The sequence below is a fragment of the Haemaphysalis longicornis genome, unplaced genomic scaffold (assembly GCF_048455015.1).
Source record: "Haemaphysalis longicornis isolate Haplotype H1 unplaced genomic scaffold, Haemaphysalis longicornis Haplotype H1 scaffold_1, whole genome shotgun sequence".
Taxonomy (NCBI): Eukaryota; Metazoa; Arthropoda; class Arachnida; order Ixodida; family Ixodidae; genus Haemaphysalis; species Haemaphysalis longicornis.
Window position 1 is genome coordinate 273,104,653 of NW_027526203.1, and position 71,131 is coordinate 273,175,783.

The 71,131-nt window shown below is 50.0% G+C and overlaps 3 protein-coding genes and 1 pseudogene across 8 annotated transcripts in view; 2 read left to right on the plus strand and 2 right to left on the minus strand.

Annotated features, from left to right (window-relative positions):
* Positions 1-13,082, plus strand: part of LOC144145926 (uncharacterized) — a 53,071-nt gene extending 39,989 nt beyond the window's left edge. For 5 of the 6 annotated variants that reach the window (XM_077677809.1, XM_077677825.1, XM_077677791.1 and 2 more), the window contains 3 exons: positions 5,186-5,401; positions 12,625-12,716; positions 12,808-13,082. In XM_077677809.1, coding sequence (XP_077533935.1) covers positions 5,186-5,401; positions 12,625-12,716; positions 12,808-12,841 — 342 coding nt within the window. In that variant the 3' untranslated portion in view covers positions 12,842-13,082. The remainder of the gene's footprint in view (positions 1-5,185; positions 5,402-12,624; positions 12,717-12,807) is intronic. The other variant, XM_077677817.1, reaches the window with a different exon arrangement.
* Positions 13,083-33,136: 20,054 nt separating this feature from the next.
* LOC144145965 (putative exonuclease GOR) lies at positions 33,137-35,417 on the minus strand. The gene has a single exon (XM_077677849.1). It carries the CDS (start codon positions 34,748-34,750, stop codon positions 33,644-33,646), a length of 1,107 nt encoding a protein of 368 aa, XP_077533975.1. The 5' UTR covers positions 34,751-35,417; the 3' UTR covers positions 33,137-33,643.
* A 2,991-nt stretch (positions 35,418-38,408) lies between these two features.
* On the plus strand, positions 38,409-49,121 carry LOC144145958 (uncharacterized). The gene is made up of 3 exons (XM_077677837.1): positions 38,409-39,995; positions 41,381-41,583; positions 48,554-49,121. Exons 1-3 carry the CDS (start codon positions 39,083-39,085, stop codon positions 48,638-48,640), a joined length of 1,203 nt encoding a protein of 400 aa, XP_077533963.1. The 5' UTR covers positions 38,409-39,082; the 3' UTR covers positions 48,641-49,121.
* Positions 49,122-63,554: 14,433 nt separating this feature from the next.
* Positions 63,555-64,360, minus strand: LOC144169677 (homocysteine S-methyltransferase YbgG-like; annotated as a pseudogene).
* Positions 64,361-71,131: the final 6,771 nt, after the last annotated feature.

The window sequence follows — 71,131 nt, forward strand, 5'->3', positions numbered from 1 at the left end:
TGCGACGTACAGCCGGTAAAAGGCTTGTCTATAACACAGCTTTCGTACTCTCAGCCCTCTCCAGCCCCGCCAGAGCGGGGTTTGAATAAAACTACTGCGGAATTCTGAAGTCTTAGACCTTCGCTTTTGCCTCCGACATGTTTGGAACGCGTATTTTTCGGCAGTTTTCGGATGTAGCTGGTTGAAGTTGAAGTCGCTGTTATAGACAAGCGTTTTACCGACTGTACACCGGCGTACGTAGCTTGAAGAGAAATGAGCAAAATGACTACTTTTTCCCAATGAGTACAGTGTTTAGCCTTAACTTTGCGGAGCCTAATGACATGGCTTGCAACGTCATAATCATCGCATACGTCGGGCTGATGGTACTGGTTGACGACGTTAGAGCTAAAATCGTGACGTTGGGTCTAAAGTAGGGCTGTTTGCATACCCTTGTAGCCCCCTCAATCCGCTGCTCATTTATCTTTGCGCAGGCCAGTTGTAAACTTTAAAATACCGGAGGTTTCACGGAACGAGCTTCACGAATTTCCCGCGAAATTTGAAGATGTAGGTTGGTAGTACTTTCGGACAAAAATGCAATGTATCTACTCTATTTGCTACGCGACATGGCGAGCTGCCATCTTACTGCCGCTCGCCTAGTCGTCTTCCTCTTCTTCAAGTGTGTACGCTCCCGCTGGGCTGCATGCGCTTCATTGTCGTTGTCGGCGCTTCGACTTCCAACAGTAGCGCTTAGCGGATTTTGTTAATCATTTAATCGGCATTGCGAAATAACGTACCTAAAAGCTAAAATCATCAGCGAGATTTTGATGTCTTAACAGCGACCAACTGCGGGCGTGCCTCATTTGAACGACGTCGCGGTGGATCGGTGGTGCTGACCGTGAGGACGCGGGCTCAATCCCTGCCGCGGCTACCGTCTTTTCCTTAGAAGCGAAGACGAGAGAGAAAGCTCTTTATTAAAGAAGAAAGCCGATTGGATTGGATTGATTAAACTTTATTTAGGCAGGTTTGCCAGAATCTCTACACTGACATGCTACTCGGCGGGGGAACCGTCTTTTCGATAGAAGCGAAACACACCAGCGTGTCTAGATTTTGCCCCGCATTAAATGTCCCCATGTGGTTTGAATTATTCCGAAGCCGTCCTGTACGGCGTGCCTCATTCCAGGTGTAGCTTTGGCGCGCGTGAAACGCCAAAAATGGGAGCATTTAAAAAAATTAGTGCCCTTCCACTCTTTGAAGGAGGATGACCTGCGAAGTTGGAAGCAGTACTCGAAATGCACGAAACAAAACACGTTTGTTTGTAATTTGCGATCGAGCAATAAACACTTAGTCCAATGAAACTTCGAAGGACTCAATATTTATTCTAGTGGACAAACATGGAGCTGTCTCCATGTTTCCCTCCCGCGTCGTAGGCATCTTGCTGTCTGCGTAACGCACCAGCCCAATCCTCTCGACCACTGACGGAACCGGAAAGTTCGCATTGGGACGGTGGACGTACAAGTTTAAACCTCCTGTCAGCACAACGGACATGTCATAAGTGAGGGCATGAAACTTATATCTGTGCGTGCACGATCCTCCCCCTTCCCTCCACTCCCAACTTCGGCGGGCTGGTAGCCAGATCCGTTCTGACGGAGGTACGCTGGCTATCGCCAAGCGTAAGTTACATTAAGTTACATTGAATACAAAAAAAGAAAGCCAGCAGTCCAGTCCATAGAACGCTAAGAAAAGCATAGAATAAATATTTTTGCATGCTTCCCGATCACTATTTGCGTTCCCATATTGCAATTTTCAGCTGTGTATGGTCATCATCATCCCCGGTCCTCTCTGGCAAACGCATGACGTTCGAAGATGACGAAAGAATCATGCCACCACGGTGCTTATTTTTATTTTGACAAAACGCCTACCAAGTTCGCAACCTGTTAGGTTCCACAACTATCTATTAACAATAGTTCTGCTTTCTGCTTCTATTTCGATATGCCTTCATCCGTGCATCAGAACGACAGTTTTGTGTAAAGTTGCATCGTGTTTCGCGAATCGGAACTTCGCTAGCACATCTCGTGGTTGCGAAAATACCAGACCGGTGCACACTTCCGAACTTGTCTGAACGACCCCGGCACAATATTATACTCTCCAGATAATTTCATAAGTCTCGACGAATAAAATAAAACTGCAGTAATCGTACGGTTGCCCATAGGGCAAGGCAAACTATATAATGCGTCGAACCTTAATGAGATGCGACATTTAAACGAAAACAATACATCTCCTAAACCAAAGAATAGAAGTTTGTGTATAACTAATAAACACTTAAGGAGGGGCGGTCAGTTTTAAGAACGTAAAAGCAGACGTTAGAACTTCAGGTACCGTAAAAACCCGCGTATAATACGAGGTTTTTTTTTTTTCTCCAAATTTTGCTATGTAAAATTTGTGCCTCGTATTATATGTGAATCCCAAAGTTTTCAGCCGAAAATTTGCACTTTCGGTTTCGGTTTCAGCGGAGGGTGGGCTATCTTGCGGTGGCGTTAGCTGGCTGCTGCTTCTCTCAGCCGGCGCCAATTTGATTGTTTTGACCACGCGAAGGATCGGCACGTTCACCGCAAGTCTATCACGATGTCGGGTGCACGAAGGCAGTATTCATCTGCAATTAAAATAAGTTATTTTATGTGCCGAGACCATCGGGAATTGCGCCGCAGGACGGCAGTTCGGCGTCACCGAAGGCAGCATTCGCGGGTGGAGAAAGCAACTGGTGCTTGACTGGATAAAGTCTGTGTGGTTTCGGCGGCCTGGAGCCCTGTTGGGGGTTCCCGTCAGTGCTCGTGTTGGACGCCTTTCGCTGCCACCTGGCCGATTCCGTGAAGAAGTTGTTGCGCGAACCCGCATAGAACTCATTGTCATTCCAGGAGGAATGACATCCTAGCTGCAACCGCTAGACGTTTGCATCAACAAGCCTTTCAAAGACTACATCAGGTCCTGCTACCAAGAGTGGATGAGGTCAAGACACCCGTAAGTGGCAGCTACCGGATGGCTGACGCGGGCTACTCCAGCGGTGCTTTTTGGCTGGATCGCGGATGCGTGGGCCAGCATCCCACAGGATGCTCGTCAGTCGCTCTTTTAAGAAATGCGGCATCTCGAACGCCCTTGATGGCACTGAGGACCAGTTTCTGTGGGAAGACATTTCCAACAAGGCGACTTCAGGAGACAGCGGCAGCGAACCCGACGATGACTGAACGGACGTTGGGAGACAGTGCCAGTGGAAACTGACAATGACTGAAGGGTAACTGCAGTGCAATAAATGTTTTCTGTGCTCTTTACCTCGTATTATATGCGGATGAAAACTTTTTTTCTGATTTTTCTGTCCCCGAATTACGCCTCGTATTATACGCGGGTTTTTACGGTATGTGTCACGGTTTTGTCAGTAATGTTTTTTAAGCGAAGCTTTCAGCCTTTCACTAATGCGTGTAGCCCACCCAAAGCACATCGCAGCAAAGCCATCTTTCTCTGACGACAATGATGATCGTGGGTGAAGTTAAATTAAAAATTAAAAACCCTTTCCGTGGTCGTAATCGAACCTGGGTCCCTCGCGTTGTGTAGCCGACGTCTATCCGATCGCGCCACTCCGGCACGGTCGAGTAGTTTGTATTTGGAGAGGGATGCACGTGTGTACGTGCAAAATTAGACAGAAAATGCACCCTACACCTAACGATGACGATGGCTGAACGCTAGGGCAAGCCATGGAATGCCTGTATCAGTAAATCACTAGAGATCACCATCGCAGTGCAGTAAACCGTCCCGATAAGAAACAGGTGCTCGCTTCTGGGTAGATTCGTTTGGTGTTGGACGACGTTGAAAGCTTCGCATTTCCCCATCGTCGTCGTTTCGACAGAGGGGTAATCGATTTTTTTTCCTGGACTACGGCTACCTTTACAATTCAAAAAGGCCCACGTGCGTAATGTGAGGTGCACGTTAAATAACACCATGTGGCTGCAATTAATCGGTAGCACTTTATATTACCGCAGGTCAGTGTGATTTTAAGGGCCTTGCAACTTCTGTCTCTGAGGGGACACGCCGACACTTCGTGTCACCGTAACCCGTCGCGGTGGCTGAGTGGTTATAAGGCGCTGGGCTGCTGAGCCCGAGGGTGCAGGTTCGAGCCCGTCCGCAAAACCGTTTTTCTGCTAAAGACAAGAACCCAAGAATGCTCGTGTCTCAGGTTTCAGCGCGCACATTAAATGGACCCTGCAACACTTTTGATAAACGCTTTCACTCTTTCCTTCGCGTCCGGAAGCACTGCGAAAGCATCAGTTATCGCCAGCGCGGAGCGGCACTGCGTGTTTTGTTCGTCGCACCAGATACGCAATCCGTTTCTGCTTTGTTTTGTGGCTTTAGTTTTAAAGTTGCTATCGAAAAGAGTTCCTTGCTGCAACTGGAGGAAAACCGGCCAATAGCCGCTACATGGCCTCAGTGGCGTAATTCGGGCCGTCGAACAACGTCAAGGCCGGGAAAGAGTAAAAATTTTTTTGAGCGAGTTTAGAAGTTATCTGATGGGCATAGAGCAATAATTTTTGGCTGAGATACCTTGCGACCCCCTAATCTAAGCACTGGATGTGTGGGTGACTACGTTCTGCAAGCATTTAAGATTTCAAAAAAAGTTGAAGAAACAGTTGCAGGATCCTTTTAAAGATCCCCGAGTGGTTAAGTCTAAATTTGTCCGTACCCATTGATTTCAGCACGCCTTGTAGCCGAGACGTAGCTCCCCCCCCCCCCCCCCCCTTTATTTCTTTCGCTTCACTTTTTCAAAATGCAGCCTTGTGATGAATACACATTGGCGACCAACCAGAGCAATGCGCCCGATCTGGTCGGTTGGGCCACTGCATTAAACTGCTGCCACAGGCACCGTAATGTAGACAGCGCAAATAAGCCCTCATTCTAAATTAACGTCCCCTCTTGCGCTATCGGTTTACGTAATGCGGTGACGGATGTAATGTGCAGCTTCCCAAAGACTCGTTTGGGAGGAATAAACTCTCAATCGAGCTGACGATGGGGAATAAGAATTTTAAGTAGCCTCGTATACCCGTCATTCAGAGTGCGATTGGTGCATCTGAAGTCGTTGCCGTGTGGTGTGAGCGGTCGAGAGAGCGCTTTCCGCGTACTACGGACTTGGCTTAGACGCGGTTTGTCGCCGCCGGAGGAGTAGCTAGGCATGCTGGCCGAGCGTGCTCTTCCGTCTGCGCAGATCGAGTGCGTGTCCGTGAAGCTGCACCGAGGGTGGCACACCAAGCTGGGTTTCAGCCTCCGCAACTGCGAGCCAGGCGCACGGGACACGCCCAACGCCCCGGTCGTCAAGGCCGTCTACCCGGGGAGTCTGGCCTCCCGCGACGGCCGCATTCGCACCGGCGACTTCCTTGTTCAGGTACGCCACGCGCCCAGGCGCTGATCGCCAGATGATAAGCCAAGTCGTAATCCTGTAAACGGCTTAAGATTTCGACATGATAGGCGTCAGAACAAAGCAACAGAAAGCAGCGGGCGGTGAAATGGCGCGTAGTATGCAGTGCAACGCGGTTGCTGTGAAACGTGTTGGTGCAATAGTATCGCTTGTGCGCGTGGATGTTAAGCACTTTAAACCCTCATTATAGCGAAATAACTTTATCAGAAAATTCTGGTAATTCGAAGTGTTCTATGGTACAATAAAGAACGCATCGTACCCTCTTTTAACAGGGTATCGTCACTTTCCTGTCGCGAAGACTTCATTAAACCAGATTTTGTCGTAGACATCGGGTCGTCGCATGTGACGAACGATGGCGCTGGCACTCGTTGAAACTAACAAAAAAAGTCGACATGTACGCGTGCTTTCGATATTACTACGAATAGGTCGTATGGCGCACAGCGTCAACGTAACCTTATGCCTGCATAAACCGATTCACCGTTACTTTTTTCTACAACGTAGAAATGAAGCCTCGGAATATTGGAATCGAAGCCGATAAAAAAAAACATTTGTTTTCTAGATGTCGTGCTTGCAAACCGTTTTTGCTAGCGACTTTTTGCCGCTAGCATGAAGGATTTGTCGTTACTGGAAATGGGTGTTAAATGTGCAGCGTTGGAAGCAAAGTACTGGCGAAACCGGCTCGTAATACTGCTTCACATGCAAAACCTCTCACTTTCACTGTACGGGTGCGTGCAGCGTGAAAAGATGTCACTTTAAGTTCCGTGAAAAAGTTCCCTTTGTCCTAGGCAGTCCATCCTATACCCGAAGGACGCCGTTTTATAGAGCTTATTAGAATAAGTTTTTTGTTTTGGAGTTTGGAGTGAACGGAGTGCTTGCTTACCTGGCAACTCTACAAAATCGTCCGCAAATTGAAAGCTTTCATGCAAACTGGGATTTCGTCACACGACTGTCTCGTTTAGCGTGTAACCTTGACTAAAACAGGTATATGATTGGCGAGGAAACACGGAAGCTAGGTTCGCGAGAAAAGTGTTCTCTGTTCACTGCTTATGGTTTCGCGAGAAAAGTGTTCTCGCGAAACCATAAGCAGTGATACTGGCTGCCTGTCGAGGGCGTCGAAAAAAACGCAGTAAAACTTGTTTCGAGGGCTTTTGTGCCGACAAATTCCTGAAGCAAGCAATGTCAGTAATGTCGAAATTACGTCAAGTAACGCTACACTTTTGTGTTGTTTTGCAATCACAAATTACTGTGCACTGGCCACACGTTTTACGTGTACACATTCCTCACCATCTCACATTTAAGAGTATAGAGTATCTCTCTCTCTGTGTGTCCCTCTCTCTGTCTCTCTCTCTGTACGCATTCGAAATGGTTGGAATAACTTTTGTGAAAAGCATCGACCAGATAAAGGTTGAGTTTGAGACAAAAAAAAACTTTTTTTTTTCTTTCTTTGCATTGGTTATCAAAACAGTTTTACAAAGTTAGGAGCCTGTGTGCATGGCATGCTCACCTATGCCATGATAAAGAAATCAGAATAGGAATTAATCGGAATTTGGTAAGCACTCTCGAGCAACAAACACGAGGCTATCTCTGCCACTAAAAAGGATTGAATACCACGAATGCGTACTTCCGGTAATGACAATTCGTGGACTTGCCCGCATTATCCTTTAGTTTCTGGTGTATTTGTGTACATAAGCACATTCTGTGTTCGGTGTTGGTAGTTATTTCCACACAGAAAACAAACAACATCCCTTTGTTTTTCGTGGATTTCTTGTCTGCTGGATTTTTTTTTTTACATTGGGCGATAAGACTAGATTGGTATATGTTCTGGAAACGACACACGAACGCACATTCAAAACTGACCTCAACATGTTGAAATAAAACTTGTTAGTCGAATAGGCCACGGAAGGAAAGATGATAGGAGTAACGCCTAAAAAAAGGGAACGAACGTTTTAGATTAGAGAACAAACTATAACGGAAGACACCCAGGACCGGATTAACAGTGCTGAGGACCCGGTTAAAAAGACCAAAAGGGGCCCGCCCCCTCTCCTCCTTGCCCTTTCGTCATTCTTGTGACTTGACGCTTTTTAGACTTCGTTACAAAGAACACATGCTGTATTTACTCGAAAAATATTCGGAGAGTTTATGAACATCGCCTAAGCGTCTACTTTCTCGCAGAGCACGTAGAGAAATTGACATCGGAGTTGAACGATACCAGGAGACGAAGAGGCATATACAGCGTTAAGATTTGTCGGGCTGGTTGCTTCACTGAAAGAAGGGTAAACTTCGCGAGGAAGGAAGAAATACGTATGACCCTTAGAAGTTCGTTGTAAGTGTCGCGTGTGTTTCTTCCATTGTCTTAACCTTTACCGCAGTTTACCCTTGTTTTAATAGATAACACCTTCCCTCAAAAATCAGGAAGCGCATTCGTGAAATATAGTTTCCTCTATCTGTTTCAAATTCGGCAGCGCACGTACGCTTCGGTTGCCTGCGAGTGAACACTGCCGAAGTAGACAGGTGGGCCTTTTTCAGAAAATGTTCGCACATCCCTACGGTAAATACGTTACCAATCGTCTGGCTATTTTGTGATTTTATCTATCAACAAAAATTTAAGCTCTCCTAAGGCAGCGTTTCCATACAAACAGTGATATTACGTATGTTGTACATGCCGACTGAGCACAACAAATAATTTAAATGGCTTATTATTCAAATACTTTCTTCATGCGGGGAGCTAAATCTTCGAGAAAAGGTGGCGCCTAATAGAAAGCGAGATCGATTCCGAACTTTCACAAACGTGCTTTCAATAACAGTCTTGAATAAACAATCATAGATATTTTTTTAAACAGGTAATACATTTACATTTTTCCAGGAAATATCGACTTTTATTAGAGCAGAAAACTCATTCATTTTGGACGCACCTTTTCAACAATTTTATTTCGGAATAAATTAACCTTTTAACAAAAATTTTATACTTCAACACAGTTGTAGAAAACAGGTTATCCATTTCGCATAAATCCAACCTTGAAATGGGGCGTATGTGCGTATTATGATGTTTTTCTTTGTATTCATCTTTTAAGAAAAGAAAGAAATGTCTGTCCGTTTCTACAAGCGTTTTCCTGCCTCTTGCTGGGACAGTTTGTTGAGGAGGTCCTAAACACTGACCCTTCAAAACATCCCAGTCCGGCTGCTCTCTGTGTCCGTCAGCTGGGTAGCTCCGTTGCTCTACGCGATGCATGGTTTTGGGCGAGTGGAACGTTTTTACCTCAGACTGAAGAACTCTGGGCTTACTTCAGCATTATGCACAATATGCAACCAATTGCCTTTTCGTAGCATTCATTTTTTAAATGGATGATCTCTGGTTCAGTCAGGGAAATCGGAAGGAGGCTTACATCTTTTTCGAACCAAACGGCGAAGTCTGCCATTTTTTTCCAGTCTCCCGGGGGCCCCCTAAGCCCGGGGGGGGGGGGGGGGGGGCGGTTAGTTTGAACCATTTGAACCATGGCTAATCCGCCCCGAACAATCCGCCCCAACCAGCACGAGACACATTCAAGTATAAAATCAAGTTGGATTATATTCGCAGGTTACAGTGTCGTGAATACAGATGTACCTCTCGCAGCAGTAGCAGCAGTTATTAACACAGAAAATGCCAAAAGAGTGAGAGCGGGTGTCCTGGCCACATATTCTTTTGTGTACTACGATAGATGTATCTGGTATCTTTTGTTTAGCGCATGTTTTTAAAAGGGACATAAGCGTTAGCTAGCAGACGTTAAAAATGCAGGAAACTCACACTAACGCGTAAGACTTAAAGGTAGCGAAGCTGTACGCAATCTTCACGAGCATCACAACGGTTTAGTCCACGATTGCAGCCGATTTGCTTCTTCTTCGCTGCCGCGATGGCCTTTACTCCATATTTGTTGCTATAACGGCGAATAAGAAGCAAATCGGCTGCAATCGTGGACGACGCGAGGAGGGGGTCTTCTTTCACGAACGAAGAAACGGAACGCGCACACTTAAACTAGGCGCCGCAGGTGTAACGTGTACGATATCACGCGTTCTGGCTCGAGAGGTGGCGTGATTCCTCTCCCCACAGTCGCGGCCGAGTGAGTACGCTGTTTGACTCTCCGGTATTAACTCACGGTCGTGACCGAGTAGTTAAGACGACTGACTCCGCTAAACCGATTCTGACGTTCTGGCCGTTGGTGGAGCTTGGCTCTGCGCCGTCTTGGCCTTTGAAGTTTCAGTCGTTTTCACGTCGGTTTACGGACAGCTTCGCTGCAACTCCAGGTCCCACGCCTGCATGGTGTGAAGTTTCTTTACTTTTTTTTTTGGCCAATGGGGGCCCAATATCCTAAGTGGGTATGCCTATAGCTTGACGAACGTGAGCTCTAGGCACGCGTGCACGAGCACTCGGCATTTTCCTAGTATTTTTAACTGTGGACACCATACACAAATGATTTGCTGAACAGCTTCGTTGTTAAAAAAAAATTCGAGCAACTTTCACTAGTGGCGCAAGGCTGTAGAAACAGCGGAGCTGGGGGTCAACCAGCTTCTTCCGGTTTTGCGAAGTTTGGCCAGGTTTTACTAGGCTTTGCTAACTTTTGTTAGCTTTTGCGATGTTCTTGCTAGCCTGCCGCTCCGGTTCTCTGCTCGTGTACACAAGGCCTCTTTTTTGAGCGCACGGCCGCCCGCGCTATCTCTGAGTCTTGCGCCAGTCGACCTTCTTTTATGCCGCGCGTTCCCCGAGTAGAATTGAGTCCGGCTGCGAGGCTAGCTCTCGACGCTGATGGAAGCTGGGCCCGACTAGAGTTAGCCCTGCTGGAAGGCTAGGCCACAGCCGGAGTAGGCCACAGGACTGGGCCACAGTCGAGTCCGGTCGTGGCTAGGCCGGGAGGCTAGCGCGTGCCCTTCGCTCTTGCTGACGCGCGCTGCTTTCGCGCTCTTTCTTCTCGCCAGGAGGCACCACGTGCGTCTTTTTTCTTGGTATTTTCTTGCTATCGCCACCGGACCAAGCTCAAGCTTAAATAACTCCGCTGTTAAAATAGGCTGTCTCACTACCACAGGCGGTAGGCCTTGTTTCAGTCTCGGTTTCGGTCAAATGTTTCCTTTCGGGTACACAAGTGCAGCCAAAATGTGTATATCGACGAACGTGAGAGCTTTATGAGGGTTAACAGCGTGTATATATTTATATGGCAGCCAGAGGTACGCTGCTGGGATGGCGGTCAACTTTATTGATAGCAAACTGCGCGGATACTTTATATATTTCCCCGCAGGCGGCAGCGCCGCTCAGGAGCGCTTGGCTTGGGAACGGACGGATGGCCGCCCCCCGTTGGTCATGGGGCGGAATTCTGAGTTTGTCCGCTTCAACAATGCCCATTTCACGTCCGTTTCAGTCCTGACGTAGGAGCACTTTCGAGGCCTCTGACCAATGACGTGTGCAGAAACCGACGCCTCGCCTTGCTCGTGCTGCGTCACACCTGATTGTCTGCTTTCAGCCAATCAGGGCTCGCTCGAAGCGGGCACCACCTCGAAACGGACATGAAAAGGACAAAACTGAGAATTATGACCCCGGTTCGGCTAGATCTGGGCACTTTGTGACGTGTTCTTAAAAGCAGGAGAAAGAGAGTTGAAAAATAAACCGTTTGGGATCGAACAAAAGCGGTAACAGTTTGCAAAGGTGTGGTCGTCTAGTTAAAACAAAAAGTTATTCAGCCTTTAGGGTCCCTTTAAAAGGCAGAAGTGGAGTTGGGCTGCTGGGCATTCAATGTGGAGTACCGAATAAAGTGAGGTTGACCATCGGAGTAAAAAAAACGGTACTCGAGAGAGAGAGAGAGAGAGAGAGAGAGAGAGAGAGAGAGAGAGAGAGAGAGAGAGAGAGAGAGAGAGAGAGAGAGAGAGAGAGCATTTTACTTGATTACAGCGCTTGTCTGGACACCCATTTGTTGCCCGAGTCGTCTTCGGCTGGGTAACCCAGAAGTACTGGTCCTACTCGACAGCCAGCTGGTAAACGGTGTCTCCCACAGGTCAGGGGAAGAAGTAACGATGGGCGGTGGGGCTGGATTGTGTGCGCATTCCAGGAGCATATCTTGAAGAGTACCTACTCGTTGACAGAATTTGTATTTTGCAGTGTACTGTAGTGGGAAAAATAAATGCGTTCTGGCTGTGTGTACGAACGCGCCTGTTTGTAAATGCCCAGTGTGATCTGATAAACATTCCCTTGCCCGGGCAAGGGAATGTTTATCTAGTGGTTCTGCAAAGTTCCCTAATATCTAATGGGTGAGAAGTGGGGTGGGGCTGCATTTGTCCCATGGACACAAACTACGGGAAGGCATATAAGCAGTCGGAGGGATGCGATGAAATTCGGGGGCAAATAATGCATTCGTATAGCACATCATAGGAGCGGTTAGAAGTTTATGTGAGAGGTCTTCATCCTGCCATGAGTGCCTGACGACGACGGTGATGATGATGATGACTAGGTATTGCTTCACTCTGCTGTATGACTAAATCGATATTCTCTAAGTGCATGTATACATGTGCCACGGGGTATACGCAGCGCAGCTTAAGCGCGTGTGACGATGAACAAGGAACACGTCAGGATAAAAAGCCTCAGTGAAGAAGGTCAGCCTAATGTAGAGTAGCCTCATGTGTTCCACCCTGAAATAACACTAGAATCACCCACCGCGGTGGCTCAGTGGCTAAGGCGTTGCGCTGCTGGTCACGAGGTCACGGGTTCGATTCCCGGCCGTGGCGGACGCTTTTCTGATGGAGGCGAAAAGCAAAAACGCCCGTGTGTACGAGATTTCGGCGCACGTTAAAGATCCCCAGGTGGTCAAAATTAATCCGGAGCCCTGCTCTACGGCGCGCCTCAACGCCTGCGTTGCGTCGGCGCGTTAAAACCCACAATCAATCGAAATAACACTAGAATCGATTTGCAGTGAATATGACAATAACGCGCAGTGTTGGTTCTTTCCGATCCAAGTTAGTAAAAAGGGCCTCTCATTTGCCCCAATTCATATTGCTGCGGTCGGGGTGCTACCGTAAGATGTACAAGCCGGCGTTCGTAACGTATGGCCACTATAAGCGGCGTAAAATGTAAAGGGGAGCGTCCTTGTGGGTGCATACATTCACAGGACGCATGAGCGGTGTCGCAGGGTTGACCTCGATACAGAAGTGCGACAGATTTTCCTGTTTCGTTACAGGTCAACGGCTGCGATTTCATAGGATGCTGCGCCAGCGATGCCGTAGATTATATAAAAAAGTGCAGTGGGACGCTTACTCTGCTATTCATCAGGTAAGCATATTGAATGCAGGAACGCAATGTAGCAATGCTTTTTTTATTTGTTCATGGCGTAATGTATTTCTCATTTTGCAATTCATCACAGGGTACACAAGTCGGACGCCATACTTCGCCGGTAGTGGCAAGGACATATCAAGAACGCCACATGCCTACTTTGTTGTCGTTACATTTGTATTTATAAACATGTTACATAAATATCGTCGCAATTGAGTGTGAGTTTCTGTCGCTAGATATTTTTTTTATTAAACGTACCTTTTTAAGGAGTGCGATAATAAAAGCGATGTGGCAATGGCAAGCTCACACATTCACTAGTACTGTATCGATGAATGTCTTACGCATAAAGCGTTTTCTAATGCATTCGCCCTGGTGTTCTCTAAGCGCAAAATATAAACAGAAAAGTAACTGAAAACGTGAATGTTGTTGCGCCAATCGTAACGATTAATGTGTTGAGCGGTTCAGCTGCCGAACACTAAACGCCCCCAGCAACATTTCTTTTGAACTGTTTTCAAAATCTGGAATGTTTTTATAACGTAATCAACAAGAACGTCCAGATCAGGTGGTCACCAAGTACCCAAGGCAGCTGTTACTGCTCTACGTACATGAGATAACTCATAGAAACTGGCTTAAAAGAAGTTCCTCCTTTTTGAATCTAGACATTATTTGCGTGCTTGAGCGACATTGCTCAATTCATACCAGGGTTATTTTCCGGCTTCCTTTCAGTTGTAGGAATAAACGTTCTCGATAGCCACTTCAAACAAAGTCGCAACAAAGGCAAAGCAGACTAAAGAAAAGGATCTGGTGGGGCAAACGAACCACGTAGCGCCGCTTCGTGCTAGCCGTAGCTATTGTTTTCAAAGTGCCACCAGGTACGAACGAAAGGTAAAAACGTCTATCAGCAGTGTTTCAAGGGGCGTTTGAGTAGGAGTATTTGCCTTCCGGCCACAGTGTTCAGACGAAAGCTAGAAAAAGAAGCTGCAGTGCGCGCGAAGCATTGGTGCAGTTTAAAGAACCCCAGGGGGTCAAAATTATTACATAGCCTGCTAGTACAGTAGACTTCGGGGGCCTATTTTTAACATCACTTGTTAACGCGCCATGGACTTTTGCCCCGACCTTTATCTTCGCATGCTCTCCTATAGGCGTCGCCATTACGTTTGGTGGCTCGCTCTTATCGGAGTGGTGCTTCTGACATATGCGTTGAGCATGCCGGGCCCAACTTCAGAGTCTGATTGGAATTCGGGGCCCGCTGCCAAAGTGCTAAGTCATCGGATGGCTAGCCACCGGCATTTGACAACATTAAAATTCGTCAACACCGCACCCAAAGAGAGGACCTTCGTGCATGCAATTCAGAAATTGGAGCGCGGTGTGCGTGCATGCAAAGCAATCGAGCCTCTTAGCTATCATCATGGGCGCGCCCCGTGATTAACAATATGAGACAACTGCGTCAATAGCAACCGTGGTCGAAAGCGCCACCAATTGTGATTTTCGTATTCGTGTCTGCCAGCGCTTTTCTTTTCGTGAAAAAGGTCCATTTTAAATGCAAGTTAGGCTTCAGAAAACAACTGTAGCAATGCCGCAAGTTGGGCTAGTTGGTGCGTCACCAAAAACTTGAAAGCGCACGAATAACAGGGCCGGACAGGAAGGACACACACAAGCGCTTGTGTGTGTCCTTCCTGTCTGTCCCCGTTATTCGTGCGCTTTCAAGTTTTCAGAAAACACTTAGCAACTTCTAGCGATTGATCTCCAGCGAAACTTTATGCTGAACGAGCTGAATCCATCACAAATTCAATTCAATTCATGATTATTTTACGAGTATTTCTAGCTGGGTGGCTGAGCTAAACGCTGCAGTAGCAGCTTGACGAGGCCCAGCAAACCGTTACATGACAGCAACGACAACGCGTCAACACGTTATGCAGTCTCGTGACATAACAGAACAGAATATGTACACATCCAGCGTACGAAAATTGCAAACAGCAGAAATTTAAATCTTATTAAACCGTTTTTCATTACAATGACAGGCAACCTATATTTGTCGGAAAGGTTTGTTTCGTGGTGTAAATAATACAAAATCAAGGCCAAACGCGATTACAGACAAGGAATAATAGCCAAGCCGCACAAACATCTATAACTTGAAGATAAAAGTGGACAAAAGGAGAAACAATCACCTACATAGCTTTCAAGATAATTACATATTCATCTACAATGTCACAAAATATTCTCAAAGTTCTCGAAAATTAAAGTTTGCCGGGTGCTTATAGTTATGTAGAAGGTAGGGAGATTGTGTCGTAGCGAATTATAATTGGTGTGGAAATGCGGAAGGAACCAATGATCAGAACTGCGGGTGCAGCCAAGTTTCCGTTTCGTCGTAAAGAAGCCATGAGAGTGATAAGGTCTTTGTACTGGGGGAAAGAAAACGAAAAGGAGCGCAAGACCAGATAGTCATACACTTTCATATTTTCACGCTGTTGTATATGCATGGGAACAAATTTTTTTGTTGAGCACAAATAAGACACGTTGGTGATCAGACGGATGATTTTTTTTTGCTACAGTAAAACTTTTATGATGTTTGTTTTCGTTGCGGCGGACCAAATTAAACAAGAAAATAATATGAGACGCAAAAAGCGCGTAGTATACGTAAAGTCTCACTATTCTTGGGAGCAGCGCTCAACAGCGAGACAACGCTGTAGTCTTTGCAGAAAGTGTTTTACATATGCTGTCTACATGAGCATCTCAACTAAGGTGAGTAGAAAAAAAAATGACGCCAAGAATTTTATGTTGAGTCACTAGGTCAATTTTGTGGCCTGCGTATTCAAGCTAGTATTGAAATTTGATTGGTTTGCTTTAGTGCGAATCACTTTGGCAGCCGCTACTGCGGTTTGGCGGCGACTATACGGCGATGGCGCTGTAACAGAGCGAACGATGGGAAGACCGAAGACAGAAAGAAAACAGAGGAGGAGAGAGTCACGAAATTGTAAGGGAGAGGGCGGTTGTAAGGGAGAGGGCCCTTCCCCTCACCCTCCGAGAGTGTGAGGGGAAGGGCAGTTGCCGAGCCCGCGACAAACATGCCTTCGCATCTAAGAGATCACGCCACGTGCCTCCGAGCAGTGAGGACGTGTTCTTCTTCGCTCCGTGATTTCGGCGACTCGAACTACGGTTTTCGTGCCCGTGTCTAGTGTTTCGCGCCACTATGCGGCAGTTCCTTTAGGAACTAGCCCAGATAGACTGCGCGAAGATGTCTACGGGCGGCAGCCTGCCCCCGCCTTCGACCAGCGCATCGGCCGCGCGGGAGCACATGTTACGTCGTCGCTCGAACAGTTTCGGGTGCTCCCGCAGCCTCGCGAGGCTCATGGCCTCCTACAAGGACATTCTTCAGCAGCAGCAGCGTGCCCAGCAGCTAGTGGGGATGCTTCAAGGCAAGCCTGCATCTGTGCTCGTCGCGCACAACGCCGAGCCGACCCAGGTTACGGCCGATGTTTGCGCTGCCACACCACCCCCCATGTGTGTCGGTGCTGTGAACTATTCTCAAGAAAACCCCGCCGCAACCATGGAGGAGCCAATGGACGAGACGGCGCTCCTCAAGCGCCCGCGGGACGTCTCGGATGGCTCGGATGACGAGCGCGGGGCAAACGACGCCATGCCGAAGGAGAATGGCCGAGTGGCGGCCATTGCTCGCTCCTACAAGCGCCGGGGCCGGCTCGGGGAAGCCGTCGATGCGTCACGAGCCCATGTGACCACCGCGGCCATCCTTGCCCCTCTCCCGCCAGATGACATGGCTCGCCCGGGTGAGCTTCCACCGGCTTCCGCCCCCCCTCCCAGTGGCGCCACGAGCCACCGTGCATTGGCGTTCGCCTCAAGCACCACCGCCGCTGCCTTCCCTGCTGATCCGGCTGACGCGCAAGATGGCGGCACCCAGACAACAAACAGCCGAGTGGGCCCTTCCCCATGGAGACCGCGACCTGCGGCGGCTCTTCAGGCGACTCCTCGGCATCGGAACTTTACCCCGGACATCGTGAAGGCCAGTGGACCATCCAGCAGAGCAAGGCAGTACGCCGGAAGGCCAGGAAATTGGCCGCTCGGCGCCCGATTGCGCAGCCGGCCGCCGGCACCTGCCTGTTCCGTCCCACAGACCGAGCCGCCTCCTTCCTCACGGCATCGAGGGAGGTCATCGCCCGTGAACTCGCCGCCACCCCCGGGGTGTCCCAGGTTAGAGTGAACACCCGGCTGAACGTGGTCGCGGTTGACGCTGAGACGGACGAGTGTTTGGCTGCCCTCCTGGCCACTCAGAGTGTGGCTGGGATTGCTGTCCGAGCCGTCCGCCCCGCCAGTCGAGGCACGAGCCGCGGTCTCGTTTTTGGTGTTGACCGTCAACTCACCGTCGAGGAGATCCAGGCCAACATCGACTGTGAGCTGGCGGTGAGGGGTGTGGCACGGAAGGCTGATGGGGCTGTGCTGATCACGTTTGCGGCCCCTTGCCCTCCCCCGTTTGTGGCTGTGTACAAGCTGCTGCTGCCTGTGCGTGGTTGTCGGCCGCGGCCCACGCAATGTGCGCGCTGTGGTCGACTGGACCATGTGACAGCCTGCTGCAAGGACAAACAGAGGTGTGCTCGCTGCGGTGGGGGCCACACCGCGCAGCAGTGCCCTGCCTCTACCCCACGCTGCACCAACTGCAGTGGCCCGCACCCCGTCACCGACCCCCGCTGCCCCCGCTGGCAGCATGAACGCAAGGTGGTCACAGCCATGGCACGCGCACCACAGCCAGTACCCCGAGCGGAGGCCGCAGCGTCAGTCCGCACTGAACAGCCACCAAGCTACGCGGAGATGGCCAGGCGACGTTCTAGCCAGCAGCAGGCCAGCCGCCACCTGCAGCAGCGTCCTGCCACCCAGGGACGCCAGCAGCAGCAGCAGCCTCCAGCTACCCAGGGACGCCAACAGCAGCCACGCAAGCCAGCCGGGCGCCCACCTGCCCAGCCGTCCGCACAAACAGGGGTGGAGCAGCTGCCTGCAGCTTTAACCGCAACCGGTCAGGACCAGTTGGTGCCCATCATTCTTGCCCTGGTGCACAGCCTGGTGGGTCACCTGCCTACTGAGGACCCCGCACGCCTGGCGGCCACTGCTGCCCTGGCACACCTGCGCCCCCCCGCCCCCTATCATGGCTAACAGACCCTGTAGGACCGGCCAGCGGCCACGCATCTTGCAGTGGAACTGCAACCACTTGGGGCCTCGCCACGCGGAATTGGCAGAGCAGCTGCTGCGGGAGCACTTCGATGTACTGGCTCTGCAGGAGACCAACGTCTGTGGCAGCACCCTGCGGCTTCCGGGGTACGTGTGCCACGCCAGCGCAACCAGCTGCAGCCTGCGCTCTTGCACCAGCCATCCATGTCAAGACGCCAGCCATCCACCACGCAAGTCCCAGGCAGCTGTCTACGTTAGGGCTGTGCTCAACAGTGCTCCAGTGAACCTGGACTCGATCGTGGATGGCCCCATGGAATGTGCCGCTGTCACAGTGCGCATGGGGTCCACGGACACCACTGTGGCCAGCGTCTACGTCCGTCCAACGCGGCCCTGGGATGCCACAGCAGTGGGACGGCTGCGGGCCCACCTGGGCCCGGACGTTGTCGTGTGCGGAGATTTTAACGCGCACAACTCAGCCTGGGGCAGCCCCCGCACCACCCGCAGGGGACGAGAGTTACTCGATGCTACCACAGCCTGCGGACTGCTCGTGGCCAACACAGGCAGCCCCACCTTCACCCGCCCTGGTCCCTTGGGCACGGTCCAGTTGTCTCACATTGACGTCACACTGGTGTCCCAGCGGTGTGCCTACACCTGGGAAACCGCCACCAGCACCTGGGGATCTGACCACTACCCCATCCTGGTCACCCCCAGGGGCGATCGCAGGCGGGCAGACACCAGGGTCTACGCCGTTACCAACTGGACCGCCTACCGCAAGGAGATGGCAGAGCGTCTGGAGGACCCAGAGCCCGATTTCCTGGCAGCTGTCGTGCAGAGCGCCAACAAGGCGACATTGCGGGGGGAGGTACCCCTCTACATGGCACTACCGGACCTGGAGCTCCTGAGACTCCGGGCCAGGCGCAACCAGCTGCAACGGCGGGCCATCCGGAGCAGGCGTCCGGAAGACTGGACGGCGTACCGACGGGTGGATGCACAGTGCAGGAGGAGAGCCAAGCAGCGGCGGAGGCAGAGCTGGGAGTCGCTCTGCTCCTCCATGGACTCACCTAGAGATCCGGCCAAAGCTTGGAGAGTCTTCCGGGCCCTTCTCCAGCCTTCCGTCACCAACCGGCACCCCCTGCTGGCCTCCGCCATTTCCTTGCGCATCACTGAGGAGGCCTTGGCAGAGCGGCTAGCCGGCCAGTTCACCCCGGCTCTACCCGCCACTGAAGTCCAGGTGCACGTGTTTCCGGTGGCTCCCCAGGACCCGCAAGTGGTGGCCATTTGCAGTGGTGACATCACACTCTGGGAGCTTCGGGCCGCCCTGGATCGATGCCCCAAGCGGCAAAGCGCCCCTGGTATTGACGGGGTGACATACCAAATGCTCCGGAACCTGGACATCACCCACCTGCAGCCGCTGCTACAGCTCTTCAACCAGGTGTGGAGGGAGGGCAGCCTTCCACCTACTTGGCGGGTGGCCCTAGTCAGGCCGATGCTGAAGTTCGGTAGGCCGCCCACCGAGCCTGCATCGTACCGGCCGGTCTCCCTGACGTCCGCGGCGGGAAAGCTGATGGAGAACACGATCCTTGCCCGCCTCCAGTGGATTGCTGATCGTCGGGGCGTCTTCAAGGAGCAGCAAAGCGGCTTCAGACGCCACCGCTGCACGGCTGACTCCCTGGGAGATGTGGTGTCTATGCTGGAGCAGGCCCGCCACGACAAGGAGGTGGCCTTCTTGCTCCTGCTTGACATGAAGTCGGCCTTCGACTCCGTCCCTCACACGGTCATCCTGGACGCCCTGGACAGCATAGGCTTTCGGGGCACCTCCAAAGATACGTGAGGGCGTTCCTGACTAACCGGACCCTACGAGTCAGGGTGGGCCGAGCAACGAGCAGCCCAAGAGATGTCAGCTCGGGGGTTCCCCAGGGGAGTGTGCTCAGCCCATTCCTTTTCAACCTCGTCCTGACTCCACTCCCGGACTGCATCCCAGCTGGGCTTGCATTTCCAGTGGGGATGGCAGTCTATGCTGACGACATCGCCATCTGGGCGCACGGACCAACGAGGCTACTCTCCAAGGTGAAGGCGTGTCTCCAGGGGGTGCTGTGGGCAGTCGCCGCCTTCCTCACAAGCCGTGGCCTGCAGCTGTCCGAGACGAAAACGCAGGCCATGATCTTCCGCTCGAGGGGCTACAGAGCACGCAAGACGACACCGCCGCTCACCTTGAACGGTCAGACTCTTCCGTGGTGCACTAGCGCCAAGTATCTGGGGCTCCTGATCGACTGCCAGTTGTCCTGGCTACCTGCGGTGAAGGCGCTTCAGAAACGCACAACGAGGGTCCACCAGGGCGTGCGGAGGTTGCTGGCGCATGGACAGGGCTGCACACACACCGTGGCCCTGAAGGTGTTCTACGGGATGGCATCGTCCGCCGTCCTCTATGCTCTGCCTTTAGTGCAACTAAAGCCGCGCCGGTGGGAGGAGCTGGAGGTGGATCAGTGCCGGGCTATCCGCCTCTGCTTGGGCCTTCCGAGCACATCTCCGGTGGCGGCGACATACACGGAGACAGGCTTCTGGCCCATCCAGATGCGGGCCCTGCAGGTGGGTCTCCACCACATTCACCGCCTGCAGGGCACACCTGACGGCGTGGCACTCCTTGAGCGCTACCGCAGCCGGCCCAACTCTCGGATGGGCATGCTGCTCAGTACGTACGAGAGCCACATCGCGTTGCCGCAGCGGCCACGCCTGGAGCCACCACCCCCAGGCATGGGGCAGGCTCTACGCATTGTCACCACATTGCCGGGGGTCCGTAGTAAGAGATCGACTCCACCCCAGGCCGTCCACCAAGAGGTGGCTGCCCTGCTGCAGGGCGACGCTGCCGGACATCTGCAAGTGTACACGGATGGATCTGTACAACAGTCGATGGGCAGAGCCGGAGCCGCCTGCACGGCCCTAGAACTCGGCACCAGCCAGGTGTGCAGCCTGCCCTTCCCTGCCTCATTCACCCACGCAGAGCTGGCTGGACTCCACTTGGCTGCAGATCTTCTTCTCAAGCAGGGCACCCAGGCCCGGGGGGCCATCATCCTAACTGACTCACGGTCTGCCCTCCTCCGTCTGCGTGCCGCCGACCAGCCAGCCAGCTCTAGCGGTTACGTTGAGCGGTCGCTGGCGGCCAAGCTTCATGCGGTGGAAGCGCAGGGGTGTCCACTGCGACTTCACTGGCTGCCATCGCACGTGAACATCACGGGCAACGAGGTTGCAGACGCCTTGGCCAAAGGTGCTGCTCGCCAGGCAGGGGTTCCAGCCTCCCGGGATGTGGTGTCATTTGACGCTGCAAGGACTATCCTGGCACGAGTGGTGGAGGCCATGCATCCAGATGCCCGAGTAGTCAGTGGCCAGGCCCCACGGGTCTTGCCCGGACGCATTAGCAGAGACGCCCGGTCGCTCCTTCTTCGCCTGCGGCTGAATTGCTGCAACGTGGGAGCGCGCTTGCACCACCAAGGCCGCCGAGCATCCCCCCACCTGCGCCGACTGCCCAGAGCCCGAGACGCTAGAGCACTTGCTGTGCTCTTGCCCGCAGCACGACACCGCAAGGACACAACTCCGGGCCGAACTCCAGCGACTCGGTGCCCCAAGCCACAAGCAAGAAGACTTCCTGTTCCCCATGGGACCGGACGCCATCCGACGGGAGGTCTTCCAGCACCTAGTCAACTTCCTGGTTACAACAGGACTAGCGCTGCGTTTGTAGCCATCGAGCCATGGACTAAACGAACGCGATATAGACTATCTCCCACTCTCCTACCGCTCTTCTCTTCCCCCTTCTCTCTTCCTATTCTTTGAAGCCCCAATCCCCTTCCCTGGACTGGGTCGTATGAGGGTGAACTCCCCGTTGAGTTCAACAATATCCCCAGGCCTTTTCTCTTCCCTCCTTTGTTAATAAATCACCACTACCACCACCCCCGACAAACACGTGCGTGAAAATCGCCCTCGGCGCCCGAGAAAAGAAACGCAAAACCAGGCATCCATGAAATCAAGCGTCTTGTTCTTTCAAGTTCTGCGTGCTGCACGTTCATCGGTCCTTCGAATCCTTCGTCGTCATCCCAGTTGCGTGGCTCATCCGAACCACGTGACATTTGCGCGAGGTATTCAAACACGATTTATGTAAACAACATGCTCGGCGGCACCGCCGCGCGGCGACATAACGGCAGAGTAGCGCGCACCGCAGTGCGTTCGCTGATCACGCGTTCACTTCCCGAGACACAGCGGCTATGCGCCTAGGCCGAGAGGACTGCGGTTCGCGCTGCACACAAATTTCGCATTAAGGAGTGTCGTAGTCGTCATATTAGCTTCTCTAGCACGTCGTTACATTCCGTTATTAGATTTTATTAGTATTTGTCAGAAAGCAATATGATGCTGTCATCCGCATACATAATAAATTTAGCTGTTGTATCTGTCTGGACAATATCATTAATATAGGCATTAAAAAGCAGTGGCCCCATTGCGCTTCCTGGAGGCACACCGGTTGTTATTGGTAAAACGGACGATTGGAAGGGGCTTATGTATACACACTGATTTTGATTGCTTATGTATGGCTGGAGCAGTGCAAGTGGTTCACCTCGAATTCCAATGGATGAAAGTTTATTAATCATTATGCTATAATTGAGGCAATCAAACGCCTTGGTAAAATCTATGAATAGCCCCGAAGTCTAAATATTATTATCTATGTTTTGTAGAATGTTCTCCTTCGAGGCTAATAAAGCTGTCTCTGATGATTTATTTTTTCTAAATCCGAGCTGCGCTTTAGAAAAGATGTCATGTTTATCGAAGAATTGCGCTACCCGTAAAAAATTAACTTCTCTAGCTTCTTGGAAATTGTAGAATAACAGATATTGGCCTATAATTTTACGGGAAATTGCTGTCACCATCTTTGAATATTAAAATGACGAATTTTTGATAGCACCGAAAATATCCTTCGAAGGTCCCGAACATGCAGGCGCTGGACCCCATCGACAAATGTTTATTTCTTTAAGAAAACAGACTAGTGTCCCGCAGCATTGCATCGAACCACCCATTGAGTAGGACGAGGCGGGAGCACTGACTCGGCGGCATGTTTTCCCGGCGTCATTGTCCTCGCCAACCTTGACGTTACCTTATTCATTCGTTGCACTTCGCACATAGTTTTTTTTTCTACGTGCCTCCCCTCTCCTTACCCGCCTCCCAGTAGCTTGTTTCGCGTAGATCTGTCATTAATCGACCCATTAAAAATTCAAAGCCATCGTGAGAGCAGCGAGAATGCGGGCGCCGCATACCAAGTTCCAACACCGCCTGTGAAGGGGAAAGGCCTAAGGGCTGCCTCCTCTCCAAGCGACCGTCTCGATTATGCCCTTTTCGTAGGTCGCTGTCTCTCGTAGCGGCGGTTATTGTACGCGGAATCCAACAGAGGCACGTAATAAGCCTAGCGTGGCGCTTACTGCGCAGGACTAATGTTTATTGATTCTGGCGTCCTCATTTAAGCGTGTTTTCATCTCGCCCCGTAGCGCTCCGTAACCTACGGGCGACCCTTCCGTAGGCGCTACGGAGGACCCTTCCGGAGACCCAAAACCGTTTTTACGGATCGGAGGGGTTTAATAGAGCATCGAAAGCGACAGTTACGCTCTGGCATGCATCAAAGTCGTCTCCATTCGCTTGCCACGAAATTACTCGCCAAAGTTGAAGCATAACTTCGTGTAAAACACACTTGTCTATGATTCAGAAACCGGTTTCACATGGTTTCGACATTTACGCTCACGCTGATCCGTTTGCTGGTTCCGCCTAATAGCACGCGACTAGCTGTCACCTACCCGGCATCGGCCTGACCCGCGACAAACTGGCGAGCTGTGGAGACGATCGATGCCACGCATTTTATTAATCACCTGCCTTATACACAGACAGTGTCACGTACCTACGAAAAGTCGAGTTTGTTTATCCGACGACGCTATTCTTATTATTATTGACCCATGGTCAAGAATAATAATCGCAGCAAATCAAATCCCAGCAAACCAGAACCTTGGACCGTTTCTATTAATAAACCTTTTTATCCTTGATAAACTTCATGTGAATACTCGGCTTTTTTAGAATGTGTGTGGGGACATGCAGCAGGGACAACTGGTAATCAACAGGTACACAGCGCGCTCCCCTGGAGTGCTTGCTAATACACCTTCCGGGGTGAACGCTGCCCCCTTGCTATACGGACTAATCAATTACCAGACATCAAACCCTACCGTGGTACCAACAACGCTGCGAAAGCAGGCTGCTGGGTGGGCAACGGCTTGCAAATGTCTCCCCATCGGACTTCCTAGCATCGATTTGCGAACTACTGCGCCAAGGAGAAAGCTTCGGTAACAACGCAGATGGGACTTACACAGTGGATATTGGTATGCAACTAATAATTCCATGGCATTAGCATCCCCCTTCTGTAGTTTTGGCGTCAGCTTATGCTCGGCAGTCGCCCCCCCCCCCCCCCTTGCACACACACACACACGCACGCACGCACGCATTAATTGCCATATATGCAGTGCCACAATCAAACATGCTGGACCTACTGTCGCTCTCGAATTCTAACTTCTCGAGCACATTGCAACTTAGCAGTAGCTAGAGGACTCTGCAACCCACTCTTTAAAATTTGGGGGGGAGGGGGAGGGGGGTGTTTAACGCGCCGAAGCTAAACCTGTTAAGAGTGGGCGCCTCAAGAAAAAAAAATGTGGTTAGGGAGGTCCCGGAAATTGAACCCGGGACCTTTACGCCGTGAAGCCGCCAACCTAACCACTAGGCCACCCCGAAGGCCCGAGGGGTACGGGGTTGGCAGCGGTGGGGAGCAATTTATATGTGCAGCCAAATGAAAAGAAAGAAAAAAATGCCTCCCGCGGTCGGAACCGAACCTGGTTCCCTCGCGTTATGAAACCGGCATCTGTACGACTGACCTATCATCTCAGTTCTGGGCACACCGCATTTCCTTTGGGTTCGTAGCGTGGGCGTTGGCTTTGGACTTGGCCGCGGGTTCCGGCGCGTGCTAACGCGGTCCACTTTGGGAGAGATGTGAAAGCCTGCGGACGAAACCATCCGGGCCTGCCGGTCACGGAGAACTTTCAGCGGCAAGTTCGGAAATGAATGTGAGGTGCAACAGCCGGGTCTCCGACGGAGGGAGAAGGGCCGCCAGCTCTGCTGTTTCTCCAGCCTTGCACCACTCGCGCAAGCTGCGAGAATTTTTCGGTATCGCAAAAAACCTGACCTAGCCAAAAGAATTGTTCCCGGGTTCTTCAGCGCAGCAAAAGCACGCAGAGGCCAGACGATCATAATAAAAGTGGCTCTGCACACAGTACTGCACAAGGGCCACGCAATCATGTCGCCAAATATTGCACAAGGTATTGCACCGGTATTGCACCGAAACTGAAACGAGCTTGTTGGCGTTTAGGGTCGCCGTGTAATCTATCGCCTGGGCTCCTATTGTATTGTCCCGCCATGAGAAAACGAGGAAGATTGCAGTGTCCCACAGCGTCGTGCACCAACATCCGCGACGACGACGTAGCTGGGTGGGGCACATTGCCTGGCTTGGTCCAAACCAAGGCCACCTTGAACATTCTGTAAATAGATCGTTACATCTTCTATTGTTCGTGCCGCCTTCATCCTGCCGCCACGTCACAATATTGTTTCTAGCTTTTTTTTTGTTCGCCGGCGTTCAAACATGAAACTACAAAAAAACTTCTAGATAAGTGTTTATACACTTGTGGAGGCGTATTGTTAAAACATATGTAGGGTTGTTCGTTTTGGGGTTTTACATTTTTTTCAAAATCGGGGGCAAAAATCGGGTGATATTTTTTCAACTGATATTCGGGGAGAAATCGGGTGTTCTTGTGAAATCATGCAGAAATTCGGGTTTTTTCGGGTTAAATAGGTAGATGCACTAAGTTTATTTTAATACACTGAGATTATTTTAGAGGGTATCAGGAGATTTTTAACTCTAACGCGTCAAAATTTGTGTTGATGTAAAAGTGGTAATCGGGCGTACCGAGCATACCGATTGTTCTGGTGATAATGCTCTCCGAAATTTGGCGTATGTTTGGAAATGAATAAATAATTACAGTAAATAGAGTTGATAACTTCTAACAAACGAAGATTTTGTTCACGGAAAGCTGGCCATTGATTGTTCCCTCATCCTTGTTTACATACATTATCGTGATCTGCTTGCGCAACTTGTCGGTCTTCATTTGAGGCCTGTCTGATCGCTGAATGTATCTGAACTGGGCGAAGGTTCTCTCGACAACACAACTTCCATTAGCTAGACACAACAATGTCAGAGTAGCATTTGTCAGTCTGAGGTTGCGGGTGGTAGTGTCATTCCGCTACTCAATGAGTTCGGAAGGTGTGTTTTTAGGGCTTGCTTCCAGCAAGCACTGGTTGAGAATGGCGGAACGTCAGACAATTGTGCAGATCTCTCCGTTGAAAAGGTCCATTCGGGGAGAAATCGGGTTTAACGCGAATCTCCTAACAAATGTTCTGGGTGTACGAAGAACCCTAAAAATGTGGCACGCGATTTTGAATACTCCCTGGGTAAGTTGAGCGGAATAGTGAGTGGCGGCGATACGTGTCTGCTTTCTTGCAATTTTCTACCTTATTTTAGAAAAGCTGCACGTAAGAGTGGCATATTCGTGTTCTTGGTGAGCAATCTATCGATCTAAGCAACTTGTATTTTGTCTGCGGGGTCTCTTTAATTTTGTCCAGCTGGGTATTTTTAACGTGCGCCGAAATCTAAACACACGGGTGTACACAACAGTCTAAGGCAGGACGTCGACCACATGGTTTAGATACCAGTGCAGAACCAGAAGCAGAATCCGGGGCTGTGTTCATTTCGAAAGCACCTGTTTTAAGACTTGACGTTTATTTTATTTATTTATACAATACTGTAGGCCTTGGGCGGCCCAAGCAGGAGTTGGGTCTTTATACATCGATGAGGCAAACTAGTTGTAAACAAGAAAAAGGAAGAAAAAAAAAAATAAAAATTGAAAGCAAGAATTCAGCAATGAACAATGGAAGGAAACACAAGAGAAAAAGAAAGGGCGTATCAGTCCATATTTCATATATATTGCTCTAAGGATGTAGGGAACAGGGCAGAAAAAAAAAAGCCACGCAAAGAAGCAATGATCATACACAAATCTTACACAGCTGGCTATATAAAACCAGCACGGGATGTTGGCAGCGTTACATTTTATTAGACGAGTTGTACAGATTACAGTGCCTCTGACATGTGTGGCTTCGAATTCACGTTTCGACTTGCTTGTTCTGCGTCACCTCCGTGCCGCCAATCAGTAATAGTAGTACAAAACTTTATTATAAAGTCAGATTATTCATCTCTCAGAAGGTGGTGCCCTTAGTCTGCAGGGCCCCATTTGCTGGCAGCAGCAGCGGCAGCACCGTGCGCACATCGTGACCGCTCCTCTGCAACTTTGCAGTGCACTTGGGCCCCGGTTCCTGCTTCTGACTAACGTCTACAATCACCGAATTCTACTGTGCTGCTCCGGAGTTCCTGCCTATTCCACCGTTCTTCGGTCGACATGCGGTGGCCTGGACTGCGCAAGCGCCAGAACAAGACCAGCTGCAGATAAACCCCGGCCTTCAGCTAGGCAGTCATTTGGCAGCAGCGGCAGCACCGTGCGCACATCGTGACCGCTCCTCTGCAACTTTGCAGTGCACTTGGGCCCCGGTTCCTGCTTCTGGCTAACGTCTACAATCACCGAATTCTACTGTGCTGCTCCGGAGTTCCTGCCTATTCCACCGTTCTTCGGTCCACATGCGGTGGCCTGGACTGCGCAAGCGCCAGAACAAGACCAGCTGCAGATAAACCCCGGCCTTCAGCTAGGCAGTCATTTGGCAGCAGCGGCAGCACCGTGCGCACATCGTGACCGCTCCTCTGCAACTTTGCAGGTAAATGCACTTGCTTGTTTCGTGGACTATTTACTTTTGCCACGTTTTTTTGCTGCTGCTGCTGCCACTTCCACTGCTATATCTGTCTTTGTATGTGCTCTGCGACTTTGAAGTGTGACACAAAACCACTCCAATGCAATGGCAGACACATGCCCTTCGTGTGAAGCGGCTATTGCACAGAAAAAAGAGAATGTACAGTGCGGTGGATGTGGCCAAAAATACCATTTTGGCAAATGCGCCGGACTCACCGAAAAATCCTATAAAGGCAAAAAAGAGGCTGCCAAGAAAGCCTGGCGTAGTCAGACATGCCGCGATGATCTGTGTTCCGGTACTGATGAAGAAAGTAGCTCCAGCGCCGATGTCAAGGTTATTCTTGCGTCTATCCAACAAAGCCTTGAGTGCTTACCCGCCCTAAAAGCAACGGTTGAGAAAATGGAAAAAGCCATCGGCTTCATGTCGGATAAGTTTGATGAATTTGAAAAGAAAATAGACCGACAGGATAAAGAGATAAAGGCACTGAAGACGAGGGTGACTGAGCTAGAGCAGGCGGGTGATAACAAACGCAACTCCTACAGGAGTTGCGTGAACTTGAATTTCGTAGTCGCCGCCAAAACTTGGAAGTACATGGAATTGCAGTGGTGCCAAATGAGGACCTAATCGCCAAATTAAACAACGTTGCAGATAAACTTGAGGTTCCACACATCACGTCCTGTGATGTTGTTTCCGTTCACAGGCTGCCTTCCAAAGGAAATAATATTCCCGGCATAATTGCCAGATTTGCAAGCCAAGCGACGAAGGACGCATGGCTTGCTTCTGTAAATTGTATCACCTGAACGCGAGGTCGGTGAAAAATAAGGTGCTTTCCCTAGAAGAAATGTTTGCCGAATTTGATTTCTTGTTTTCGGCAATAATGTTGACCGAAACCTGGTCCACAAATGACCGGAATGTTTTTAGGCTGGAGCACTACAAAACATTCTACTTAAATCGAACCAACGCTCGAGGGGGCGGTGTTTCTTTACTGGTTGTAGATAATGTTGAATGTCAGCTCATTGATCGTTATTGTTTGATAACGCCCGACTTTGAAGTGCTCATGGTATGCGGATAAAATAATACGTTCTGTCTGTTACCGCCCACCGAACGGAAGTGTTGCTGAGTTCCTAGAATTTTATGACTCCTTTCTAACGTTTATTACTGAAAATAAACTAACTTTAATTGCTGGTGGAGATTTTAACATTGATATGGGCTCCAGTAACCAATACACAAAAGATTTTAGTAATTTCATCATTTCCAATGGCTTCGATAATGTAATCACTCAACCTACAAGGATCCCTGCTGAATCTAGTTCGGTGTTAGACCTTCTCATTACAAACTCTCAACTCTGTACAGCAATAGCTGGCGTGATATCGTACGATCTGAGTGACCATCTGCCTGTATTTCTCTGTGTGAACGCTACTAGCCTACAGACAAATAAAAACGAGGACGTATACTATCAGCTAATAACAGATACTACGCTTCAAAAATTCCGCAACGATGTACTACAGATTGACTGGGCAAATGAGAGACAGCTAAATGACGCAAACGAAGGGTATAATATGTTTATTGACCAATTTAGGAAGTTGTATTTCTCTAATTTTTCTTTGAAGTCTTGCCGAACAAAACGCAAAATACGAAAGCCTTGGGTTACAATGGAACTAAGGCAGGAAATGAAAATCAGGGACCGGCTTTATCAACGGTTTCTTAGTACACGATCACTTGATGACTTAGTAATTTTTAAAAAGCACAGAAACAAACTTACCAAAAAACTGAGATGCGCGCGCAGAGAGTATCACCTTTCTTTGCTGAACGTTGAACCCGGTAGACATGACTTACTATGGTCTCGACTGAACACTCTACTGCACCGCGGCAGTCCTTACGCCGCACCCACGAAATTACAAGTTAATGGCCAAGAACTATCCGGAAAGGACTTAGCAGATGCATTTAACTCCTTTTTTTGTAGGACTTCCACGGGGAGTGGAATGTCAGACGCCTTAGAATACATGAGTACTCCCAATAGCGATTCTATATTTTTGCGGCCTACCACAGCTCACGAAATAATGTCTATAATCCAAAATCTCAAGAACACTACATGCCGTGATATTGAAGATCTCCAGGTGCGGCCTCTGAAATACGTTGCTGATATCGTTGCGCCAGCTCTCGCCAACATATTCAACACATGTATTACAACAGCAGTCTTTCCAGAAAGAATGCAGGTGGGAAAGGTAACTGTTATATATAAAAAAGGCGATCGAAAAGATTTGGGCAACTATAGGCCAGTTTCTATATTACCAGTATTTTCAAAAATCTTTGAAAAGATTTTGCCCATGCGGTTATCCGAATTTATTGAGAAATACGAACTGCTTACGTCAGATCAATTTGGCTTCACTAAAACAAATCCACTGAACTGGCCCTTCTTACACAGAAAGACTTTATTCTCGAACAATCTGAAAAAAAGTTTATAACACTAGGTGTATTTGTCGATTTTTCAAAGGCTTTCGACTTGGTAGATCACAGTATCTTGTTACAAAAATTAGAACAATATGGCATTCGCGGTACAGCCTTGCAATTAATACAGTCATATTTATCCCATAGAAAGCAAGTTGTTAAGCTGACTAGTGCTTGTTCTGCAGTTAAACCTATTCTCGCTGGTGTGCCCCAAGGCAGCATACTGGGACCCCTCCTATTCAATCTATATCTTAACGATATTGTAAACATTAACCGGGAAGCGAGATTTATTATTTATGCAGATGATGCTAGCATCTTCTTTTCAGGAAAAAATTTCTCGAATATATTATCCGCATGTAACGACACCATGACAGTGCTAGAAAAATGGGCAGCATCAAACTCCATGTGTATAAATCAACAGAAGACTAAAGCCGTTATTTTTCGGCCAAAAAACAAGGTCATCCCAGCACACCAAGCCATAGTACTGAACTCCTCTAATGTGGATATTGTCGAGAGCTTCAAGTGTCTTGGCGTAATATTTTCTTCTCATATGTCTTGGGACGAACATATAAGTTTTCTCACGGCGAAGTTAGCTTCAATCGCTGGTATGGTAGGCCGATTAAAACATTTGCTGTCAACGCGGACTAAATTGCTTCTTTATAACTCACTTTTTTTCTCTCATCTTAACTATTGTCAGCTGGTATGGGGAACTTCAGCGCCCTCTAGTTTGCAGCGCATTTATCTACTGCAGAAAAAATTTATTCGTCATGTCTATAACGCATCGTACCGATCCCACACTGCTCAACTATTCCACAATGCCAGAATAATCAGTATTCACAACTTGTACAAATACCGACTGAGCGCGAAGTTTAAAACAGAGATAGGACACAACCTAACTGCCTTACAAGACCTTGCAAATTTGCAAAAAAAAGTTCCTCACTACCCAACTAGATATACAGAAAACTGGTTAGTTCATACTGCTCGTCTAAATACCGGTCAACAGCGTTTGTCTTACACTTTACCGTCTCTTTTGAACGCCTACAAAGTAGATGGTTTTGATTTGTTTTCTTGTTCTTACCGGAATCTCCGGCTCATGTACAGCGCCTAAGTTTGATGCCTTCTTGTGATTTCTTGCTATGCCGTGTTTTTATTGTCACTGGAACTTGTTTTCTCTTATGCTACCTAGGCATCAAGGCTGCCAGAACCGTAACCGTATTGAAATTAACCGTAGTGAAAAAGAAAAGAGCCTAACCACACCCCTATGCCTCCTTTGGCGTTGTAGACTGCTGACCCATCTTTCTGTATATATAAATATATATAAATATATATAAGTATATATCTATATATATATATATGAAGGAAAAAGAAAAAAATCATTAATTTCAGTGCCCAATTGCCTGGTTTTATCCAGTCCAAACGGCGACAGAACGCGCACACCCGCTACGTCAAGCGACAACGGAGCAGCGACAGAGGAGCGAACTCCTCGCTTTCTCGGCGGTGACGCGGTGGGTCTCGCTAAGCGAATCGACACGAACTCACATGTTCCCGATGAAAAACGGCATTGGTCAAGAGAGCTGCTACGTTCGCGAACAGGAAGTCTCTCTCGTCGCTTTTTTTTTACTTTTTTTGTCCTCATTGTTTTGCGCCTCTCTCCTCCAGAACAGAGCGGCCACGAAACTCACCCTTGCGTTTTTTTTCTCTCTTTGCTTTGACGTTGGCTCCGTGGCTTGAAGAGCGGGAGAAGTGGTAGCTTCATCCGCGGGTCTTTTTTTCTCGCTCCCCCCCCCCCCTTCCCCCACGTCGCGAATTCGCTTTGAGCTGGGGTTTTCTTATACTTTTCTTTCCCTCAAGTCGTGCGAATGCACCGCCGTACTCCGCCAAGACTGCCATGTTCGCTACCCAGAACCGTCAGCAGTGGTGGCCACCCCGAAAGTTGTTCATCTTAACCGAAGAATATGTGCAAGGCTGTTCGTCTTAAGGTGATTTTTTTTTTTTTTGCATTGGGTCTATGGAAAATCAAACAAAAGTTCCCAGGTTGTTCGGCACAAACTAGAATTCGTCTTAACCGAGTCCGTCTTAACGGGAGTTCACTCTGTATATAATACAAGTGAATGCGGGCTCATAATTGCCCATAGTTGCCCTCCTCGACGAACACCGGATACGCGTTTTTACGGCGAAGTTGGCTATGGCTAGGGCAAACCGTCTGCGTGTAGGCGAACAGAAAAACCTCTGAAGCATGGCGTGCACGTGCGTGAAAGAAACAGCGCTAACCCGGCACCCTGGCAGAATTGAAGAAGAATCAGCCTGATCGGTGCGCACGTGGCGGTCCGCTCGTATAGAACCGGTGCACGCGAAGGAAAGTTGCCATTTGGGAAGGGGCAGCGTCAAGTGCGGCCAGTCAGCCTGCCGGAGTAATTGGTCTCAAAAGATGAAAAGAAAAAGAAGAAAGCCACAAGCACGATGTAGCAATGAAGCAGTTGTTGGTTATTGCTGAGCTTTTGCCTTCAAACCACGCAAGCAGCTTTAAGGGCCCGAGGAATTTTGAGACAAACGTTATTAAAAGTGTTGTTCACCACGCATAAAGTGAAAGGCAATGGTACAAACTAGCAGTGTTAACAAAAAACACCTTTTAAGACAACAGTATACTGCTTTTCATTCAACTTCAGCTAGACAATTTTAGGTTCTCATATTTACAAAAACTACAACTATTAAAGATAGGAGGTTGACAAATTGATATAAAATGCACATTCGCAGGCTTTACGGCAGATTCAATTTAATTGAATTTTATTTCAATAGAGTGATGTGTGGGGGCATGGAAAAAAAGTCATAATGTGGCTTGACTGAGTCCATGGCCCCTACATGGCTGACAATGAGGGCTACAAAAGGCCAGCGCATTTTTCAAGGGTAAATATAATTCTTTTACAACACTCGCGGCACAGATAAAATAAATGAGAGCCAATTTTCCCTTCAAAAAAAAAAAAACAAAGCATATAATCACTACGAGCTAACAAACTTTACAATGCCCAGTTATAACGATCTAAATACCGAACACTTCATAAGCAACACATCATTACGCGCCAGTTTTAGAAACAACACGAAACACACGTTGGCATGAAAATCCACAATACCAAAGAAAAAAGCCTTTATATCCGGACAAATTATATCATTGCAATTACTAATCAGCTGCCTGACATTGTAGGAGGGAAAAAAGATGAGAAGCTGTGAGCATATTAATGTTCTTGTGGTTTCACCAGTGCGCGATAATGTCAGCACCTTTCCAGCCCACTCTAACTCGAGCACCCACACGAGTCCACGTTCACGTAGCAGTTTCAGCGGGGAGGCTGCATAAGCCGGGAACCAACCCTCAGCCTCTCACGCAGTTCCTGGTCGCGCGCCGCTTTCCAGAGAATGAGCTCCATGCAGGCCCTGGCGTCTTCCACGCTGTCGTGTCCCAGGGGTCCGTCCTGCACACTGCGGTTTAGGTAGGTGGCTACCAGAGACCGCAGCGACGGCCGAAAGGGCAAGCCTCGAGGGTGGGGAAAGACCAGGGCGGTGTCCACTACAGTGTCGTGGAAAATCCTGAGTGCTCGCAAGTCGTTCTCGAGCCCGTGACCAGCCAACACCGTAGAGGCGGTGAAAAGCTGGAGGAGCTCTGCCTGCACGTCTTGCAGCGTAGTACGCACGTTTCGCAGGTGCTCGGCAGTAACGCCGCTGAACGCCGTGTTGTAGTCCAGCACCGGCCTTCCGGGTATCACGTATGTGTCGTACACGGCGATGCCTTCCCAGTCCACCACGCTCACCCTAGTAGCCTCGAAGCCACGGATGGTGAAACACATTTCGCAGTCCAATGCGAAGACGCCGCCGGAGACGCCGTGCCCTCGACCTGTTTGCACGAAGCCCACCGACGTCGTGTTCCACTCATCTAACGCGCCGATGGAGCAGATGTGGTGGTAGGCGCTCTTGCAGCCCGGCTGGCTTGCCGACGCCCCGCAGCAGCTGAACCGGCCGGCATCACTGCGCTTGCCCGAGTGGAAGGAGCAACTGCTGCTTGCGCCGTATTGGCCGTCTTCCGTGATGATGAATGATGCACGGCAGCGGCAGCACTTCTTCAGTCTCGAGGGGACCACGTCACCCTGCATGCACAGGACGCCGCTTGGATTTGCAGGCCATGGACGCGGGTATCCACAGCGGAACAATTGCTGAGGGGTGAGCGCATAGCTCAGCAGACGGCGGTAGAGGTCATCGGCGGAAAACCGAAGGCGCGAGCGGCCTTCTCGTGGGCCCACACCCCACGCTGCCGCCGAGCAGACGGTACCTGAAGCGAGCTGGAAGTCGTCTTCGGCGGTGGCGGCATATCGCAGAGCGCGGCGATCAGACGCATGCACGAGGTGTTGGCTCCTCCCATTGAAGTTCACCTCCTGAATGCGCTTCTCCATCTCTTAATCCTTTCTGGGTCGCTGCGTCCCTTCGGCACAGGTGACAATTGTTGAGATAGCTCCTTGCTTCGCGTATTCTTATTTTTCGTCCTCTCCTTGAGGCTGGTAGCACGTGCTCGTGGAGGAGATTGGCCTGTGCTTGGTCAGCGGGGGGCCTTCGGTTGGGCGAGGTGAGGAGGAGGAACTGAGCTTCTTTGTTTGCGCTGCCCAGGAAAGAACGCTTCTTTTACATTGGGCCTGTCAGCGTCTCATTGGTCGGGTTCTTTTAGTGGGGATCCGCGTGGAGAAAGTATGTCCAGAAGAAACGCGCAACGCTGCTCACGCGCTCCCAGAGAGCAAGAATACAAACATAAAAAATAATTTAGGAACAGAATAAACGCGACATATTCGCTCACGTGGTGCCTCCCCATTGGCCTGTCGTGAGAAAGCGGTAGAAGCGGAAAGGAGGTGGATACATAAATAAGGAACGCGCCACCGCCACTCACGTGCCCCCGTAGGACAAGAAAACAAAAAGGAAAGAAAAGAAGCCAAGAAAAGCGTGAACGCGATACAGCCGCCCACGAGACGCCTCCCCGTTAGCTCGCCGGGAGAAGACCCCGTGAACACCTGACACACAATCAAAGGCTACGCCACGAACACACGCACAGGCAGCCGCCGATCACGTGAACCCCCGCCTCGGCGTTTCGAGTACTGCAGGACGAGTCTCCAGATGCGATGAATGTACCCACCACAGCCAAGAGAACCTGCATAGCTTTGGTGCGTGCTGATGATCGAGGCGCGGGTTGCGGCCGAGCTGAGCAGAGTGCACGACAGGGGCATGAGCGTCGGCATAATTTTGTCTTGAGGGTGGCAAACCCATTGCATGGTGGTAGGACAGGGAGATGGCGGGGGAAGGGGCAATAGCGCTGGTTTGGCTTCGGGGGTTCTTGGAGCAAGCAAAAAGGGTGACGTGATTGGATAGTGGTCAGCCTCCTAAGTACAGGAGGCCGCGGGCCAGTGCTGAAACCATAGTAACAGCACCAGGACTTGTCGCTCCGGTGCTGAGCTGGTCAGCGTAGAATCTCACTTCTCAGGGGAAGGGAGGTGTTGGGATTGGGGTTGTGGGGGCATGAATAGACTAGGTGCAGTGTAGTGAGAGGAGTGTCACAGTGCGGGCAGTTATGGGGGCAGATGTGTAGGGAGATATGCGATAGAATTGCGTGGTTGTAGTGAGTGAGTGAAGGTCTTTTATAAATGCAGGGAGTGCCCAGGGACCGGCATAAGGTTTCTGTTTGTGGTCTGCGATTGATGTACTATCTTGATCACAATTAGGGTGAACGTGGGAGCGCGTGTCGTTCCGTGCGCGGGAGCCGTCTGGCGGCGTTCCGGGTGACTTCGCACGCGCACCACATAGCCTCGCTGCAAACGAACTGTGCATGCGTGCGAAGTTACCCGGAAAGCCGTCAGGCGGCTCCCGCGCACGGAATGACACGCGCCGCGCTCCCGTATTCACCCTGTGATCAAGATATTACGCTTGATAGTTGGATCGTGTGTGATGGGGAGGAGGGTATGTTCTTGTGTGAGAATAATGCGATACAAGGAAGCTGTACGTGTAATCACAGGGTTGGTAGTTTCATGTATATGGTCTGGCTCTCTCATGGCTCGTCATGAAGGGGGGAAGGCCCGAGGGTGAAGTTCTAGGGCCGCTGCATGGGCCGCTTTGTTCCCTACCAGGCCTGAGTGGTCAGGGGTCCGGATAGTGCTGATTTTGATCTCTTCGCGCATTCGGTGTAAAACTGTGCGAGCCTGTAACTGAGCGCTTCAAGATTGGTATAACCGGCATGCATGTTGAGGCATCGCCTCCTGTATTTTTACAGGAGGCGATGGTTGAGGGTCCGGCAGAACTGTTAAGGTGGGGTTAATTCTGATGGGCCTTAGTTTCGTGATCTACATAGCTAAAGCTTCTGCCGAGGAATATTGGAGTAAGTGGCTGCCGCGACGCGGATTTCTAGTGTCAATTGATTTTTATCGTGTTTATCGTTTGGCCCAGCATGGGATGGCCCAGCTTCGTGGGCCATCCCATGCTGTAGGACTGAATGGCTTCTTCAAAGACACGCTTTTACCTGCTTAAAAAAAACGGCTGCATTCGAAGAGATAATGCACTAGAGACTCAGGTTTGTTACCAGGGATTTATACACCCTCCCCCCCCCCCCCCCCCCCCAACAGCCCCCAGAAGGATTTCGACACCCCCGCAAAAGATTCCACAGCCACGAGCACCCTGCGCAGGGATTTGGACACCGCCCCCCCCCCCCCCCCCCCACTCTCCAACAGCCCCCAACACCCCCCAGGAGGATTACGACGCCCCCCCCCCTCCCTCCCCAATCGAAATTCTGGGTAAACCCCTGGTGGGGTCACATCGCATATGTAATGCTTCCGTGCAGTGATAATTTCTTTCCCCTCGCATATGCGAGGGGAAAGAAGTTATCAGTGCACGTTGATTGATTATGCAGACAAAGGCAATAAGCCTTGTATATTCAGCCCCCTCCCCCTCTGACACGTCATCATTGAGGACGTAATCATCATCGTGATTGTAGTGTTAATCATTATGTCGTGAGGCCGAAGAAGAAGTATGAGAAGGCGACAACAATGAAGGTGAGTGACAGTGTACAGGGATCACTTGACCACTAATGGATGCGCCGCTTTTATGGCGGTGTCTGTGGTACCACCGTCAACAACCTGTACTTTAACTTCTTGTCAATATCTGGGCTTCCATTTATGACCCTCTAAATAATCGGAGATTATTTTGGCTAGCCTTATCCGCCGTGTACCACCGTTGTACTTTTACACTCACACGTCCCTCCTGATGTCCTCACGTTAAACGATTTTTTTCCCAACATTGCAACACCAAGAATTCGGAATTTTCTTCGCTGAAGAGTAGTCGTTACTACTCCCTCCACCAAAGCTTTTTCACCTATCTTGGGTTGCCCCGCTACCCGCTGCATTGTGCAAATCGCGCAAAGATCTCATGGGGGATCGAAACCCGCCCATGACGTGTGGAAGAATTGTCGCAGAAGTGTCTGTTCATGTACAAGCTGGCTCAAGTGCCTACTCGGCTGGCGGAAGCGCCATGTATTCAGCTCCGAGATAAGAACCTCTTCAAATGTCCCAACTGACTCTGCACCTTCCCCGAGGTGGAAGTTTTCGGTAACCACGGAGCTGATTAAAACGAAACGTAGGGTACAGCGTAAATTGAAAAAAAAAAAAATAGTATAGGTAGTAACGGCGAGAAGCTAAGGTTATGGATGTTTTAATGAATATCGGATATCGCAATTTCGAAAGCCTCGGACTTTAACACTACACGTCTTTACAACGTTTTACTACATCCGATGCTACATTTCTTAAAGGTTTGGAATTTGTTTCGCGACGTTCCTTTACTTGTCCTCTGCCCAATCGTAGAATGTGCCGCCCTTTCGAACCCACTTTCTCGCTCATTCGTACCAGCTTCAGGCTGGTACGAATTTTTTACCTTTTTGTTAACTTTTTTTCGTTCATTTAGCTCATTTTGAATCTACCGTAAAGTTCCGAGAAAACGCCCTCCCCCGAAACATCGCCCACCCACCCCCGTTAACGGGTGAAATATTCAATTTACTAAAAGACCCCAAAGATCGTCTACCCCCTAAAACCGAGAGTTTTGGCCGATGAGTGAACAAAATAAACGCAAATCGCATATTCATGTGTTTATGCGGTCACTTACTTGTCCTTTTCGCGCTTGACCCGAAAATTTGCCCATCTAGGATTTTTTCTTAATATCTCTGCGTTTTTGGTTGTGGGTGCGGCTACTTTTTTCTAGTTTTTCGCACCTGACCCGAAAGCTGGCCATCCCGTATTTTTCACTTGATATCACTGTGCTTTGGGTGGGCGTTCTTTTGGAAATTTACGGTAATCGTAATTGGGCATTTTTGGTCAAAAACTGTGCGCCAATCCAGAATAGCCCGGTCCACTGCCGCAATTAGTTGTCACAATGTTAGAGAACAAGTGAGCCCTAGCAAGAATTTCCGCAGGCTGTGTGCAGTGTATTCTTACGAGCCGTTCTTTAGAACCCGCAGCACGCGTTAGACGTGCCGCTAATTTAGCGTTCTAGACGTTACGAAAGATCAAATGGTGTAATGGTGTTGTGTGTTGAAAGCTCTGTGTGTGAGACGTGTGAGAAAATGCAGTTTAAACCGTCTTCCTCTTTAGGTAAATAACAACAGGCTCAAAAAAGAGGCCAGGTGACAGCACAACGAGCCAAGTGCGTCGAACAGCAACAGTCGGCCAACAAGCACCCAAAACCATAAGCGCGCGCAGAGGGGCATGAGCACCAAAGGCGACACGGGTCAGAAGGCAGGCAGAAGCAAAGAAAAGGGCAAAAAGCGAGCAAAGCCGTCGGTGGACTCAATGGACGCTTCTGCGTCGAAACCGTCCAAGCATGGAAAGAAAAAGGGTGGCGCAACGAAGAAAGCCGGCGATAAGAAGCGGGCCGTCTCAGAGAACAGGTCGGCCTCAAATAAGCCCAAGTCTCGCGACGACAAGGCGGCGGCGAGAAAGGGGGTCCCGAGCGCGAAAAAGACGAAGCCGTCGAAATCGCGCAAACACGGTAGCAAGCACGGCGGGAAAGGATCGACTGGCAAGAGGAAGAGCATATTTCGCAAAATATACCGGCGGTTGTGGGGCACGGGCAGCAAGGAAAAGAAGCCCAAGAAAAAAAGGAGCCATAAGGGAGGCACCAAAAAGCCTTCGCCGGAAGAGCCTACGTCTTCGGGCCAGTCGGCAGACAAAAAGCCCCAAGGCGTTGTCTCCGAAGCCGGCGAGCCTACTCCAAAGGCCCCCGAGCAGCCCACGCCGGAGCAGCAGAAGGCACCCGAGCAGCTTGCTCCTGTGGACAAGACGACGCATGACCAGAAAACACCCGAGAAAATTGAAACCGCAGGCGGGGCACCTGTGGGCCCTTCCCCTCAAGATGCAAATGAAAGTGTGGCGCACGCTGGATATGTTCCGGGTGACGCGGAAAAAAACAAGGGCCAGAAAACTCTGGAAACTGAAAAGGACGGCACTGGAAAGGTCGACGACAAAGGGGTGTCGGAACTGCACACCAGTGAGCCTACCACGAATGCGCCGGGAGCAGAGCAAAATGGAGTGGGGCCGTCTGGGACGAAGACGGGGCAGCCAGAAGATGGTGCAGCAATTAAAGGATCGCCAGAGGTGACAAAGCCAGCGGTGCAAGAAGGTACAGTCGCCACCCTTATACGGATATATACTAAGAGCATTTTCTGAGTTTTAATGCGGCGAAATCACGTTACTGGTAATAGCGCGCACAGTGGAGTGCCCTATGCCGTGACGAGCCACGACCCGTTACAAAGGAAAAACTGCTTCTGTCCTGTGCTGCACGAAGCCATTTTTTTTCCGGCCGATATTTTCTTATCTCACCCCTCCATAGAGTGAACTGCCTTTCCTTCTTATAGTCCGTCTCTCGGTAGCCACGTTGTTATTGTGAAACTTCGAAAACTGTAAAGAGTGGCAAACCTGTCAAAGCTACGGTGGCCCGGAAGGCAGAAAAAAAAAAAGACGTGCGCATGAACGGATACAAAGGAAAGGCAAATTGTGGTTACACTTGAATAACATAATGGATGGTTAAACCATCAGGCACAGTTTTAGTCAACACAAACAGTTACACCCCATTATAGCGCGGTGTGTATATAACGCAAAAAAAAATGGGGAAACGCCGTCACCATTTGTACGAGCTGAAATTCAAGCATGAATTCGAACAAAAGGAAAGGAAACTTGTTTAGTGTAATTTTATTTTCAATTTTCAACTATTTGTGGTAATTTATTGAGAGATGCCAGCTTATAGTATCCCCGTATATTTTTGTCGTACATCTTCTAGAGCATCGTGGCACCTGACAAGGAAACCTTGGTATAAACCGGCAACGCATTTTTCTTTTCGTGACTACTTCGAACATGCTTTAATATGACTGCTTTCATTCACAGCATACTGCAATTGGCAATTTTAAGGCTGTGACAGTGTTCGAAAGGGCAAACGCTACATTTTTAAGTAACGAGTTCAAAATGCATTTAGTCTTGGCTCCTGCGCAATGTCCGTACTGGTCCGCACGCCGCTATTACGAATTGAACTACACTGTATCCCGGATACCCAATGCATTCGTAATAACCACTCGCATTGATATCAACATAATGCAGGTCAAGTTACAGAATGCGCCGGAAACTTTGCTATGCCGTTGCCAGATACAGGGTATAGGATAATTCCAAGCGACGTCGTCATCGAAAATTAAGCCGAGGTATTATGCAGATACTTTAGATTACGAGTGATGAATTTTTTTTTTTTTTGCGAATAAAAGAGAGCAGTTAATGTGGGTAAAATTAGCGGGTGATGCCCTTCGCACCACGTTGTATCCGTCCCCTTATATTCTGGTTGCGTGGAGGAAAAAGTTTTCAGGCTTTCCTTCATGGCATGCATCCTCCACAATGCATGTAGTTGCTCTTAGTTTTAGCCGGCACTCTCACCAAGCTTTAAGAAAAGCGAGCTTGCCCTAATAACGCCAATTTTATAGATACATCGGACGGCTACGGAGTGCTGACCGAGCGTTGCTGCAGGTGCTGCCGACACGCGTGGCATGCCCACGGCCAAGATTGACCCCCAGGTGCAGAGCGGGGCCCGGCCAAAGACTGGCTGGGCCGTCGGGAGACCGGCGGAGGACGTCGATAGGCCCCACGAGGACGTAATCCAGCCGGAGCGGCTGCCCGTTAAAGACGACGACAAGGTCGCAGCCACCGGAGTTGCCTTTCCTTGCTCACAGGTGACGTGCCTAGAGGTTATGTCGCCTGCTGTCGCCTGCCTTTCAGGGGGAACTCGACGCGTGATGGGCCCCGAAGCTGACGCAGAACGCCAGAAATTTCCGAACAGTGCTGACGCAAAACAAAAGACAGACATCCGGATACGCGTCATGGGCGGCACGTCCTGTTGAACATGCGCCGCTGTAGTATACTGTGTTCGTATACGGAAACGTATGACATATGCCCTAGAGTTTCGAATGTATGAGAAGGGATCTCTTCAATGTTTGCACAAGAGATACGAAGCATGTACATTTTGATTCGACCTGTGCTCAACTGTACCATTTAACGTCAATACAGTATAGTCTTTATAGCGCCTTATTCGTGTCGCGGAGCCAATGCAGACAGGCAATCCAGGATTGGGACAAGAAGAATGCACATAGATTGCTTGCCGGCAGTTTTATCGCGCACATGGGGAGAAGGAATACATAGCGCAAAGGAAAGGAGAAAACGTGCACACAGCCGCGATAATAAACAAATGGGATACGTGGGTTTCAAATGACGCGCTTGACGTTGCCATCGAACACCGTACATCTTTGAATTCTTCCCCTTTCAAATCCAGACAAATAATCTCGTCCATGCGTAAGTTTGATCGCTTAACCGGGCCACTGAACAAATTTACCATAGTGAGACAAGCGTTGAGTCGGTTTTATGCGCGGCACGCTGACCTCAAATGCGCACTCACTGCAGGCGGCTTCACTGTGGTTGAACTGCAGCAGTTGTATACAGAGCGTGGCTATTTTCCGATCCGATGGCATGCGCACCTCGCCGTCATCGTAGTCTACCATATTTTCATAGAGTGAGCCGCTAGCGACAGACCCCGTCGTCTTTATCCAATTTCTGTTTCGGTGAAAAACGTTTCCGTCCTCGCTGACGGCTTGGTACGGCGTATAGGCCGCAGCGCACGGGTCACCTTGGCTTTCTTTGCCCTCGTGCTCCAATCAATTCTTACATCTACTCGTAATGGCACCAGGTAACGTCTGGACTGCTCCATGTGTTGCTCTTTTCGCGCAGTCATGCGGGGTATTTCACTGAAGTCGGGCAGAGCAGTTCTCTGCGTCAACTTCTTCCTGCAGTTCAAACATATGTACTCCCACTCCGGGAACTATTTGCACGCCTTCGGAGCATGTCGATATGAGTTGAGCGCGCCACACGCTGGACTAACGCCAGCAACGTCAGGTCCATCAATGTGCGCAGCAGAGACTACGGCGAACGTTCGTGTCATTAGAACAAAGCGCGCAGCCGGGCCCATCCCCTTTCGTGCGCATGGCAGAGTACGCAATTCCGGCCACCTTCGTTGTGAGCGCCGCACCCCTTAAAGAGCTCCAACTTTCAGATTGCAAATTTCGGGCGTTTAGCACGCCAAGGCGGGGTACGAGGCGTTCGCAGTGGAGGGCTCCGGATTAACTTAGACCACTTGGTGACCTTCAAACACCGAAATCTCGACTCATGGGCGTTCTGCTGCACGCTCAGCAGTAGAAGGCAAAATTTATTAATTTAAACTAGAAATAAAAATCTACACCGGACAGTGAAATTTGAAAGCAATTGTGCAACAACAATAATAGCCCTGATTACTTGTTTCGCTCATCTGAAATATAGTATTTTTATTTTGTCTTACACCTGCCACACTCCATCATCTCACCTGTACTCGTTCCACTTTCGCCTCTCGTCGAAATGGTAGCGCCCCCTCCATCGGCCATGGAAACCATTCCCGCATACAGCCCCTCTCCTTCCCCCCAACAAGCGGATTCGGACGTACTTAATAAAATGGCCATTAATTCCCTTGAAAGCAGTCTAGCACGAGTAGGGTGAATGCTGGGTCTGTATCCTTCGCTACGACCTCCAAGACCGAGTCATCAGTGAAAAAATACAAATTCACGGTGCCCACGGAGAACTCTCTCGGTAACAGCTCGTGCTCTTGTGCCTCTATTGATGCTCAGCTCCATTCCTAACCGTCCGACTTGGACCACTAGTCCTCCTGTTTCATATTGATAGTACTAACATCACGAGCATAATTGTGTCCTGTAAATTGACATGGACAGGGGCGTATCTAATTTTTGGCCTTAAGAGAGAGAGAGAGAGAATAACTTTAATATAAACCAGCGATGTTAGCCGAGCCGTCGGGCTAGCTTGCTACGCTAGATGAGAGAAGAGGAACAAAAAGAAAAAAAAGAGAAAAAAAAATGTGAAAACGAAAAGATGTCATTTGATGCGTCCAAAAGTTTCAATCACAAAACTCTGTCCAGTTCTGTGCTCCGAAGAAACTCCAAAAAGAGCTTTGATTGCACGCGCAGCCTGACTGGGACCCGACCATGGACCCAAAACTGCCCTCAGCTCAAGTCCCGCACCATGCTGCCTGCACAAAGATAATATGAGTTTCTGTGTGTGCACGGTGTACTTTGGACACACGCATATAACATGATGGATGTCTTCTCGTGAGTCACATCTGGAACAAAGAGGTGAAGATGCCTGCTGGATTTTGTACAGGTAATGTCCCGTGTAGGCCACATTCAAGCGCAGCCCTTTGCAGAATGGCTTCCTCGCGCTTGCTAAGTCCAGGTGGCATTCTGAAGGTGCACTTGGGATCAATCTCACGAAGAGGTGCGTATTGCTGCCTTGCATCAGTCCAGATAGACATCTGTGCATACATGCGGTTGATGAGGCGAGTATTGCCGCATCCTTTCTCGTGAATGGGATCGGCACAGCTTCAGTTCAGAGACTGTGGGCAGATGAGGCGGCTTTGTTAGCTGCGTCGTTGCCGGCAACTCCGCAGTGGGCAGGAAGCCACTGCAGATCTACGCTGTGTCCCCTTTGTATGGTTTGTAAGTGCAAAAGATTGATTTCCCAAGCCAGCTGTTCTTTTGGAAGCGACTTCAAGCTTTCGAGTGCTGACCTGGAGTCTGTAAATACAGCCCATTGATTGGCCGGCTGCTTTAGAATATACTGAATAGCAGCGCGCAGCCCAGCCAGCTCAGTAGCTGTCATCGAGGACTTGTGGCTCAATAGGGCGCAGATGGTAGTGAGCGACGAAGGAATCGAGATCCCTATCGCCGACTATGTAGCCGTCACTGTGTACACATGAGTGGCCTTTGTATTGGTTGTTAATATGCTCCAAAGCAAAGAACTTTAGAGCCGGGGCTGGTATATCCGCCTTCCGCTTAAATCCAGGTACCGTGGTGACAATTTTCATAGGAGGGAATAGCCACGGAGGGTGAGGAGAAGAGGCTGTAGGCTGACACTGGGAGGGCATAGCGTGCTGCACTTCAGAGGCCCAGGCGGCAGCAAGAGGATGCCCATGTTGCCTTGCCACAACGCGCAGGCGCGTGCGAAGTTGCTCCATTGCCTGCAAAGCGGTGGGCGGAAGCCGTCTGCTCTCTGTCATGGTTCCCATTGTGGAGGTGGTCTTCGGGACACCAAGACGTATCCTCAGTATTCGGGCCTGCAACCCCTCTAGTATTTTAGAATTCCCTTTGGAAAGAGAAGTCAGAGCTGGGAGGATATAGCGAAGTAAGCCTTCGCAGAGGGCGTCGTATAGCCGTAAAAGATACCTGACGCTACACCCATCAGTGCTGTTGGAAAGCATGCCGAAGATGTGCGCGAATGACGTTAACTTTTCTTTTAGTCTTCGGATGTGAGCCGTCCATGTCAGATGGCGGTCGAAGGTAACACCCAAAAACCTGTGATGGGTGACATACGGTATCGGTACGCCTGCGGCCGTTAACTGGTAGTTGGAGACGTCTCGCTTTGTAAAGGCCATGGCAGCGCACTTGACTGGTGATATCGCGAGGCCACGTGTCGCGAGTAAGTTTTCAATTGAACTTACTGCACGTTGAAGTCTCGATTGGAGCACACGCCTGTTGCGGCCCGAGGACCAGATACAGATATCATCAGCGTACATGGAGATTTCAACCGATTTCGGCAGGCATCTCTCAAGGCCAATCATTGAGATATTAAAAAAGAGTCGGGCTCAATACCCCACCCTGAGGGACACCACGGGTCACTTTATGGAGGGATGTCTCACCATCCGCTACATACATGTAGATGGTCATATCAGAGAGGTAATCAGACATCCAGTCGTACATTCGTCCCGCGATACCTACGGACCTCATTGCTGTCCGGACAGCTTCATGGAGAACACAGTCTTATGCCGATTTAATGTCAATGAAGACTGCAATGGTAATTTGCCGCTCGATGTTTGCGTGCTTCACATGTGTTGCAAGGGCAATTACGTTGTCAATGCTACTCCGGCCCTTGCGGAAGCCCGACATCTGCGACGGATAAACGCTTCTGTCATTCAGATCCCAGTCTAGGCGAAGCAGCACCATCTTCTCCATGAGCTTCCCAATGCAGCTTGAAGCGCAATAGGCCGATACGAATCAATATCCGTGGGGTCTTTCGCAGGTTTCAGAACTGGCACGATACAAGCTCGCTTCCACCCAGGCTCAAGACGGCCGGTCTCCCAGGAGTGGTTAAATATTGACAAAAGCCACCGCTTCGCATTGCCGCCTAGATGACATAAAACGGCATAGTTTATCCCGTCTGGGCCCGGAGAAGAGGCTTTGTTAACTGAGCACAGAACAGCTTCAAGTTCTGCCATAGAGAATGGTTCGTCCGTGTAAGGTGTGTTCGGAGATGGGTTCGCAGCCCTGGAAATGGTCGTTGGTGAAGAACCCGGTGCGGCAGTAATTTTAGTGCAGAAGGCTTCAGCGACATCTAAGTCGCTTACCTTCATTCGCAGAGAAATTGAGTTAAAAGGGTGCAACTGAGTTCGCGGTGCACGGAGACCACGCACTAAACTCCATATCCTTGTCAGCGGCTTCCGAGGGTCTAGCTTCGAACAAAAGGACGCCCATTCACGTTTGGCAAGCTTCTTGAGATGTCTCTGAATGAGCTTTTGCGTGCGTCTGGCTGCTCGTATATCTTCTACCGCGGAAGTCTTCCGTGCGCGCCTTTCTGCCCTTCTACGAATCGCCCTGAGATTTTCATACTCTACGTCAGCCACTGTATACTCCTTTGGCAGGCTCGCGGTTTTGCTGCACAACCTCCGCGTATTTGCGATGCTGTTAATAGCGTCGTCGTGTGACGAGAAATCACCAGCGCTTGTCTCGACGTCTGTGGTGAAGTTACCCTAGTTGACAAATTGAACGGCAGATTTACGGCGACCAGAAGGCAAACCGTCGACAATAATGTAAGTTGGTACATGGTTGCTTCCATGAGACTCAATGTCTGCATACCAGCTTGTGGTCGTTGACAATGCTGAGGAAACCATCGTGACGTCGGTAGCACTTGACATCCGTCCGCGATAAAAAGTTGGTTGCCCAGTGTTAATAACACACAAACTGAAGCGGTCTGCAATGTCCAACAGGCGACGTCCTTTGACCGTCGTTTTCTTACTTCCCCATGACGGATGATGAGCATTAAAGTCCCCCGTGAGGATGTGTGGAGGTGGTGTACGACGAATTATGTCCTCCAGGCGCTGAGTGTTCAGCGATGCGTGGGGCGGAATATACGCAGCGATGACAGTAAAGGAAACGCCTGCGTGTCGCACGGTGATAGCTGCTAATTCGTTCAACGCGTTAGGCGGCAGATTGTGTTGCATGAATGTGAGGTCGTTTCTCACGCATAGCAGGACTCTCGTCTTTGCCACACCAGTTGATGAGCGCAGGACTGCGTACCCGGATAGCCGTATATCTGTGGAAAGGCGGACTCCGAAATGGCAACAATGGGGAACTGGTGTTTTTGCACAAATCTGCGGAAGTCTGCAGAAGCCGCTGGCCAAGTACACATGCGTTACATTGAAAAATTGTTGCTTTTTGCCGAATTTGCTGCTCAGAGGGGGAACGTGTAGTGATGGGTGCCGCTACCGCCATTGTACTAGGAGAGGCGAAACGAAGTCGAGGAGCGTCACGACAGCTTTGGCCACTAGGGATGCAAGAGAGCCGAGAAAGAGGCGCTCAGCTTCCACGATGGAGTAGATTGCAGAACCGAGGCCTGCCGAGTTACGTTCGGTCTGCGACTCACGTTGTCCTTTGAGGGAGGCGTGGGAAGGAGCTCTAGAAGACCGAGCAGCAGGGATTGGAGTGACAACTGGTGTTGACGCCGGCGCCCTCGTAGTCGTGGACATTGGTGCTGCTCTCGGAGCTGGTGAAAGGGCCTCTACTGACACCAGGGGGGGTGTAGCTGCAGGAGCAGGTGCCGCCGCGGTAGCTGCAGTTTCAGCTTTTGACGGTGCTTTACGTTGTAGGGATGGTGGGGCATTGGAAAGTCTTTATCCAAGTCCATAGAGATGGGCTTGTCTCCTTCCGTGCTTGCCTTCTTGAAGATTTCTTGGGTCAAGTGGCACGCTGCTCTTGTACAGCTGCTTTCGCAGACTTATAGTCATTCTTACGGACCATCTTATATTTGTAGATCGCCTGCTCGTCGCGGCGAGCCGAGCAGTTTCCAGAAGTCGCTTCATGCTTCTTCCCGCAGTTAGCACATCGGAGACTCTCGGCGTTGCACGGGGTACGATCGTGGTTGCCACCACACCGAGTGCATCGCATTGGAAGCTGGCATACTTCGGACACATGGCCGAACAGCAGACATTTAGTACACTGCCTGGGCGTTTCAACATATGCGTAGATGCGGTAGCGCGTGTAGCCTATGATGACGTGTTCTGCGGTGGACTCTGTGGCAAATACTATTTGCACACTTTCAGATGTCTTGCCCAATCTTCGGACTGATTTCACTGGGATCCTCTGACGTAGTGCCTCAAGAATCTCAGGTGGTGTGATGTCTTTAGCTACACCTCGAATTACGCCGACACCACATTTGCTTGGGCGTGGTTCATAGGCTCTCACGGGGATTTCCGCCATGCTTGATATTGTCAACAAACGCTCGGTAGCATCAGCATTAAGTGATTCCCTGTGCCGGCCGGCGTCCATTCTCTGCTTTCAGGCCGGCGCAAAGCACGAGGGAGCAGTCGCTGTCGACTGGGCTTCGCTCCAAGATTTTCTGCTTCCGGAGTTTTCGGCAGTGTTCTGAGGAAGCTGAAGAGGAAACTGGAAAGCCTGGAACTTTGGGTTGGCGCACCACAGCAAACGCGCTCGGTGTTGTGGTGAGCCTTCAGTAAACGAGCCTGATGAATGAGTTTATCCATCAGACTGAGCATTGTACGTGCCTGTATAACTGCTACTTTCGGGCTCCACTGATTAAGTTGATGCTGTAGGAAATCAAGGCCTGGGCTTACGTGAAGCGGAGGCACACGTCAACTAGAGCCACTAAATAAACTTCATCTAGTGGCTCTAACGTCAACTATATGCCCTTCTCGATGCTTGTAACTGGCATCAGATTAAACTAAGCGATGATCTACCCTAATCAATCGCCGATGATGCGAGCCAACGGATAGCAGTTTTGCATGTAGGCTAACCACGAGTATATACGTACGGTCGTTGGTCCTTATAATTGGCTGCAGGCCATACATGGCAGTAATGACATTACTGTAATAAAATTAGTTATATAATTGCGTTTTGCTGTGATGGGTAAAATGTGTGCCGTTCGTGTGTGTGTGCGCGCGCGCACGTGCGTCACCTGCGAAAATTTCGTACTCGGGAACATGGTCGAAACCCTACGCCCTTCCGGCAAAAGCCCACTCTCGCTTGGTATCTCGGTTCCACTCCATGCACGAGCTGAGAGATAACACGAAGTAAATAGCGAGTTTTAGCACTTCGTAGCTCCGTCTGCTCGGTTCGTACCGTGTTGACCGGAACCCGTACTTGCGCATTCGTTCCGGTGAAGTGGATTAGTTCCGCGGGCCGGCCCTCGTCTTGCCCGCGCGCGCGCTAGGCGCAGTCGGGCCCCGTTCAACACGGTACGAACGGAATATAGGGCTGCGGCCGGCAACCAAACCCTCCGCATATCGCAATTTGCAGCACTGATCACGTAACAAAATGAACGAACAGCTTTTATAGGAAAGGCAAGGGTGGAATAATCGTCTTGTGCAATCATGTGCACAGTCGAATAAAATGGCAGGCGCGCGTGACCCCAAAACTCACACTACTCTTTCGATGCCGCTCGTAATATCGGTTACGGTGTACCTTCTTGTCTAGTAGTTGATAAACACAGGGTCGCGTAGAAGTTTCCCGGAAAGCAAAGCGGGTTGGGGGGGGGGGGGGGGGGGAGGAGAAGGGGAAATGGAATGCATCACGCACTCTAAAAAAAGCCCCGTGCAACCCTTCGGCTGGTTTTTGTTACGGTTATAAATATTTAGAACCGATAGGAATAACGGAATGGAATACTGCAACTGCCTGTTTACGCGCGTGCATGGCGTCACCACAAAAAGACCAAGCTCGACATTGGCGCGAACGAGCGGCCAATTAAGCAATACATTGGCCGACGTAGGTTCGGAACGCACGTACGTGCTCACTTTAACAAATTTTGAGGTCATTCTTTAGTAATTCGCTTACATGTTTTAGACTCCCATGTGTACCAAGACATGTCATCTTCGCGAACGGGTGGTGTCAAGGTCGTTCTATTTCCGCGTGGTCTTTCGGCGTGGTGTGGAAGCGTAAAAGTCCCGCCCCATTCCTTCCATCAGATTTTCCAGCCGTGAGCGGAGCGCAGGATACATAAGAAAACGATAAAAAAAACGGCCCAAATGGAACGCAGAGAGTCAGACGACCGCGTCCCAAAGCGATCCTGCGGCGCAGAATATGGCAGCAGACGACGTGCGTCACCGGATATTCTTGCAGACGTCACCAAAAAGCGAGGCCTCATGGGCAGTCACGCTCGCGGGGTGCGCGGAGGGGGATGAAACGAAGGAGAACGCGGCGTGGGCGAAAATGCAATGTTTTGATTAGCAATAACTCCACTAATACTCGTCTCTTTAACAAAATTCCTGAAGGAGGTGAAGAATGTGAACACCCATGTATCGGCAAAACCTCTTTCAGGGCCCCTTTAAGGTTACTTACTACAACAGCGTACGGACGGTTTACCTTATTCAATGGAGATTCGGCATCCTCGTAGAAACTGCCAACCGCATCATCTCCGTCGCGAGATGTACATACAAATTGTACCTCCTCCTTAGCTTGATCACAGCAGCCGCCACCCTGTCGGTAGTGCTCTATAAATCTTACACATTCCCTTCTATCACTTCACGGATCAAGAGAGCTACAGTCTAAGCCCCTTCCTTTATGTCCTCGGTATAATGCCCGCAGTTCAACCCCTTGAAGCCCTCACGTGTTCTCCTAACCTCGCTTGTTCCTATGGCTTCCCACTTAACGCCTTAAAGCTCCTCTATATAGTAGCACTGAGCTAGATGTCCTTGCTCGACAAAAAGATAAATGGCTATAGAATAAAAATAAAAGCCCAACTCGCTCAACAGAGTGCTAGTATTAGGCGCCGCCAGGCTCTAGTTGTGGTGGGAGCCAGTCCGGGTCTAGATATTCTCAGCACCTTCTTCTGCATCGCTGACCAAGCCGTTTTGGCCAGGTTCCGTACAGCTGCCGGGGACGAGGAGCGTGAGCTCAGTCGTCGTTTCGTGAGGTATGCGGTCTGATTCTAGACAAGAGTGACCAGATGATGTTCTGGTAAGGGAGTGCTGTTTGAGTCCCAGGGAGCCTTCCGAGAGTGGTTGCACCTGTATGCCTGAATGGTATCCGGAAATTATATATATTTTTACCGGACCATGCTGCCCTCCAAGCCAGGAGCCAAACGGTCCGACGCCAGGAATCCAACTAGAGCCTCCTGGCTGTAAGCCAGGTGTTCTAACAGCTAGGCCACATCGGAACATAACGAAGATGTGTAGTACATGCGTTTACAGTAAATCCCGTTAAGCCGAACTCGAAGGAACCATAAAAATGTGTTCGTATTATCAGAAATTCGTATTAAGCGGACGTTTTTTGCATTTTGCACGTTGCAAGTGAGCAAAATTGTTGTTCGTCTTAACCGTGAAATTCGTTTGAACCGAGTTCCTTGTATTACGCTACCGGTTCATTGCACCTTTGCTCATTTATTGGTAGGTGGCACTGCGTCCAGGGCCGCCTCGTGTGGCTTCATCGTCTTCGGTGCGATGATGGTCAAATAAGCAGTGCGCACATTTTGTTTGTTAACACGAAAGTGTTTTATTCCGGGATTCACTTACGTCATATCCGTCACGGAAGCGACGCCAGTACAACGAAGCAAGCGGCCTGTAAAGGGTGCACCCCTTCACACAGGGTCTTCTTGCGGGGAAGCAACCTTATAAACTAAAGAATACGTTTTACTGCGGGTTGTTCGTTTTCGGGTTTTATATTTTCACACGAAAGTGTTTTATGCCAGGATACACCAAGATTTCACTGACGTCATATCCGTCATTGAAATGACGCCAGTACACCTCTGCTGAAGCGACCCGCCATTAGGACGTTGCTCGCCAAACACACCCGCAAGACAGCCGCCGACCCGCAAATCAGGCTGTTTCAGATTTGGCTGCACATCTCACTTTCGTGTTTTACCGATTCCTATGACAGAGGAATCAACCACAGTTTTTCGAATATTCCATCAAATAGCTCATTACTCGTATCCGCTTATATCACAGTTTAAATTATTCTACAATTTGGAACTATTCGACAGTCACGAATAATGAAGGGTTGGGTGTTTGTTCTCCATGAAAAATTACGCATACGGTGGGTATGCGTCCTCTTTCCCTTCTTTGTTTTATGCTTTCTTTTTACTTCGTGATAGCCGCAGAATGAATAGTGCGGCGATTTTGTGGCTACGCGCATACCTGGTGAAATCGCGGGAAACTTGGATGATAACGTGTAATAGTGCCTGTCTTGTTCTCTCCCTCACCTGTTTTCGTTCAAGTTTTGCGCTACTTCAAGTAAGCGATAATCGCATCGCGTCTCTTCCACACGCTGGGGCTCGGATGCATGATCTGCAAAGAAGTCTGATCGGCATGCCATTCCCGACGCTTCGTGATCAACCTTCGTTTCGAAGCGCTGCCTAGCTACTACATTTTTCTGTGGCTGGAGTTCCCTCGCGGGGCACTACTTATCTCTTTCTCCAGCTGGATGTCACCGTCCCGAGGTCACACTCCGCGCTGAAGATAGGAGCGTCGGAGGCGATAACAGGCTGGGCAAGTGAGGCGGCTGGCCGACGCGGGAGCGCTCTTTACGACTCGACTCAGGAGGAATCTGCGAGGCGGGCGTACCATGTAAGGCGCACATTTTAGCCGCATTTTCGGGCTAAAAAAGTCGTGCGTTCGTTGTGCAGAGGGGAAAAACAAAACCAAACGTTCGGGGACGAAAATGAGGGGGCGTGTTTAATATGTGACCGCGTTATAACGCACTCGCGATCACTAAGGCTCATTAGTCTTACGTTTAGTACGTGTGAAGTAGACCACTGGCGCACGCACAAAAAGAAACTAAACATGGCTGATGGACGAAGTGCACGCGGTAGTTTCGGTTTCTGTGTGCGAGACTTCGAGCCTTTTATCGCAACACCCACGTTGCCTTAACATAAAAAATTGTGTTTGGCGCAAGGAAAATTAACCATCTCCTCCTAAAGAAAGTTGAGAGAAACACGAAAGCTAAAAGTGTGTTCAACCTTCGCTGAAGGTGCGTCCAATAGGTCGTCAAACCTTCGCAAACGAAGAGCGACCACATGCGACGATTTTTCGTGCACTAAGTAAACGCATCTACGAACGATCTAAATGTATACCGATACGTGGTTTATATGAGATAAAGGTATACTATTGTACTCCTTCTTCGTGATAGGTGGTGTGTTCTCTTATAGGGCTCTTGAGCTGGAGTTTTGGCGACATGTAGCGCCCCCTCGTGTCCGACGCCTGTGGATTGTACAAAAGTAGACGACCCTCGCCACTCTCCACGTGTTTTCAATTACAAGCCAGAGCGAAAGTTGTTTGTACTTAATTTAATCGCGTTTTGGTGCATTTTAATGACTGCATACTGAATAAAATAGCCTTATAGTAGTTGCAGAGGCTAAACAAAATAATATCCGCTACAACAAGCCGATTTATCGGCTTTCTTTTGAGCGAGCTGTCGCGATCGTCGCGACGTGGGACAGTGTTGCCAGGTCGGGTGGTCTAACTTCCTGACAACAATTATCGTTCTTTTTTCTTGCGTACGGTCGACAAAGGAACAGTTGCAGCTAGAAAATAACACAGAACGCTGCTCATCCTATAGCCTGTGGTAACTGTAAAAGTTGCTTCACCGGGACCATGCAAGCAGACGCGAGAAGCGCAGCCGACTCTGCTGACACTGCTGGCCCGGCACCGCCTTGAAAACGAGTGGAAATTTTGTTTTGTATTTTCGCAAACTAAATGATTCTTGCTTAGCATTTCACGCAGCACGATTTACGAACGGCAGGGTATACTAGCGAGTAGGTGAGGCAATAGCGTCAAATAAACAAATTAATCGCAATTCAAGGACGCAAAACAAGCACCAAATCGCACGTCCGCTGTCTGCAGAGGTGTAAAATCAGATCGTTCTATCGGGCGGGGGGAAACGCACCTTCGCAGTCAGCGGTCGCGGCGCGCGGGCCGCCTTGCCCCCTTTCTGGAGTGTGCGCTGATCACGGCGCACCTGGCGCGGCCGCTCGTTTGCCTTGACTGCCCTGTGTAGGCATCGTGTGGGCGGGTTTGTCACTAATTTGCGAATTATTTAAATGAAATGTGGCTAATAAATCAGCCAGATTGGCAGCTTGCGAATTGCGCACTTCAAAGCACACAAGATTTTTGGCAATTTTGTTCTGCTGAGCTCTTTTTGTACACCTACTTTGGAGTAGTGGTAGAAAATTGGGAAAAATTAAATTTTAACTGTGCCTCGGATAGCAGATTTCTTCGCTGCAGGCAGACTTCACAATGAGGCCGGGAGAACGAGGAGGAGTAAACTCTTTTAAGGCGAGCCTTCGGTGCTGATTTCTGGGCACCCGCCTGGTGGGGGGTTCCCTCTAGTCCGGGGTACCCTACCCTGCGCTGGCCATCCGGGCCCACTCCACCAGGCTACGCTGGGGGGAGAGGTCGGAGCTGGTCAGCCGTGCCACCCACTGCTCGTGGGGAGATAATTAAAACTTAGAGTAGCATGCAGGCATTAACATGCCGAGAGACCTCTCTGCTTTCCTCTAATAAATAGCTTTCTCCGTCTCTCTCTCTTTCTCTCTAATCGATGGTTCCCTGCCGAGGTGTCATCGCATCGGGGTCTCGCGTATACCGAGTCTTGTTTTCGCGGTAAAGGACGCAATTTTCGCGATCATGCTTCATTCTAGCTCTAGTTTTCGCCGTTCGATTGCCTCTTAGGCCTAGAGGCATCAGCGCCGCGAAACAATCAAGACAACTCTAATATTTCTTCAGATTGCAGCCACCACTGAGTAGCTGTGCTCGAAAGCTTGTCGCGGTTGGCATCTAGCCGCAGGTGAATAGAAAATAATGATGGTTTGTCTGCCCTTATACGTACTTTCCAAGGTAAATGCAACTGGCAGCGAAGCTTCCATAGAAGCCCATACGTTCAGAAAATGGCGGCTCTTAAGCTGCTCATGGGGCTTAGCGCCATCTGTGTGAGGAGGGAGCACTTCCAGCGGAACAAAAAATGAACTGGATATGACGCAAGATCCGGTAAAAAAGTGACGTCATTTTGGTGGCACCAGCGCGAAAATTTGACTTCAAAGTAGATTTAGCAGGCCTCTGATCGCTGAGGGCTCATGTCATTGCCATCCGACGCAAGTTGGCGAGCCCTTGACGAGTGTGCTTCAAGTTAACGCCAGCTTAACTAGTACAGGCTCGTGACTAGCGTACTGTCATATGATTCGCCTCGGTGTTGCTAAAAACATCTTGCATTTTCTCTGAAACTTTATACTGTATTCATGTCTTCCACTGCTGTATAAAAGCAAGCAGTTGTTTACCTTGATTGCAGTGGGTGGCAAAACGGGAACCGGGCACGTACCCCCCCCCCCCCCCCCCGAAATCTTTTTTCTGCCATGGTATACAGAGCAAAAAATGACACGTGACCACACTTGTCTGCTGCCCCCCCCCCCCCCTTCATATCAAATTCGTGCCCCCCTCTCCCCGATGCAAATTTCTGCCTACGCCACTGCTTGGTTGTTTAACTGCGTCCCGCATACGCAGGTTGCGTGCGTGCCTTAAAGTATTGATCAAGGTTATATAGTGCTTGGGCGGTTGGTGTGCTTCAATTCGAAGAGAATAAATAACGCTTAGTCATGCCATAATCATGACATTTCAATTTTATTCCAGGATAAACACAAAACAACCTTATGGCACTGTACAAAATCAGCACGCATGAAAATAAGTACAAAATTTCCGTGGGCACTACACGCATTATGATTTTGTTTACCCGCCGGAAAAAAAACCGATAACAGGAAATATGGTAGGACTGCATCTTGACGCAGAAAGCCGGGCCGCAGGAATGCCGATTCCCGAAAGTGCAGAGATCACACTACTCTGAACCGCAGCTGTCCCGGCGTCTTATCAAGTAGACATGGGTTTCTCCACCCAGGATTCACGCCTGCAATTTCATGGTTGCAATGTTTAGGCAAGTGTCGCAACAGAGAAGTAAAAAGAGAACAAATAGATCAATGCAAAAGAAAGCGACGGCAGTAAGTACAAACACATAACTGGAAAGATGTGGCAGCAGCGCAGCACAGAGCAGCACAACGCAGTACTGCGATGGAAAGTTTGCTTGCGCATGCAAGCGCGGGATCCTACAAGCGTTGCAATGCAATAGAGGAGGCACTGCGATCGGCAAAGCGGATCGTTTGAATCCGAGTGGCTCACAGTGCTTGTGTTATTGGAATACGCTGAGAAGTCCTAGAGTATTTGACACCACTTGCTCCAAGCCAAATATGAGGTGAAATCAAGCGGTAACTGTGATATAACAAAGCTTCAGACCCATTTTTTTTTTTCAAAGTTCCACGACGTCCCCTTACACAATCCCCCGTGCACGTATTAACAGTACTATAGTTTTACCTGACCTTGTGGAAATGAGAGGGAAACGGTGCAGTGAAACGTCAGGCGTACGGGAGTTGCTGTTGCAACTTTGTACAGCCAATAGTTTCAGTGGGTACCGAGGAATGCGCTCCGCATCAACCGTTGGCAGCATCGCCCCGTAGGACACCGTGCACGTACTAAATGCGTTCACCCGCGATACAATGCACCTCGCAACTGCACGCACAGCAAAAATTAAGTTCACACCAAATCAAAAAGGAAAAACGAATGCAAATGCGCAACACCAAAACACGCGAGGGGCGTTTCCTAGCAGACGAACTTTACGCGCGCCTTTCCGAACACTACAAGGACTGCATCACAGAGCAATGACGTGTGCCATTCTTCAGAGGGCGCTACAAAAAAGGTTTTTGAGAAGGATCTTTAGATACTGCACCTAAATAAATGGGATTCAGAAATAAATATTGTTCGTAAAATATAAATGTTGTTTTATTGTTGAATGAAACTTGGGTTTTTGTTATTAGTGTTTGTCATGGAGGAAAAAAAAGCTTAGGAGAGGCCCTGACGTCACACCCAGCGCAGCCGGAAACGCCATTTCTGTAAGTCGAATGGCGGCATGGGGGAATGGCGGACTCTTTTTCCCTCTCTCTCGGTGCACCTTCTCCGCCTCCTCCGTCCTGTATCGCCTCTCATGTCGTCTGCATCTGCCAACGCCGAGCCGGCGGAAATCAGCTGATAGGCAGGTAGAAGGCCGTTTTGCAGCGCGTGACCGTGAACCTAAACGCTCGGTTAGTTACACCGTTACACGTCTTCAGTGTGGCCGCAGCAGTTTTGCGAAGCGGCTCGCTCTAACAATGCCGCAATGCTCGGTGCCAGGCTGCAAGTCGCGATCGGTACCCAAGGAATTGGGCGTCACTTTCCACCGGTTAGTGCATCATTCCGCTGACAAGTATTGCTGTACATTGGTGTGCATTCATCCTTTGTTTGCAATCGCCGCCGTTTATAGGTTCCCAAGAGATGGAGAACGCCGCAAACAGTGGACTGGAAAGTGCCCAAGTTTGCATTGCAGTTTCACTGGCAATCCCAGAGATGACTAGTCAATTAAACGGCCGTTCTTTATATATAGGTAAGCAGCACTTCATGCAGATTTCAAGATAAAAAATTGTGGAATGTTTTTACCGTTGTTCGCGTGCCCTCGATAGAATTTTTTTGCGAAGGAGGAGGAGGAGGAGGAGAAGGAGGAGGAGGAGGAGGAGGAGGCAAAACGTTTTATTGAGTAAAAAAAGAGAGGGTGGGTGGCGTCAATAAACTTTTTTTCGCCAATTTTCAACTTGTCTCAGTGTCAATAAATTCAAGGTGATATCAGTTGAAAACGTTCATACACTAACCTCGCAGTATGAAGCGTTGAAAAGCGAAATCCAGAGCGAGACCACAAAAAGATCCATATTCCAGATCCAGCACTCTTCCAGTCAACAGACGGACACCTACTACGGTAATAGGACGATGGAATTATATCAACTGGGAATCTACCTTGTAACAGTTGCAAAGGCACTGCCGCGAATTGCCGGCCTAGCAAACTACATGCAGCGGCGATAACCAAAAAACTCCCAAGCATTTCCCCGAGGGTGAACATGGTTAAGTGCGAATGCACGGGGTGATGCTATGAGGGGGAGTAAAGTTAAAATCCGTTGGCATTCGCCCGTGAGCGCGCGCGAGCCGACCCACGGAGGTCTGGCAGTTTATCGCTGCATATATAGGGGGGTACGCCGCGCCGAGCGCGCCGAGCCAGGTGGCTGAGAGAGGAGGCGAGCGCAAGGGGAGAGGGACAGCGGCGCACGGCAGCTGCAGCCGAGCGAGGGGGAGAGGAGAGAGTGTGACGTCACGGTGGAGAGAGAGGCGCGCGGCAGCTGCTGGGGAGAGGAGGCGCGCTGTGACGTCATACCATGACGTCACGGCGCGAGGAGCGGTGCGGGGAGCGGCGCGCACCCGCGCAGCCACGGCGAGGAGGCGGAGCGAGCGCGGTCACGTGGTGAAGTGACGTCACCGCGCCGTTGCTACCGACGCTCCTCTCCGCTCCACGCCGTTGCTAGGGAGAGGAGGACTGCGGACGCCGCCGCCGCCGCCGCCGCCGCCGGCGGTGGAAGGTTTGGGGTCGCTTATAAAGTGCATTCGCACTTAAAAATTGAGTTGCGAATCGTTCGGTTGCAAGTCGCCTACGTACTGCACACCGTGAATCACTTCCCGAAAATCTACCTGACGGGTGTCCGCGCGTACGACTGGACGGCGCGTTCACGATATCTGCACTTCAATAGACGCGTCGTGATCGCGACCGGAGCAAAAGCTTGACGCGGTACAAGGTGCACTTGCAAGTAGAAATTAAATGACATATTCACATCGGCGCAGCTCTCGCAACTCGCAGCATCCTTTTCGAGTTCCGCACGACCACAGCGCAGCAAAGCGAAGCAGCAATCTTCGCAATCGGATGACAAGGCAGGCGCTGCCTTTCCTCCATGACTGGCGAACGGCGGGCGGGCTGTTGCTAGGACGCCGTTGCTAACGCGACTTCCAATGGCCGCCGAAAACACGTGACTTCCTCCACACTTTTGCCAATGCGCGGGGATAGCTGGGGGCCTCTCCTAAGCTTTTTTTTCCTCCATGGTGTTTGTTCCCTCCGCACCTAGTCGCGCTTCAATCGCCACTCCCATAACTCCCCGTGTTGATGCCGCTGGCAATAGATTGTGAACCGCTTTTCGCCCGAAGCTTCCATACCAGTTACATTTACCTTGCACTTTCTTTCTAAACTGAAATGGGTCACTGAAACTTGAATGTTCCGCCGGTGGCATTAGTTCCATCTCCGCAGTGATGCGGTCACATTGCGCCATACTCATCTCCAAGTATTACGTGGGCTGGCCTTGGCGATTTTCAGAGTGACTATTACCTCTCTAGGTTGTCCTTTTCTTCAGCCAATCTGAGGGGGAGTGGAGGGGTGAGGTGGAGTGCTACGTATGAGGATCCCGCCTCCCTTCTACCCCCATCCTCCACTCAAGCAAAATAAAGCTGTTCACTCACTCACTCCAGCCTAGAGGTTGGTCTATTGCCAAAATGTAATGTCTCTTTGTCGGCAACATCACACCAAGCAACGCAAAAGCGAACGCTTGTCTGGCTGCCGAACGGCGGACGCTTATTAAGTCCTTATAAAACGCTCTCCGGGAGCGGTTTTGCTTATTTTATTTATATTGTACATTGGTTGCACGGCTAAATTGTGCTGCAGAGCAGCTTAAAATTCTAGATAGGGGAAATTTCGTTTAAAGTTGGCGGCAGTGGTGGCTCAGGGTGAGGTGTTGGTATATGGATAAGATTTACTATAAACTATATAATATGCCTAATATTTACTAAGTTCACCCAAAACTACCTGTGTTACACCTTACAGGGATTTGAAACCAGCAGTCTGTTACACTGACACGCGCTTCTGCTTGTTGCCCATGGGCGCCGCGCATATCACGGTTAGGCCATTTTAACAAACATCCGTTTTCGCAGTAAAACGACCAAAATACCCGCTATACTTGATTCCAGGCACACACACAAACAAAAAAAAAACTTGTGAAGAAGTATTGCAAACATATGTTTGACACGGGGTTGTTTAGCCACGTTGGATACCCTCGGGGGAATTTCAGCTCCGCCGCGGCCCTAAAAGCCGCCAATTTAAGCCAGATCGCTTAAGTTAGTCCTATGCAACAACCTTCGCGTTTGAAGTATATTACGGAAGGGAACGTACAACGCGCTACAACGAAAAATTCCCCGCGACGCAGCTGGCGCCCATACATGTATACGACGCGGAGCAAACGTGCAAGCCAGCAATCGGCCAGCTACCAGAGGCTGCTGCGCACGCAAGATGGCGGCGCCCTTGTTGGAACTGTCTATAAACATAACACAGCCGCATACACGATGGGTGGCCAAATATTTACATACGATCGTCGCTGACTGTGTTGGTTATCTTCTACTGCAGGGGTCGGCAAACTACAGCCCGCTGGCCGAATGTGGCCCGCGGGGCTGTACTATGCGTCCCTTAGCACGTCGTCAGAACGCGGCGGGTGGCATTAGCAGCACTAGTTCCATCTCCACCGTGCTGCGGTCCATTGCGGCATACCCAGCTCCAAGTACTACGTGGGCTGGCCTTGGCGATTCTCACAGTGATTACTACCTTTTTAGGTTGTCTTTTTCTTCAGCCAATCTGGGGGGGGGGGGGGGTAGGGAGGGGAGGGGCTTTCTCTGTCTCTAACAATCTGAGCGCCGACACGCCAGGTTTGACCTCAAATTGGGTTAGGCGGCAAGACAAGGACATATAATTGATCGCATTTAGTTGCATTGCCCTCCATCTTCCCACTTAGCCAGATTATTGCCAAGTATAATTGGAAATTCGCTTAATATTTTCTCTCTGCCTTCAAAGCCCCCCTCCCCCTCTCACCCGATTTGCCGTCCAGCCCCCGCCGTGTCGACTTCATGCAGCTCGGCACCACACCTCAGAACGTTGCCGACCCTTATTCTAGTCTGTTAAGTGCGGACTGGTAATATATGGTGCGAGAGCGTGATTTAAATGAGAGCAAACAAGGAAACGGAACGACCACTCAGTTTGCCCCGACCACTTTGTTTTAAGCCCATTACTTTCGGAATCACAAAACAGATTTCAGGCTTCTGACGCTCGCTGCATTTTGTTACTGAGCCACGCAATAAAAGGGTAAGCTAGCGCTGCCCCGTGTATTCGTAACGGCGACGCAAACCAGCGGTGTTTAATGAAAGTGCACGCATAGTGCGCAGGTACGCAAAAGCGCGGGGCACCGAAGCAGACAAGCCTGCGGTACGCCGGACAACCTGGCTTTTACACACGATCATCGCCGATCGCGCAATTTTTTTATAGGCTGTTGTTGAAAAGCCCTTGTCCTTAAGTGCATTAGTTTTAACAAGAAGCTTTCACTCCAAATTTCACTTCATACGGCCATCGAGCAGTGAACCTTCCAGTGGCAGCGCGCCGTCAACGTCACAGCACTTTTGTCGACGCTGTAAACGTATTCAGCGCTGCAAAGCTTTTTTCCCTAATGCCAAGTTGATCGCCGGAAGAGATCGGACGCGTCAGGGATTGACTGGATACCATGTCGCAAACCATTCGGGAGTATCGAGCTCATTTTGCTTCGGTCCACACGGGATCCTATGGGACCCCCGAAGCTTTGTACTACCCGGAAGTACTACCCGAAAGTCGGTTGCGCAGCGCCCCTTGGCAGCGCAGGAGCGCTATAGAACCGTTCCTTTTTCGCGATTTTCAAGTAACCGTTTTGACAAAGTGGAAGCCTGGTTTCACGCACGCGCCGTTTGTCCAGAGATCTTATCAGGGCTTTTTGGTCGACCAACCGGTCTATGGGGAAGTGCATCCCAGTTTTTACAGGACGCCATCGGCCCCACTAATAAAGCTTTCGCTTTAAAACTAAAGGCACTCGGAACCAACAGTTTCTCTTCTGCGTGCGTGCTTGTGCACTGGCGTGTATCACATGTTGACGACACCGATGTTGTTCATTGCAAACCAATTTGGAGCTATTGCTGAAATGCTCCTGTAAACCCCTTTCAAATGACTACAATTTTATTCGAAACTTTATCCTTGTGGTTTAGATTTGTGACTTTCCCATTGAGACTTAACTGAAGAACATGAAGATCTGCTCGAGTTCAGTAGGATCAATACTACAAAAACACAAAAATCAGTTTTTCGCGGGCTTCTGCAGCAAAACTACGAAGCCATGATTTTTTTTGTATTTTCTTGTCGTCCTTGTTGGCGTCGTTGCTTCCGCCAACGTGATTTTGCCAGTGCCCTTGCCACTGTTGATTCTACGAGAACCTTTCGATATACCTTGATCGCGAACGGTTTGTTCTCTTCAGGCTTGTCAGAACATTGCTACAAGTAACTTGCCTACGAATGTAAGCGATTTACGCATTAAAAATAACAGCTCAATATTCTCCCTAAATTCCGCAGAGGATTGAAGGAATTTGCATCTAGAGCCGCACCCCGGAAGACACCAAAATATGTGCAGCACTTCCATCATGATGAGCGAACTTACTGATGGGTCTGGTGCAAAAGACCGCATTTCGCACCATGAACACGCTTGGCACAGTAATATTTTGGCACACCATGAACTAGCACAGGCAGTATACGCATGGATGGCTGCGATCCCAAGAACGGAGGTTAGTACGCATGACTCCATCCCTCCCCTATGGAGCCAAGTGTATGCACCGCGCGAGTGACGCAGCTGCTGTGCACTCGTTCTTGCTCAGTTTACCTTTAAAGTGACTCGTAGAATTCTCTCCCAAACTACTTGTTTTTCGCATCGTTAGCATGACTGCAACCTCAACAAGGCCCCCTAGTAGCATCTTCTTACATTTACCTAAATCTTCTTCGAGTAGAAATAAATGTCTATTACATCACTTGAATCATGGAAAATAAAATATCCCCTTCACTTGAGTCATGAAACACTTGCATGACATGTTCTCTTTGGCGTGTATGTACACGCCCATATCGTACTTAGTACGGGGACGTAATGGATATACAGGAGTATAGGATGCAGCGCGTTTATTCAGGTTTATACAACAGCTGCTCCTCGCAACGGACTGCGTAATAAAACAGGTACACATGAAAATGACCATCGATAAAGCGGACTTAACTCCGTCGAAATGGTATACTACGCAACTTAATCAGAACTCTGCTACACAATTCTTGGTGATGCAAACACTGAGCTCGTTGAAACGGGACTGCACGACACAAACCACCGTTATGATGCATTAGGATTCGTGAAGCAAACTAGAACTCCTTTATGAAAGGGAATGCTAAAAGTTCGGAGCGCACCACGTTTGACGACCTCAGCGATGCCTCTGATGTCGTCCGGTCCGGTTCTGCAACAGCCGCCAATGAGCGCGACATTAAGCTTTATCCAGTCGGCGACGTAACCAGCAAGAGGCCTGCGCGGCTGGGGGCCTGGATAAACTTCGCCTCTGTTGGGATAGGCAACGAATGGAACGGGAAGAGGCCCGGTCTTCTCGAATATGGCCGGCACCGAATCTGTCCGGAAGAGTCGGCCCATTAGCAGTCGCGCATGACAACAGCGAGGTGTTCTCCCTTAGCTGTGCACGCCGGCGCCTCTCGCGAAATGGTGAAACTCGGCCACGTCTTGGTGCCGGGAAACTCGCGCAGGAGACAAACCAATGCCACAGCTTCTCGGGCCACCGGTATGGTCTCGAAGGCGAGCAGGTCGCAGCCGGCTGCGACTAAACAGCGAACTCGGGCTCGGTGCCAGTCGATGAATTCGTCGACGCTCACGACGTCGGCGCACGCACACAAGTACTCTGCAAAGTCCGACAGCGCAGCGCCGTAGAATCTGACGGAGCTAGCCACACGCACACCGGGCATAGCGCACTCATCGCGCGCTTTCATGGCGGCCTCGCAGCTGCGAGCGATGAGCTTCTCCGCCACAGTGGAGCCGATATGCAGGTGCTTCTGGAGGTTGTCGACATTTGCTTGGTAACTGCAGGTTACGATAACGTCTGCACCGCTGCTTACGAAGTCCCTGTGGACCTCCACTAGTGCAGAAACATTCGTGTTCTGTACGCTGGCTCCAGAGGTTATTGCCCGGGAAAATCAAGCCCCGCTTGCAGAGCTCAGAACCGACGCCACCATGTAACACGATTGCTGTAACAAGAGATTTGCCGAACATCGTCGACGCCGTTCTGCCAAGGAAGGGTGCAGTTGCCACGAAGGAACGATTCCCGCATGCTGGTCGACCTCGTTAGCGCGCGCGGCTGGTTAGCGATATCCGGGAATAGTCGGTGCGCACCGCTGCGCGCACCGTGCTCTTGCTGTTGTGCTGCCAAATCGTCCCGGATAACTTTACACTCCGCGAATCACCGGCACTTCTTCCAATTATTATTTTCATACACAATTATTAATTTCGTGAGCCCACGCAGAAACCACGAAGCCAAGATTTAATCTTCACCCGGCGCCAGCGGTCATGTGAGCAAAATTAAGCGATTAAGTGGGCCGGCCCGAGTCAGTAGTATTAACTCTATGGGTGGCCCGCACCACCCCGTGAAAGGTGGAAAAGTTGCAGTGCGTGGCGGAATACACTTTCCGGCTCTAGTAATTGTGACTAGACAGGGGCCATACGCGTGTTCAGATAAGACTAAAAGGTTACGAAAATTCACACAGACTGCCTCTTTCAGAAACGCGTCACGTTTCTTTATTTCAACTTAGAAACTACGGTGCACTACATTATTGACACAGTGGCGAGGGGCGCGGCGCATGAATGGAGAGGCATTTTCAATTGCAGGCGCTTATGGGAGGCGCTGAATGAAACCGAAAAATCGGAAATCCGCATGGGATGCTTCTGTAGAAGTCCTTACAAGGAAATGTTGATGCACAACATAAAAGTGAACGAAACTCAAAGAGACGAACGTGCACAGGCACTTGCCGCGGCTTTGTCTCTCTGTGAGGGACTTGTATTCTTTTTTTGCGCAAGACGAAGCTATGGAGCGGTATAGCGACCCCACTGTGCTCCATGTATGCGACGCTGTAGTCTGCTTTGCTGAAGGGGCTGTCATTTGCTGGGTCTGCCCGTGTTTTGGTTGAGGTATTCAATGAGCCTAATCACCCGCTCTTGAAAAACCTGCATCCAACGGCACAAGTTTGTTTAAAGACTGACAGCACTGCCATATTTCACTGATTATCAGCTAGTACGCAGACAGAAAGCACAAATGTATACTGTTACCTGTAATTTGTGTTACCGCATGATTAAACACAAGTTGGCTCGAAAGAAATTCAGATACCTTGTGCCCTTTGCACATGTAGTGTCCTAGCAACGTTGCTTTGTGTTAAACATGGGCAAACGCATCTGAATGAGACTGGAAACAGTGTCACACCATTTTTAAGTATGCCCCCTTAAGACTCCACTCCGAAAAAAAATGGCTCCAATCCACGCTGTGAATGTGGTTGGAAAGCAAACCTGTAAACGACACCCACAGCAATTTCCCATGCGACGTCACTTGAATTCACACACGTGGCTCCACTAAGAGTGAAACCAGATATTCTGCCAGCCGTTACCGGGGATTAGCGGGGGCGGCGTCCCGAACGCAGCAGCGTCGGCCACGGCCGGGCTATAGCGGCGCCGTCCGCCGCTCTAGCCCGGCCGTGCGTCGGCAGAAAGAAAACGTAGAGGAGCGTTTTAAATGCGAATGCATTTATTAGCCGGGGGTTGTCTTGCTCCGTTGGCCGGCGTGCGCCTGCATTCCTCCAGCGCGAGCGCACGCGAGCGCGCGCCTCGTAGTTCTGCCATCGTCGTCGTCGTCGTCGTAAATGCGAATGCATTTCATAGTCGGGGGTTCACACAATGCAACGTGAGCATTACGCCTCTCCCTGGCGGTGACGTCACTGCAGTTGCTTCCACGTCAACATCATCGGTTGGAGAAGAAGAAGAAGACAAGTCTGCGAAGCGAAGAGCGCGTAATGCCGAACGCGTTACGCGCTCGGGAACATCAAGAAGGAGTCCAGTCGTTTGAACGCGCTTCGGGTTCTTTGGAACGAGTTTGGAAGAGGAGGTGATGAGAACGGTGACGCCATCATCGCGGTCTGTGACGACAACCCTCGTCTGGCGCCGTTCAGGTCGTACCTGGTGTGTGCCTCGTGCCGCGAGTCTCTGGTCAACGGGCGCGTTCCTTCGATGAGCGTGAGTTTCGGCTAACCCAACACACAAACAGGTGCTGATGAATAAATGATTACGTTCACACTCTCGTCCTTAATTACGCCATTACGTTCACACAAACAGGTGCTGATGAATAAATGATTACGTTCACACTCTCGTCATTAATTACGCCATTACTCGCAACACACTCATCGGTGCACCCAATGCATTCGCATTTCTGCACGATTCCCTTCGGGGAGGTGCGGGGGAATTTTTTTTCGAATGGTCACGATGAGGGCGGCACGCGCGGCTACTGCGTCATCTCTCTCACTGCCTCCCCCTCACTCTTGTTTCATGTGTCGCGTCCAAATAGCACCCTCCCCTCCTCAGCCGCTGAATCAAAACGAGCGTCGGTCTCCCCGTCTTGACGTGTGGCGTAGCTTAGTCGCTCAGACGACCGGCTCTCGCTCCGCTTCTCTTCAAGCCTATGCTGGATCCCTGGCGGTGCCAGTAGTTTTTATTTAGCCTGGGTGGGAGTTTCTTGTGGCGCACGCTACGACGAAACCGTCGGCTGGTAGAGGTAAGAAGCTTTGCTTTAAAACCTCCCACACGACGGTTTTCGCTTCGGGGCGCTGGTAGCAGCCCAAACACTGCATTCCGTCATTCATGTTGAGTTTGTTGTCGGCTGTATACGTGCTACTCTAAGCTACTGAACGCGATAAATTTTTATAGAAAGCAGATGCAAAAAATAATGGCTGCCGCTTAGCTCAGCTAACCTTGGATATTCAAAGCAAAATTTGGCCTAGTCTGGTTGAGTCTCGTTTTCGCTTGGTTAACCTTTGATGTAGCTGTATTGCCGATCACGGCTCAAAGCCGTTCTGTCCCGTGTAACGAGATCGAACATGCGGCCCTTTGGCGCTGCACTTTCCCTCCTGTAAGGTTTGGTGTTGGCCTAGTGGGTACATCGCAGTGGCTGATCCGGAGGTTTAAACGTCCGCGTTTAAACCCCGCACCAGCACAACGGGCAAGCCATCCATCAATACGGGCATGAAACCTACAGCTGCGCGTGCACGCCTCCCCTCCTCCCTCCCACTATTCTCCACTACAAACCTGCGCACGCATAAACCAGCAACCGTTCATGTGTGCGGGCTTAGACGTGACAGACGCCGTCTAAAATATCTTCCAAACCCTCTGAGGAAGTGATATTGGCTCACGCCGGCGTTCCAAGCGGGCAAGTTGCTGTTCACCCTGGAGGGATTCGCCGTAACACTACGAGCTGAACTTGAGGTGGTAACGGCGGCGTCAGCAGCTTTACGTTGTTTTTGCGCCCATTCACGCTTGTGTTAGGGCCAACGCTTGAATTCTTGTGCTTCTTCCTCCAAACGAACGGCATGCATCCGTCCCATAATGATTTAAAACCAGGAATTCGCCCTCGAGCTCTATTCTCGCTTACAAACATGTTGCTGTCCGTATTCCTTCCCCCTCGCATGCATCTTACTGTGTGGGTAAGACGTCTGAGTAACACATCAACCCACACCCTTACCACTCGATTAAGGGGACAGCCGACTAAGCGCATTGAGCCATGTAATTTCGACATCTAAATCTCCCACCAGCACAACCGTCATTTCATCAGTAGCGGCATGAAGCGTAGCTGTGCGTGCACACGCCCCTTTTTCTACCTCCAAAACGTGCACGCATAAACCGGCAACCGGTAATGGCGCATACTTAGGCGTGAACGACACCGGCGAAAATGTCGCTCAGAAGGCCTTCCAAGCTGAAAAAGAAATATGGGCTCAAGCCGGCGTTCCAACTGGGGAAGTTTCTCTTCTATCGGGAGGGATTCGCAACTACTTGGCGAAGTGAATTTGAGCTGAAACGGCGACGGCGGGTTTCGGTCGTTTTAGGGGGCAGCCCTTTGGCAGCCGTTACGTGGGCTTCGTGGGAGCGGCGTCTGTTCAAGGCCGCGTAACCGAGTGAGCGAATGCAGCAGCGACGAAAGCAAGAAAACGGAGGGGAGCGTCTAGCGAAGGGTGAAGTGGAGTACGACACGTGCGGCTACGGCGTCATCTCTCTCACTGCCTTTCCTTCACACATGTCTCATGCGTCGCCACCAAGGAGCGCCCTCTCCATGACACTTTCCCCAGACTCTGTTCCATTTTCCGCTAATCCAAACAACGTGACGTTTGCGCGGGAGGTTTAAACACGGTATGTAACAACACGCTCGCTGCTCCCTTATGCAGGGGTAATCCCGAAACCCGTGACATTTGCGCGGTAGGCTCAAACACGATTTGCAACATGCTGGCCGGCGGTGGCGCTGCACTGCGAGGTAGCAGCAGAGTAGCGCACGCTGCCGCACGTTCGCTGATCACGCGAACGCTTCCTAAGACGCAGCAGAAATGCGGCTTGACCGAGAAGACTGCAGCTCGCGCTGGGCACAAATTTCATATTTGTTCCCAGCGCATAGTAATCCTCAGTGAGTTTTTTACGCCCATCCGTGCTTCTGTTAATTTTTCGCAATCATCTGATAACCGCACTACCGCCGTTGGCTGCCGACTGCGCAACTTGCCAAAGGGGCATATCAGTTGAGGCGAGGGGGAAAATAGTTGTGAAAGAGGTGTTAGCGGTGGTGAAGAGGAGCTCCGGAGCGGCGCCGAGTTGATCGATGACACCGGAATGAAAACTGGGGGGGTTAAACATATACTGCTTTGCCGTAAAAGCGCCCAAAATCTGTTTAAGACCTTTGGCCTCTTTTATGTGTCTGTCCAGAACAGTTTTGAGCAGCACCTGGGCAATCCAGAAGTGCCCCCGCATGAGGCAAAGGAAATATGTGCAAAGGAATCTTCAAACTGCAGCTACCCATCGTTTTTGGCATGTTATTCATGTTAAGCGTTTACTGTAAAGTTGGAACATGTGAAGAATCCACCACAGACGCACTACTACTTAAATGGACAAACCAATACGGAGCTCGTTTGGAGCAGCTCTCAGCAGTCCAAAATGACAAATAAAAGAGACCGCTTGTTTCGTGGAAGGACGCTGCGTCCTGCGCATCACTGCGCATGCGCAGTTCCAGCTGTGGACGACTGCGCCTACAGCGATAGAAGGCTGTCCGGAATGCGGTCGGTGTGAAAAAGCAAGTACAGTCGAGTACACTTATAACAATACAATTTATAACAATATATCGGATATAACGATGAACAGCTTAGGCACCGTAAACTTTTCTATTCCTTCTATAGTATTATAAACCGTTTATTACAATGCTCCAGTGCCATGATATCGGATATAACGATTGAATCCGGTTATATTGTGGACCAAAAAGGCAACGCTGATGACTCTAGAGACGCGGTTGCGCAGCCTGCTCAGGTAGTGTCGTCGTACGAAGCCCAATGCATGACACAGTCCCTCGAGGACTTTTCTTCCGCCATGGATATTTACCTCAGCTAGGTGAAGCACCTATACATGCTCTTGAAAAGATTTGCGCTAGCTTCACACGCGGCAAAGAAAGGTGAGCAACTGGGGCTTCTTTTTCGCAAATTTTTAGTAGTACGACTTTGCTGGCATGCGAATAAAATGTTTTGAGCTCTGTGCCGTCTTTTTATTTCGCAACCTGCTTATAACAATTATCGGTTATAACGATGGGATTTCCTTGGCACTTGGATATTGTTATAAATGGACTAGACTGTAACTATATTATTCACAGCTTCATCTAGAAGGAATGAAGTTCTCAAACAGATGTTGGAAACTCACAGGATTCTGCGAAACCCGATTGGTCGAACGCCATGAAAGGTGTTCAGCAGTTACACAGCTCTACAGAAGATTGTCGAAACGTTAGATAACATTGCCTATTGTAGGGAACGCCGGAGTGCCTCGAGAGCTGCGGCACTTCTCGCTGCGATATCTCATAGCCACTGCGTTATTGCTTAGGTGGTCCTGAATGATGTATTGGCACACACGTAATGGTTCAGCAAGATGTTTCAAAAACCATCGATCGGCGTCAAGACGGCTCAAGACGCTGCACAGGACACACGGGAAGTATACTGCGGGAAAAGCGATGTTTCAGCGAAAGCAGATATTCTGCCATTTTTCACGAGGCCACTGCACTCGCTGAGGAGATCTGCTCTGGACGCACGCACCAAAAAACACAAGCTTGCCAATACCAAAATGTGCACTTACTTCAGACAAACTGTCTACGCACCTCTGTTGGACAATGTGATTGCGGACATCACCCAGCGATTTCTGTCTGAAACGCTGGATATATTCCATCTCTTTTCTTTGTTGCCTTCTAATTTAGTACCTGCAAATTGCACTTCCGGAGCTAGACTGAATTACAGCAGACTTGCAATGAAGTGCGGCTCAATTACTCGCATGCCACGGACTAATCCTGAGCAAGCGTTCCGCGTTGAGTACGACTTCTGGTTTGCAAGGTGTGGCCGAGAAAAAGAAGTGCGTGCATTCCATCGACAGCCATTGAGGCATTCGGCGCTTGCGACAAGGACTTTTTTGGACCGTTAGCGCACTCCTACATGTCATGGAGCCGCTTCCGATCAGCGTTGCGACAGCAGAAAGGCATTTTTCAGCTCTTTGCAGACTGAAGACGTGAATTCGGTCTACCATGTGCGAAGATAGACTGTCAGGGCTTTCTTTACTGTCTACGCACTGGTGCATTTTCGTCGACGTAACTAGTGTAATTGAGTGACTTGCTCATAGTGGGAACGGCAGATTGCTGCTATCTCTGTAATCCATCTATAATGAAAAAACGAATGGCAGTAGATTGACTTTCTTGTCGGGTGCGTTATTTTATGCCTCCTTCTTTCATTGACATCAGTCATTTGTGCGTTTACAAGCTGAGAAATTTATTTGATATGTTTGTTTAAGCAC

Coding starts and splice junctions, on each gene's coding strand:
- LOC144145958 (XM_077677837.1), top strand. CDS start 39,083: ATGAGCACCAAAGGCGACACGGGTCAGAAGGCAGGCAGAAGCAAAGAA. Junction 39,996..41,380: donor AAAGCCAGCGGTGCAAGAAG/GTACAGTCGCCA, acceptor GCGTTGCTGCAG/GTGCTGCCGACACGCGTGGC. Junction 41,584..48,553: donor TTGCCTTTCCTTGCTCACAG/GTGACGTGCCTA, acceptor CTCTGCTTTCAG/GCCGGCGCAAAGCACGAGGG.
- LOC144145965 (XM_077677849.1), bottom strand. CDS start 34,750: ATGGAGAAGCGCATTCAGGAGGTGAACTTCAATGGGAGGAGCCAACAC.